This window comes from Dendrobates tinctorius, unplaced genomic scaffold, assembly GCF_039654945.1.
Source record: "Dendrobates tinctorius isolate UK_male_01 unplaced genomic scaffold, ASM3965494v1 ptg000254l, whole genome shotgun sequence".
Lineage (NCBI taxonomy): Eukaryota > Metazoa > Chordata > Amphibia > Anura > Dendrobatidae > Dendrobates > Dendrobates tinctorius.
Genome location: NW_027361921.1, coordinates 3,065 through 75,153, shown reverse-complemented (window position 1 = coordinate 75,153; position 72,089 = coordinate 3,065). Strand labels below are relative to the sequence as shown.

General features: G+C 47.3%; 1 protein-coding gene across 1 annotated transcript; it reads left to right on the top strand.

The window, feature by feature from the left end:
- Positions 1 to 21,871: 21,871 nt before the first annotated feature.
- On the top strand, positions 21,872 to 68,171 carry LOC141067687 (ATP-dependent 6-phosphofructokinase, liver type-like). The gene is made up of 8 exons (XM_073558075.1): positions 21,872 to 22,222; positions 27,363 to 27,436; positions 29,758 to 29,835; positions 49,197 to 49,386; positions 51,250 to 51,415; positions 63,131 to 63,175; positions 63,867 to 63,975; positions 68,031 to 68,171. The coding sequence occupies exons 1-8, from the start codon at positions 22,138 to 22,140 to the stop codon at positions 68,154 to 68,156; spliced, it is 873 nt and encodes a 290-aa protein (XP_073414176.1). The 5' UTR covers positions 21,872 to 22,137; the 3' UTR covers positions 68,157 to 68,171.
- Positions 68,172 to 72,089: the final 3,918 nt, after the last annotated feature.

Below are 72,089 nucleotides of genomic sequence, written 5' to 3'. Positions count from 1 at the left end.
GTATGTGAGGCCTCAGGATTCTGAATGCAAAGAGAGGAAAAAAAACCCAAAAACCTTTATTTTTAGGAGAAATATGCAGATCAGTTAAATTATTAGAATATTAGGATATATAATGAAATATTATCTACACAACATATATTTCTATATTTCTATAGTAATTATTATTTCTTGATTTAGTTAATTGTGAATAAGTGCAATCGCACATCAAAATGGTTTATGAAGAAAATCTACATTTAAATTAATTTTTCCAAAGGGAAATTTTATGATATTCAAATTAATTTTAATGGTTACACATCTTCAGTCAAATAAATGGTAAAGCAAGTATAATATTTACACAATTTATAAATTACTTATTTTTAATTTTGGTTTTGATAAATGAATTATTTCATAAAACAATATTTTTTGGTATTAAGGGGGAAAATATGTTTTTGATCCTGACTACATCATCATATTTGATTAATACCTCTTCACACATTTTAATAAAAAAGAAATATTAATAAGGTACAATGGTATAAGTATTGGGTATAATAAGATTGAGTATTATAAAGAGTCATTTCTTTACACTAAGAAGAGTATTACATGCAAAGTTGCCTAATTTGAATATTTTGGTAACACAAGTTTATGACAATTATGAAATAATCCAGATAATGGAAATATTAAGGGTATATGTTACTGAAGACATAACTACTCTGCATCAACATAAAGGCCTTATTTTTATTTTTATTCTTATTCTTATTTTTAATTTTCAATTTTTTTATTCTATTTTTATTTTATTTCTTAAATTTTTATTTTTTCTTTCATCAATATTTAGTAAAGTAATATCTACTGAGAATATTGCTTCATTAAATATAATGATGATATGGTTCTATTACAAAGGAAAATGTTTCACTTCTGAGTTATATGCAACAATTCTTTTATTCATTCATTCGCTCACTCATATATTCTTATTTTGGTTCATGGCTATACATTCCTACATATTATTAGTATAATAAATATATTCCTTATTAATAAAGATGAAAACACTGGTTACATAAAACACAGTGACACCTATGGGTTGAAAAAGGTAATTACACCTATGACATAAAAAAATGTTCTATCAAAAAAAAAAAAATATGGATAATAATGTATTATCACTTATTATTGGTTTATTATTTCAAACATTGAAATCCATATATGGTACAAATTCTGATAATAATTATATGGATATTACTGGTTGCTATGGTACGCTGTGATATAGGTTAGGAAAATTACCAGATTTGGTATAGAATAGGGAATGAAGACTTCAAGCAAGATACTGAAATCACGTTAATAAAGACTTTTTATATTTCTAAATTGATTCTTACCAGTTGCAAGAAGAAGAATGCCGCTATCCAGAAGTCCCAGAAGGTAACAAAGCTATGATTTCTGAGTAATAGACTGTGTTAATTACAAGTGCAGTATCCTCCACTGACAGCCACAATTAAAGTGTCTAACCTGACAACCAGAGGACGATGATCCTACGATGCTGATGTGAACTGTGTTATCACGTTCTTACCAAGTTCCAGAGGTTTCCAATCACCTGAAAAGCTGGTGAACAATGAAGGTAATTGTCAAACCTGACATATGTCCTGTGCATTAGAACTGAGGACTGGTTATGGTGCTATGTTTAGCAAGGAAGAGTCATTTTAACCCTTGCTTTGCTGACCAAAGACGTCACACCTGTTCAAAGACCAGTGCCGATGGAGGAGTCCAGAATATCCAAGGCGAGCCAATGTAAGTCCAGGTTTTTAAAGGTGACACTGCACAGATATTAAAACTGCATTTCATCTATAGACTTTGTTTTCTTATCAACATTTGAATTTATGGACTTTGATTTTATACACAACACGATTTCTACAACATCTATATGCTAGAGAAAAACTGTGTTTTTAAAAGAACCAAGAAGAAGACATCAAAATGAAGACCAAATAACATCAGATGATGATGACTGGACCTGAGATGCTTCAATTTAGACTTAGGGAAGTATAATTATACATATTTTATATGAATATTGTTCACGGCTTATCATAACATGAATTCACATCGTTAAGTGTGTATAACAATAATCTAATATTATTATTGATATTATTCTGTCAAAGAAGAAGAAAAGAAGAAAGAAGATCTTGTTATATTTTGAGGGTTCCAATTAATGTCTGTCTCCCTCAAAAAGGGGGAATTGTTAAATATTATTAGTTATGGATTTATATATTAGTTATGGAGTTGTATTCTTATTATACTCAGTTCTGTACTGGACATTGCCTTCCACTGACACTGCATGTGCTATTTTAGCAAGTGGTAAATGTCAGCTCCACTACATATTTAAGTTTAGCTCATGGTAAAGTTCGACTCAATATATACACAGACCACGTGCTTTAAGAGACGTATATAATTCATGGCTAACTCTAGAGGTCGCGCTTGCTCCCTCACCATCATGAGACACAGATGCGAGGATGTCATCTCTGCACGGACATAGCATTGAATGAACAGCTGGTATGTAACTTTGCTACATGAGAAGCCGAACAGAGACAGAGGCTATTTGCCATGTGAGATCCCAGAGAAAGAAAGATATAAGTTTTGCTGTGAACAAATGGACAATCTCTTTATAATCATGCACCTATTTTTATGTTTTTCTGTAATAATCTTTTCTTTGATGGAAGAATCCAAATAAACCACTACATTTTTATCTGGTAACTAGTCCTGAGTATTTTACAAGAATACGCATTTTTTACAGAGGGATTGATGAATCTACTCCTGACAGAGACATGCCAGGTCTTCTGCAGAGCTTTATACAAACAGTGATCCCTTATGCAGATACCAAGGGCTAAATGGTGGATAGAATACACAGGATTCCAAAACCAAAAGGCTTCAGCCCTGATTAACCTCGAGATGTTATTGTCCGCATTCATTTTTACAGCGAAGGAGACTTTTATGTCTGGCCTTAGGAAAAAGCTGAAACTTCCAGGTAATTTGGCCCTGCTGAAGGTATTCCCTGATTTGTCGGCAGGTACTTTAGCTCAGAGGAGGGAATATATGCCGTATACTACAGACCTCAGAGAACAAGGGATAAAGTACAACTGGGGGTTCCTAACAAAATTGAAAGTCTTGAAGGACAATTCCATATTTGTCTGCACATCCCTGGAAAAGGCAAGAGATTTATTGCTAAAACGGAAGATTCAACCTGCTGTATATATCCGAATTACAAAAGAGCTCCTTAGGCACAGAAAATGAAAAACTAGACCCAGACTGGTTTAAGGCATGATTGATTACTGGAGAGCCGTTCTCTCTTTCCTGCTTTCTACTCTTTGCCTGGAGCCTCTATGGCGATGTTGAAACCAGGCAAAGTTGCCCTCAGAGTGTCTTGTTTTTCCAGTCTTTTTCAAGTTGTTTTTTGTTTTTTCACTTTTTTCCTTTTTCTTTACTATTTGCTTGATTTTGGGACTGTAAGGGTACTTCCTCTTATGTTGAAGCAAAAATTTTGGTTTGATATCCCTTCATTTGTATATACAAGCAAATTTGTTCCCTTGTCCATCCTCCCCGTCTGTCACTCTTTTAGAAACAGTGGTTTCACATAAAGCAGTATATAGTTTTAACAATGCATATTACGGTTTTATCTATAAATGCCAATTGTTTGAACTCGCCAGGTAAAAGATCCATCTTTTGGAAGAATATTTGCAAAGAAACTGCTTATGTAATTTGTGTTCAAGAAAAGCACTTGTTGGCGCAGGATAATGCTCTACTCAATAAACCACAATATGCACACCAGTTCTTTGCAAACAACAAGACTAAAAGAGCTGGAGTGGCTATTTTTATAAGAGACACACTAACCTTTAAACTGTATGACACTACTAGTGATCTTGAGGGGCGTTTTATTTTCCTCGATTGTTCTTTAAATAACACTCAATACACGATTGTATCTCTATATGCCCCAAATACGCACCAGTTCTCATTTATCGGGCGAACACTTAAGAGGGTTTAGGTGTTCTCCAAAGGGTTTAAAATTGTCTATAGAGATTTCAACCTCCCATGTTTACCGTCTTAGGCTGGTTTCACATTAGCGTTTTTTTGAGCAGCGCATCGTGCGCGTCCATGCACATGCGTCATGCGCACCTATGTTTAACATGGGGGGCGCATGGTCTAGCGTTTGCACACGTTCGTATGCGTTTTTGTGCGCATGCGGTTTTTTGTAGTGTGTGCCTAGGCGCGCCAGACGCAACCTGTTGCATTTTTGGGTCCGTCCAATGACGTAAAAAAAAAGGCATGCACACGCGTGCACACGGAATGCGACAAAATAACGCATTACAGTCTATGGGAACGCAGGCGTGCGCATGGACATGCGTATGCGTGCGTTTGAAAACGCAAGTGTTTTAAGAGTTAACATGGCTAGAAACTAGTTAAAACGCATGTGCCTAAAAACGCAAATGCACGCAAAACGCATGATGTGTTTTTTGCATGCGTTTCTAGTGCGCGTATGAAGCGCTGCGCTAAAAAACGCTAATGTGAAAGTAGCAGACGTACCTCTAGGGGGGAGATGAGATCTCTTGTTTCAGAATATAACTTACATGATATCTGGAGATATCTCCACAGCTCTGAGAGGGATTACTCCCACTTCTCCTTTAGATTTAATTCCTATAGCAGGATAGACTATATTCGTGCTTTTATCAGTACCTCCAAATTCGTCATTTTATCCATTTGTGTACATTTCCAGCTTGGTGGAGTCCTGACCCATCAGACATGATGCAGAACTATTTTAAAGTAGAATATCCAAATAAACATGGATTGTCTCTGTTTCATAGGACTCTTAATTTGCCAGCGGAGTCGATCAAACTCCCTTATATGTCTGGGAGAGAGCACTATCTTTCTCATCCACCCCCAAACATTGGTGGACTGCGGCCATATTTACTAAAAGGTACTCCTACTGCATTAATATTGGGTTGGACCTTCTTCCCCCAAACCTAGTTCCAGTGATAATCCACATTTTGACACCCCCCGTAAGAGCTTGGAAAGGCTCTGGAGAGGATCTACTACCCCCTCACAGGTGTAATTCATTGGTAGGATAAATTCTCATTAAAAAAGAGTCAGTCTCCAGTGGGCGATTTGGGAGGCTTCTGGATTGGCGATAGCTCACACTTAAGGCCCCGTCTCACATAGCGAGATCGCTGATGCGTCACCGATTTTGTGATGCAACCGCGATCTCGCCAGCGATCTCGCTACATGTGACACATAGCGGCGACCGGCCCCCTGCTGGATATCGAGCTCGAATGTCCTGGGCCATTTTTTAATCGTCGGCGTCCTGCTGGCCAGCATGCAACGCTGTTGGTGACGCAGAACTCAGGGACGCAGGCTGGAATCGTTCAAAATAGCTGCTGTGCGACAACGCACCAGCGATCCTTACCAGGTCGCATCGTTGTCAGGATCGCTGGTGCGTCGTTGAAGAGATATGGTGCCCGGCTGCGATCTGGAGGATATCCTGGACTGTGTACGGCTGTGTGAGTAAAGAGATTGTGATGCACTGTGATTTTTTTTTAACAATAAATTTTTTATTGAAAAAATAAATCTTATAACAACAGAAAAAACTTGTTTACACAATTATATCAATATAGCAGTCATGTCCAAATTATCTATTACCACCACTAGTATAAAAGAAATTCCAAATTGAATAATATAGGAGAGGGGAGGGAAAGTAAGGATCACACAGAAAGAAAGGCCGCCGTGATTGGACACAAAAGGTAAATTAATGGATAGTAGTGGGGGAGATAAGCTTTAGGAGCTTTGTTTTAAACATTTTTGCATACCGATTTGACCAATCTGATTATGAGAAGACCATAAAGACCAGGAAAAAAATATTAAAAACCATCCTAAGGGTCTCGTTTCACACAGCGACGCACCAGCGATCCCGACAACGATACGGCCTGGTAAGGATCGCTGGTGCGTCGCTACATGATCGCTAGTAAGTTGTCAAACAGGCAGATCTGCGCAAAGATGCGGCGATCCATATAACGACCTCGGCGGTCGTTGGGATCTTGTCACACAGCAGCTATTCTGACGACTCACGCCTGCATCCATGAGTTCTGAGTCGCCAACGAGGTCGCTCTTCGGCGTCAAACACAGCGATGCATGCTGGCCAGCAGGACGCCAACTATCAAAAAATGGCCTGGAACATTCAAGCACGATCAGCGACATCCAGTGGGGGGGGTCGCCGCTATGTGACACACTTAGCGAGATCGCTGTTGCAACACGAAATCGGTGACTTTCCAGCGATCTTGCTAACGATCTCGTTATGTGAGACGGGGGATAAAGGCAGTGGTAGCACCGTACGCAGTGAAGAGGCAGTGACCCTCAAAATTCAAAGACAAAAGTCTCTTTAATGCGTTTCCTCACAGCATTAAAGTCCAATCCACACAAGTGCATATAACTTCCGTACATATAACTAGTATCCATTTCACCATTTGCAGAATATATATTATATGGCATCCTTCGTTTTACAGACACTAAAACCGCCAGTCTTCCTCTGACTAGATCCCGTGGGTGTCTATGCACCGTATCCAAGACTCTATTCACACAGCATTACATGTTGCAGGCACTACACACGCTAGTCCTCCTCTGACTAGTTCCCGAGGGTGCATCACAGTCTCTTTACTCACACAGCCATACACAGTCCAGGATATCCTCCAGATCGCAGCCGGGCACCTTATCCACCTGTTTTGCAATAGTTACACACGCCAGGCTTCTTTCGGGCACAGGACTGTCCACATCCGAGACCAGTCACCATGGACGACTTGCATCTCTGTGTACACTGTGGGTTGCCAGGCCTCACTCTGGCCCTGACAGACCTGAGACTCACTAAGCATTCACTCAGTCTCTGAACCAGGGCCGGCCCGAGAGATTACGGCGCCCTAGGCGAAACTATTTTGTTGCGCCCCTACTATTCTTGGCAGTAGATGGAAACTTGGGATATAAATTTAGGAGAAAAATAAACCACAACAACAATGATTAATTAACTCTCTCCTAACTCTTTAATCTTCTGAGAAGTTGTATAGGACAAATATATACAAAGTAATCAATAACACAAAACAAAAACGACCATAGGTAATTAAAATTTTTGTTTCCTTGCCTTTTTTTTGAAAAGGATGACACTAAGTCACCGAGATTAATTTGTTTAGCAACTTCAGATTCTATCGAAATTGTTGCCAACCCAACCAACCTCTCTTGCGTCATATTTGCCCTTAAATATGTACACTTTTCTTTCCATCCCTAAAACTTTTTGCCTTTTGAAAAGATTTTTTATAATTTTTTCTATTTTTTCTCTGGCGCCCCCTTTGGGTCGGCGCCCTAGGCGGCCGCCTAGTTCGCCTATACGTTCGGGCCGGCCCTGCTCTGAACTCACTAACCCTTTCCTGCAGGGCTTTTATCACAGAAACCTGTGGCTTCCAGCCATATGGAAAACCTGGGTCCAGAATTGAACAGACTGCACAAATTACTATTCTGCAGTCTGCTTCAAACACAACATTCAGAGCAGGTTTTCTGTACCTCTGCCTTGGATATTAACATGTCCAAGACTAACATTTACTTTTGTTATCAGTTTGCATTGCTGTCACAGCTACGCCCGTGACTGCCATGCACACCTATGGCCTTCATACATCTCCGTGCTTATCCTGGGGAGACTACACAGCGACCCCTACCTGTGACATCGGTCACTGCTCCACGATTGCAATCCCAGCTACACCTGTGACTGCAATGCATTCCTATAGCCTCAATACACCTCCGTGTGTATCCTGGGGAGAACACACAGCGCCCCCCTAGCTGTAACATGGGTCACTGCCTCACAATAGGAAGAAAAATACATATTTATATATTGCGATTTATCATGAAATATTTGTTTTCTCCCATCACCTTCCACAACAGCAGAATAGGAGGTTGCCTCCCCACCCTAATTAGAGACAGGAAACACAAAGATGGTAAATAGTCCCTTCCCACATCCTATCCTGAATGTTTTTCCTGTCTCTAGTGACTGGAAAAGTTTATCCTGGAGTTTTGCTGTGACAAAAAACTTGCACCAACCAAGCGTAGAGGTCGATCACTCTGGTTTTTCTCTTCTCCATCTGCTCCTGTATCTCGAGGATTGATACCCCTCTGTTCTCTTGCGCCTCATGGCAGTGCTGATCGGAGGTAAACTGGGATCATCCCATAGCTCCCCAGCTTCTTTCCTCCTTCTGTTCCATGGCAACGTGGGGTAGGCGCTCATCAGAAAAGACACAGGACTCTGGTCACCTTCAATTGATGTCACTTCTGGTTGTGTGCCACTATTCATTGTGTTTTCTGGACCTCCAGGGGTGGAAACAATGTATCAACAGAAGGAGGACACCAATGGCCTTTAGGATGTCCTCCTCCACATTTGTATACTGTGAGGATTTTTAAGGAGGGTAGGCGTTGCATCTGAGGGATGCCCACTGCCCTGGGTTATGGTCAGTTCGCTTCGATCCTGACAAGATGACACCCTAAGGCAAGATCAATCCTTTAATACCATGGAGGGTGCATTTTCCCTTTGCTCTGCATCTGCTGAGCCCAGCTTGAACTCAGGCCCAGTAAGTAATCCTGGGGTGGGTGCCTCATTTTGGGAGTAAGATATGGTTGTTACCAACTTTTTCCCATTATTTCAGGGGGACAAGGATCCTACACCAAAAATTAAACCTAAAGCTACGGGTCGTAGATGTGCCATTTGTATTAAGAAGCTCCCGTCCTCACTTGAAAAGCGAATGTCAGAAGTGCACAGAAAAGGTTATGAGGGATGAAAAACTATCTAATAAAGGAGTTAAAGGGAATGATGCATCAGGAAATTCAGACTTCCATAGCCACCTTCTCTCAATCTGGTTATCTAGCACCTCCTGTAGCCAAGAAGAGGAAAATTAGTTTAGAGGAGAGTTCAGACTCTGAAGAAGCCCATGCATCCATCCCTAAGGATTGGCTGGAAAAAGTGAAATTAGCCTCAACTCAAAGCTTTGACCAAGGGGACAAAAAATATTTTTCTGTTGAAGACATGTAAGAACTCCTAACAGCAGTAAGAAATTCAATTGAAGATGAGGAAGAAGCGATGACCCAAGCAATCCAAGATGAAATGTTTGGGGGATTGAAATACAAAAAAATGGCGTTCCTGACAATATCCAGAGTTTGATTCTAGATGAATGGGAATTACCAGAAAGACATTTGGGTATTCCAGGCCATCTAAAGACAAGATTTCCATTAGGAGACATAGTGTTAGGTGTCGGGTTCAGGGCGCTGCACAGCGGGAACCCCGAGCCTTGCCGTCAACTGTCTCCCATTCTCCTTCGGTCACAGCGGAGCCTGCTCAGCAGACTCCTCGATCCCAGCATTCTGCTCACACCAGCAGTGTGGGCTCGGTTGCTGCTGCCACCTCTGGTCCAGTTATGACAATGCAGTCTGGCCAGCAGCAAAAGACTCCAGAGTCTAAGTCCTTCAGTCGCTCCACTGAGCATGCTCATGGGACGATCTTCCATTGGGGATTGGGAGTCATATGCTCAGGTCCTTCTCCAGTTCTGATTGGACCATCGAGGGGATCAGGAAGGTTCCTTAAGGACACTGCTATAAAAGGTTCGCATGGCCGCCCCGCCATGCGTTATGATAGACTCTGAGGCTATAGTGCCTAGTGCATGTGTGATGATGGATGAATGAGCCTGGTGACTGGCGCATTATAATTCCCCCCCTCTTTGGATATTACGTATGAGTTAGGGTTAGGAATCAGAGTCAGCACCTCAGCTCTGACACTGCTTAGCACTGCAGTGTGTCTCGTCATCATCCACTCGCGCCCTGGGCATCGGCCAGTACAGGCCTCTGGACTACTGCTACCGCAGCGTCCGCCAAAGCAGCGCCGTGCGCCGTATGTGCGCTTTCCAGCACCATTGACAGGCTGGTTAGTGGCGTCCGTCAGGGTGGACATTGCACCTGCTCCAAGTGGTGGTTCACATTACCGTGACCTGTGCCGTTAACAGGTTACGGTTGCTCGCCGGCTGGCGCGAACTACATGAAGTAATGGAGTTACTAGCTAGTTAGTTGATACCCACCGGTGTCCAGCTTTCCCCTACACGCCTTCTCCTCATTGTTTAGCTGCAGTTGGTCACCTCTGCACGGTGGGCCCCGGGCTGCGAACACACCTCATATATTATTCCATCTTTATTATTTGGTACGTACCGCCAGCCCGTAACATTATCATAGCGCCAGGGCCTGGCTAACAATGATGGACGAGCAGCGCCTGCAGCGATATGTCCAGCAGCTGGAGGGCAGGTTGTCCGCTCTCGAGTGCTCAGCTTCATTATTTGGTGTGTTCCGCCAGCCCGTAACACATAGCTAAGACTTGATCTGAAATTCCCAAGATTGATATCCAGGTCGCTAAGGTGAATAGGAAAACAACTCTTTCATTTAAAGATTCCTCACAACTTAGATATCCAATGGATAGCATTTTGAGGAAACATCGGCGGCCTCATTAATAAGAAATGTAGCATCCACCTGCTTGGCAAGATCTATGTTCCCCCATTTTTTGGCAACCAGCCAAGCTAAAGCAGACAGCTGGGGGCTGCTATTCTCAGGCTGGTAAGGGGCCATGGATATAGCCCCCCCAGCTGAAAATTATCAGCCCCCAGCCGCCCCAGAAAAGGCACATCTATTAGATGTGCCAATTCTTGCGCTTTGCCCGGCTCTTCCCACTTGCCCTGTGGCAGTGGTAAGTGGGGTTAATATTTGTGGGGTTGATGTCACCTTTGTATTGTCAGGTGACATTAAGCCCACAGGTTTTTAAATAATTTTAAAAAATAACGTCGGGACCCCTCTTCTTCTAGGGTTGCAGCTTGCAGATGTCAGTTTTGCCATGCAAATTATCAAACATAGAAGAGATCTGTGGAGACACAGGGGGTCAACAAGTGCCCTAGCCTTCTATCCGAAAACCGCATGGACAAGGGATCATCCCACCGACCGCCCACTCTCTTTTTACCGTGGGCCTAATACTACTCAGACAACACTGTTATGATTAGGTGACCGAGGAGGATAGCAGGGGAATAGGCTAGGCCAGTGGTCCCCAACCTTTTTTGCACCAGGGACCGGCTTGAACCAAGACCATTCTTCCATGGCCCGGCAGGGCGGGGATGGAGGTGTGACAGGGGCGGGGCTTTGGTCATAAGGGGGCGTGGCTATGGACGCGGTTGTAGTTTAGCAGTGCATATTTATCATTTAATTATAACATTTTTAATGTGACTCAACTCACCATAGGTTTTGAATGAGTGGGAGCACCTGGCTTGTTTCTCTGTTTCAGTGTGAGCACTGGGCTACTTCTACTGATGACCGTCACTGCTAATGATGATTGGAACCTACAAGGAAATGGAGCATTGAGCACTTAAGAACAATTGTACTGGAGTACTGTACATGCTGATTATTTTCTAATCATCAGAAAATGTATGTGTGGTTCCCCCCGTCCAGCTCTGTGTGGCTCCCCCTGTTGTATGCATGGCTCCCCTGTCCCATCCTGTATACATGGCTCTGCTCCCACTCTCCCATCCTGTATACATGGCTCCGCTCCCATCCTGTATGCATGGCTCTGCTCCCACTCTTCTATCCTGTATACATGGCTCCCCTGTCCCATCCTGTATGCATGGCTCCGCTCCCACTCTCCCGGCCTCCCTTGTATATATGGCTCCACTCCCACTCTCCCTCCCTTGTATATATGGCTCCGCTCCCACTCTCCCTCCCCTGTATATATGGCTCCGCTCCCACTCTCCCTCCCCTGTATATATGGCTCCGCTCCCACTCTCCCTCCCCTGTATATATGGCTCCGCTCCCACTCTCCCTCCCCTGTATATATGGCTCCGCTCCCATTCTCCCTCCCTTATGGCTCCGCTCGGCTCCCCCATCCTCCCCATCATACTTACCCTCACGTCGCTGAACTTACTTCCCGTCGCTGCACGTCCCTGCATCTCGCGGCGCTTCAGCTTCTTCCTGTGCGGAGCGGTCACGTGATACCGCTCATTAAGGTCCATGAATATGGACGCCACGCCTATGGGAGATGAGTGGCGTCCATATTCATGACCTTAAATGAGCGGTAGCACGTGACCGCTCAGCGCTGGATGAAGCCGCCTCGGGATGAAGCCGCCGCGGGATGCAGGGTGAGTATCAGCTGCTGCACCGCCCCCCAGCTCCCCTTGTGTCCGCGGACCGGCAAGGGCACTGCAACGGCCCGGTGCTGGGCCGCGGACCGGCGGTTGGGGACCCCTGGGCTAGGCAACCAGATAACCAGAGAGGTTTGTAACTTAGCGGATTGCAGACCCCTAAACTGACAACACAACTAGAATTAGCCGTGGGACGTACCTACGATGCCCTAGATGCCTCGGCACAGCCAAAGAGTTAACTAAGCCTAAAGAGAGAAAGGGGAAAGCTAAACTGCCCCAGAGTAGAACCCCAAAGGAATAGATAGCCCCCAACCATATATTGCCGGTGAGACAAGATGAGGCACAAAACACAGGCAGAAAATAGAGTAAGCATATGATGCGGCCCAAACTGTCTAGATAGAACAGGACAGGAAAGGATACTGTCTGCAATAATGCAAAAAAAACTAAGAAAAAATCAAACAAGTCTGATGTGCAAAAATACTGAGGCCACACAACCTCTACCCCACAAGATCAGAATTCTGGTGTGAACTGGAATCAAAACAAAAGATACTGATATAACAGGAGATTAGAAATACTGAACAGACTGACATGAGCTGTGGCATATGGAACGGGGTCCAGCACAGGTCCCAGCAGGGAACAAGGCTGACCCCACACCAGCAAAGCAGAAATCAGAGAAAGGCAAAAGATGGATCAAATGCAAAAGGATTCAAGCAAACAAATGACTTATCTGAAAGATGCAGGACCAAGCAGGAGGCAAGCAGACTCCCAAAACTCACAGGAAGAAAACCAAATCACCGGCAACAACTGAGGGAAGGTTGCTCACTTAAATTTCTCCAGTCTGTAACACCTGACCTCCAAGCATCCTCCTCAGGTGATTGACTTCTGTCAGGCAGACCAGCTCCATTACCAACAGCAACCACCAGAGGGAGCCCAAACTCAGAAGCCAGGTCAAAAGTGTTCACAACAAAACACAGGGTGAGGGTAAAACAGTGTGGCAATAATTTATTGAACCACAAAACAGGGAAATAACACAAAAAACAGTCCGAGCAAAATACCCAAGATAGTGAAAATTACAGTCTCACCATTCCGCTAACCAGCCAGAAAAGAGCAGCTTTAACTTCAAGACTTCAAGGGCCGACTACCCCACCTGTGACATGCACAGATAGGAAGTAATGACAAGCTTAGGAATCTGACAGTCCATTGAGCTTCAAGGCCAGGTGACTGGAAGGTCACTTCCTGGCTTCTAACATCGCCATGGAGCCATGTGGGTCCCATTCCTGGCTTTCCCAAACGTATCCATGGGGCACAGGTGACCGGTGGGTCAAAATACTGACTTCACCAAATGTATCCATGGGTCAGTGATGGTCAGTGGAACAGATATGTATTCTTTATAATGGGGACGTGGTCCCCTAAGCTGGTCTCCTGTAGAATGTCAAATCTGAGTCCTTCGTGATGGAGACATGATGCTTTCGCTGCTGTCTTGTAAAAAGTCTCTGGTTCTTTGGATGTCTTGGCTGAATCATGTTATAGAGGTGCATATCCTCTTTTTATACAGTATCAAATCCTCTTATTATAGTTAACAACAGTCCTTCAAGCCAGAGGTAAAGGGGAAGAATGGTGACAAGATCAACTCGCATTCATCTATTTGCATAGTTTTTCCTACTCCATTTTGCAAGTCAACAAACTGGCTGGCCTCGACAATATGTAATCAATATATCAGCAAACATCAATGTTCAATGACCCTGTATTACTGTCTTGCAAAGATAGCAGACAATAAGTTGTAGGAGCTGATATAAGATGCAAAACATTAGCCATTCATCCATTTAGAAATATCAATTTAATCTACAAGAGTCAACATATGAGACTCTTGACCAACAAGAAAGAAACACATAAATTCAAAAGTCAACATATAAATAACAGTCTATTCCTCCTGGCTTACTGAAAAAGATGTCTGATGAATTAAGATAAAATGCTGTGTCGTCACAAGACCCCATGTCATTTTTTTTTAAACAATTTATAGTGCAGGCTGATGAATACTCCCATCATCAGGGACTGGTCTTGCTATTGTTAGTGACAGCAGGTGTAGGCTGATAGATTTAGTAGTCCCATCATCCCACGCCTCTGTGACTGGAGGTAAACTTTTTACCGCCAGTCACAGCTGCAGGCTGACGCTGTCATCTGACAACGAGGGACCTGCAGCACTCTGACCGGAGGTAATAATCTTACCGTTGATCAGACTCGCCGTTGTTTCTTGCGCTGTTATGCAGGTGACAGCATGGGAAACACCTGATGTTCGGTTTGCAGAACCTGAACAGTAACACAGACTTCCTGGAGAAGTCCGAGTTTGGGGTCCTTGCCCAAAGCGTAGGTGTTCATGACTGAGCACGACCTTTAGTGTTCGGGTATACCCATCACTATTCACAGGTCTACAGTCACATAGAGTGACTGCAGACTTGTACCCCAAGGCCAGACAATCCCTTTAATCTCTGCTAACCTGGACTAGAGGATCTATCTCACCAGGTGAGACATAACACAGTTAAAAAAGGTTGAAGATTTGTGAGGGTAAGGAAGGTGTATACAAGAATAAATTCAAAGTTATTGCTTGTAAATACCTTTAGCATGAGCAACAATGGGTGAAGATCGGATCACAGTGGAGCATGTGCTACCGGAAAGGCATACATAATGGGAGCTGCACCTGGCCATGAGAGTCGAGTGATGGATTAGTTGCAGCTAGTGTTAGGGGGGCAAGGGTCAGTATATTTTTAGTTGGAAGTCAGTGAAGCACAAGGTTTATGTTTGGGAATTTTAATAAAATAGTTTTGTTTGCAGTCAAAAGTGTCTGTGTACTAAAATACAGTATATTGTTGTGCATTGGTCAGAAGAGAGAGAACCAAACTTAAGGAAAAGACCCTTGGGATCCAGTTGGAAAAATAATAAAAGACTGCCAAGGTGATGGTGAACTAGAAGAGGAGGACTGAGGTGGCACAGCCTAGGAGATGGCTGCCTGAATGGGGCACATCTGGGGAATACGGATTGTGGTATGCAGGATGTAGACTGTATGGTCAGCAGCCCAGAAGTGATGTGTCCTACAGGCTGTGGTGAGCTCATGAGATTAATGGCAGTGCCTCTAGTCACGGGGGGATTGCAGCTACGTTGGGGGGCAGTTGGCGCTAACAGTGTGTACAGTCCACCTCAGCTCTGAGGGTCCAGTCTCCATAATCAAACAAGTAAAGCACAGCTTATTATTATTTATTATTATAGCGCCATTTATTCCACGGTGCTTTACATGTGAGGAGGGGTATACATAATAAATACAAGTACAGTAATCTTAATACAAGTCATGACTGGTACAGGAGGAGAGAGGACCCTGCCCACGAGGGCTCACAATGTACAAGCCACGTGTGGAGCCCTTGAGGCTCAGTCGCCACAGAGGTACAGCACCTTCTCCTAAGGTGTAGTGCCCCACCATCCGGGTAAGGTGGGAACTCCTTTACACACTCCAACACTCGCACCCCACACAACAGGGTAGTTCTGCACAACCACATTGCGGCTCAGTGCTTAGAGAGTAGCAGAGCACCTCTGGTGGTTCCCTGCATGGAACACTGGATGTGCTGGGAGGTGGGTGGAGTTTAGATATATAAAAGAGTGGGTGAGTGTAGGATTGGGGGTTCAGTCTGGCAGAAGATCAGGCGGGTAGGAAGTCACTCAGACAGGAGTGAGGATCCCTGGAAGAAGGGATGGAGGAAGGAGTGCTGCAGCTGCCTCAGTGATCTGAGCCAGCTGGCACGGGAAAGGAACAGAAGGAGAAAGACGTAGAACTGCAACCTAAGCTTCCATAAGAGAGAAGGATCAGTACGGAACAAAGGAGTAGGAGAACAGAGAGGAGATGTGGGTTGGAAGAGGAACCCTGCCTATAGGTTCTCAGCGCAAGGCCGGGGCCCAGTCCCCGAGGTTGTATGGACACTTATGGTTCTGCAGCAGACACCGGCGGAGTAGTTGGCTGTAAATGCACTACTCTGTTTTGAATGAGTCACCGAAGGAGGAAAACACAAAAATACAAGCTAAGTCCAGAAAACCGGAGAGGTTGGTAGCTATCGGATTGCAGACCCCTGATCCTATCCATAACAATTAACAGTAGCCGTGGGGTGTTCCTACGATGCCCTAGACCCCTCGATCACAGTCGGAGAACTAAATAGGCCTAAAGAAAGAAAGGGGAAATCTAAACTGCCCCAGAGCAGACCCCAAAGCAATAGGCAGCCCGCAACATATAATGACGGTGAAGCAAGATGAAAACACTAACACAGATAGAAAGATAGGTTGAGCAAACGATGGGGCCCAAGCTAACTAAAAAGGACAGGATAGAAAAGCTGCTGTCTGCAATCCGCAAAAAACCCTACCAAATAATGTCCCAACCGTCTGATAGGAAAAAACAGGCCCTGAAGTCGCTAGGACTTCAAAAATGACTATATCAGCACTCAGGTAAATTCTGAAGACAGAGCAAAGAGACAAACTGATCAGAGACAAAAATGGAACTCAGCACACCCCCGACTGGGGATGGCTGAACTCAAAAAAACAAGGTAAACAAAACAAAACTGATAAGTTCAATAGCAGAGCAAAAACTTATCTTTGGGAAGCAGGAATCAGACTGGTCTCCAAGAATCCAGCAGAGAAATCACCAGCGACTCAGAAGGGCGTTGGCTGCCTTATATCCAGTCAGCAGTTCCTGTAACCCAGTCATCTACCAGATCAGGTGTTTGGTAATCAGCCTCACTACCTTCCTTCACCAGAAGAGGGAGTTCATCAGACATCGACGGTGAAAGGGAAAATGAACTCACAACACTACTCCCAACTAAGACTTGGGGCACAACAGCAATTGAATAGAGAGCCAGGACTCCGGAGAAAGGAGTCCCCGAGAGAGGCTACAGCTGTCTGCCATACGAGTAGAGTTGTTAGGAACATCTGACAGGAGGAACTCCAGAGTACCACGGTACTGGGGATCTTCACACCATAAGGCGCAATTGAGGAGTCGTTTAGGAAAGGTACATGTTGGCGGAGTGTTGGAGAGGAGCTTTCCATGTGGCCTGGAGGTTGGCTGAGTCTCTGACCCGGAGGACACGGCCCGGAGGCAGACACCCTTGTGTACCGCAGACTGTGAGTAAAGCTTTGGAACTGCAAGCCTCGGTGTCCTCCATTCATTCTCGTGCCAACCCATTCAGCACCGCTACATCTGGGTACCATCTTTTACACTGCCTGCGCCTTTCCACAACCATTACAACTACACTACCCTGGGACATCAGCCCTGCCTGTGGAGGGCTATACCATCACTGCTGCATCCTACCATCTGTCCCAGAGGATCTGTCTGCTCCAACCCGATCTTGGAAATGAACCGCCAGCAGCTGGAGGACGAAATCGCCCAGCTGACGTGCCGTCTGTGACTGAGGCAGGAGGCCTTATGGAGGTTGAGCAGGCCACACGCCCCGGAGGGGCCTACACCACCGGCGCCCCTGAACTTGGTACCTTTGCCACCGGTACCTGTCACCGCTGCACCGGACTGTCCTCAGGCAGCACTGACTTATACCTCCACGCTGTCCATACAGCTGGTCGCGGCCCGCCCAGAGGAGTCACCGGAGACCCTGGGAGCCGAGGCCGAACTCCCGCCCGGACCTGACGCGGCTGCACAGGTCCCACCGCAGGCCCCTGCGGACCCGAAGCCATCATCAGTCCTGCCACCGCCAGCACCCGGACCCGCCATTCCGGTGGATATCCCTGCAGCGGCCCACCGTCTCAGGCCTGTACCAGAGCTGGAGCACCGCCAGGAGGTCCCAGGTATGACCGCAGCCCCTGCACCTGGGAAGGCCCTGGGGTGTACGCCCGTAGTAGCGGCAGGACAGGTTGTGCTGGACCTTGTCTGGGACCGGGATGACTGTCCCCAGGGGGAAACACCTGAACCCCTGACGGTGGCGCCGCGGTGTAAGACCAGCCTGGAGCGGTCCCGGGAAGAGCGGGAGAAAGAGGAGAACTGAGCCAAATGCCTGGCTACCGTCCGGCAACTGGCAGCTGAATACCGGGAGAGGGAGCAGCGCCGGCTAGCAATACTAGGCCCAGATTTAGACCGAAAGGAGAAGGCCCGTGCTGGTCATTACGGACCCCTGGATGCACTTGACAGGAAGAACTCCAGAGTACCACGGTACTGGGGATCTTCACACCTTAGGGTATGTGCACACGCTGCGGATTCTGCTGCGTTTCCGCAGCGTTTTTGGCTCTGCAGAAACGCTGCAGATTCTGCTGCGTTGTACAGTACCTTTATTTCCTATGGAAATAAAAAAAAGCTGTGCACATGCTGCGGATTTTTCCGCGCGGTTTTGCTGCGGTTTACAATCCGCAGCATGTCAATTGTTTGGTGCAGAAACGCTGCGGTTTTACACCTCATCCATTATGAGGGGTAAAACCGCAGGGCAAAACCGCGGAAAAACCGCAGATAATCCGCAGATAAACCGCAGAAAAAACGCAGCACTTTGTCCTGCGGATTTCCTGCGGTTTTCTCTACAAAATCCGCAGAGACTAAAAACTACGTGTGCACATAGCCTTAAGGCGCAATTGAGGAGTCGTTTAGGAAAGGTACATGTTGACGGAGTGTTGGAGAGGAGCTTTCCATCTGGCCTGGAGGTTGGCTGAGTCTCTGACCCGGAGGACACGGCCCGGAGGCAGGCACCCTTGTGTACCGCAGACTGTGAGTAAAGCTTTGGAACTGCAAGCCTCGGTGTCCTCCATTCATTCTCGCGCCAACCCATTCAGCACCGCTACATCTGGGTACCATCTTTTACACTGCCTGCGCCTATCCACAACCATTACAACTACACTGCCCTGGGACATCAGCCCTGCTTGTGGAGGGCTATACCATCACTGCTGCATCCTACCATCTGTCCCAGAGGATCTGTCTGCAGCGTCGGCTTAACACCTCCCTTGCCGAGCACCACAGGTGGCGTCACGAACTATTCCATTCCATTCACTACATATACATTCCGCCATTGACTTGGGCGCCCAGGGCCACGGTCCGGGTTACCTCTGCTGTGACCCATCCCCTGACACCGGCCCGGTACCGAGTACCCCACAGCTCTGGGAGGGCGACCCACACGCATTGTGGGCCGTCGTGTGCCACACAGTGTGGGCTCTGGGCTGTTGTGTGCCACAAAGTGTGGGCTCTGGGGTGTTGTGTGCCACGCGGTGTGGGCTCTGGGGTGTTGTGTGCCACATAGTGTGGGCTTTGAGGTGTTGTGTGCCACGTAGTGTGGGCTCTGGGGTGTTGTGTGCCACGAAGGGTGGGCTCTGGGCTGTTGTGTGCCACGCAGTGTGGGCTCTGGGGTGTTGTGTGCCACGTAGTGTGGGCTCTGGGGTGTTGTGTGCCACGTAGTGTGGGCTCTGGGCTGTTGTGTGCCACGAAGTGTGGGCTCTGGGGTGTTGTGTGCCACGCAGTGTGGGCTCTGGGGTGTTGTGTGCCACGCAGTGTGGGCTCTGGGGTGTTGTGTGCCACGCAGTGTGGGCTCTGGGGTGTTGTGTGCCACGAAATGTGGGCTCTGGGCTGTTGTGTGCCACGTAGTGTGGGCTCTGGGGTGTTGTGTGCCACGTAATGTGGGCTCTGGGCTGTTGTGTGCCACGTAGTGTGGGCTCTGGGGTGTTGTGTGCCACGTAGTGTGGGCTCTGGGGTGTTGTGTGCCACGTAGTGTGGGCTCTGAGCTGTTGTGTGCCACGTAGTGTGGGCTCTGGGGTGATGTGTGCCACGTAGTGTGGGCTCTGGTGTGTTGTGTGCCACGTAGTGTGGGCTCTGGGGTGTTGTGTGCCACGTAGTGTGGGCTCTGGGGTGTTGTGTACCACGTAGTGTCGGCTCTGGGCTGTTATGTGCCACGTAGTGTGGGCTCTGGGCTGTTGTGTGCCACGTAGTGTGGGCCGCTGTGTACCACGTAGTGTGGGCTCTGGGGTGTTGTGTGCCACGTAGTGTGGGCTCTGGGCTGTTGTGTGCCACGAAGTGTGGGCTCTGGGGTGTTGTGTGCCACGCAGTGTGGGCTCTGGGGTGTTGTGTGCCACGCAGTGTGGGCTCTGGGGTGTTGTGTGCCACGAAATGTGGGCTCTGGGCTGTTGTGTGCCACGTAGTGTGGGCTCTGGGATGTTGTGTGCCACGTAGTGTGGGCTCTGGGGTGTTGTGTGCCACGTAGTGTGGGCTCTGAGCTGTTGTGTGCCACGCAGTGTGGGCTCTGGGGTGTTGTGTGCCACGTAGTGTGGGCTCTGGGGTGTTGTGTGCCACGTAATGTGGGCTCTGGGCTGTTGTGTGCCACGTAGTGTGGGCTCTGGGGTGTTGTGTGCCACGTAGTGTGGGCTCTGGGGTGTTGTGTGCCACGTAGTGTGGGCTCTGAGCTGTTGTGTGCCACGTAGTGTGGGCTCTGGGGTGATGTGTGCCACGTAGTGTGGGCTCTGGTGTGTTGTGTGCCACGTAGTGTGGGCTCTGGGGTGTTGTGTGCCACGTAGTGTGGGCTCTGGGGTGTTGTGTACCACGTAGTGTCGGCTCTGGGCTGTTATGTGCCACGTAGTGTGGGCTCTGGGCTGTTGTGTGCCACGTAGTGTGGGCCGCTGTGTACCACGTAGTGTGGGCTCTGGGGTGTTGTGTGCCACGTAGTGTGGACTCTGGGCTGTTGTGTGCCACATAGTGTGGGCCGCTGTGTGCCATGCAGTGTGGGCTCTGGGGTGTTGTGTGCCACGTAGTGTGGGCTCTGGGCTGTTGTGTGCCACGTAGTGTGGGCCGCTGTGTACCACGTAGTGTGGGCTCTGGGGTGTTGTGTGCCACGTAGTGTGGACTCTGGGCTGTTGTGTGCCACGTAGTGTGGGCCGCTGTGTACCACGTAGTGTGGGCTCTGGGGTGTTGTGTGCCACGTAGTGTGGACTCTGGGCTGTTGTGTGCCACGTAGTGTGGGCCGCTGTGTACCACGTAGTGTGGGCTCTGGGGTGTTGTGTGCCACGTAGTGTGGACTCTGGGCTGTTGTGTGCCACATAGTGTGGGCCGCTGTGTGCCATGCAGTGTGGGCTCTGGGATGTTACGTGCCACCTAGTGTGGGCTCTGGGCTGTTGTGTGCCACGTAGTGTGGGCTCTGGGGTGTTGTGTGCCACGTAGTGTGGGCTCTGGGGTGTTGTGTGCCACGTAGTGTGGGCTCTGGGGTGTTGTGTGCCACGTAGTGTGGGCTCTGGGCTGTCGTGTGCCACGTAGTGTGGGCTCTGGGGTGTTGTGTGCCACGTAGTGTGGGCTCTGGGCTGTTACGTGCCACGTAGTGTGGGCTCTGGGCTGTCGTGTGCCACGCAGTGTGAGTCCTCTCGTGCCCGCCACTGCAATGTTGTATGCCTTTCCTGCTATACCTGGAGCTGTGGTGAGTGTGCCCGCAGGGAGCAGGGTAACAGCAGCCATATAATGTGCAGGTTTCAGCTGATCGCCGGCGTCCAATAAATAAGCACTATATAGATTACACCGGAGCCGGTGGTGACAGCCGATGGATCCCGGGAGCTTCCCAGACTACACAGTGATGACACCAGATGGGGATTCTGTGCCCATAGCAACCAATCAGATGGCTGCTTTCATTTTCTTCTGATAGATGATTGGCTCCCCCATTATCTGTATGGTTTATAGCCTGAACCCCGATATTTCCCCAGTCAGTGGCGGCACAATGTGACGAGTCCGGGGGTACAAGCATCCCCCTAACCAGTGAGAAATGGTGTGCCCCAAACAGAGCGGCAGGCCGCATGTGAGTGAGGACGGGCTGCGGTGACGTCCTCCAGCCAGAGCGGGCGTACAGCGCAGCCTCTCCGCTCTCCTGGAATGAGGAGGGGCTGAAGGTCGCAGCCTCCAACAGGAAAGAGCAAGTCCCGCAGCACTTACACCCGGGGTCCACTGCCGACTGCTGCAGGAGCAAACATGTCCGCCACAGTCCTGGAGAAACTGCGGATGTCAGGAGCGGGGAGGGCCATAGCCGTGCTGACCAGCGGAGGAGATGCGCAAGGTCGGTGCAGAGCACGTGATCCGCCGACCGGAGGGCTGAGGTCGGGGGAACAAAGGTCTACAGAGGTGGAAAGCCCTGCACATGGGAACAGCTCCTCCGTTATGTGCGACGGTGGCATGTCTGTCCTCCCCCAATTGGGGGCAACAACGGTGTGTCAGACCTCCCCGAGTGGGGTGCGACGGCGGAGCGTCCTTCCTCCCCGAGTGGGGTGCGACGGCGGCGAGTCCTTCCTCCCCGAGTGGGGTGCGACGGCGGCGCGTCCTTCCTCCCCGAGTGGGGTGCGACGGCGGCGCGTCCTTCCTCCCCGAGTGGGGTGCGACGGCGGCGCGTCCTTCCTCCCCGAGTGGGGTGCGACGGCGGCGCGTCCTTCCTCCCCGAGTGGGGTGCGACGGCGGCGCGTCCTTCCTCCCCGAGTGGGGTGCGACGGTGGCGCGTCCTTCCTCCCCCCAGTGGGGTGCGACGGCGGCGCGTCCTTCCTCCCCCGAGTGGGGTGCGACGGCGGCGCGTCCTTCCTCCCCCGAGTTGGGTGCGACGGCGGCGCGTCCTTCCTCCCCCGAGTTGGGTGCGACGGCGGCGCGTCCTTCCTCCCCCGAGTTGGGTGCGACGGCGGCGCGTCCTTCCTCCCCCGAGTGGGGTGCGACGGCGGCGCGTCCTTCCTCCCCCGAGTGGGGTGCGACGGCGGCGCGTCCTTCCTCCCCCGAGTGGGGTGCGACGGCGGCGCGTCCTTCCTCCCCCGAGTGGGGTGCGACGGCGGCGCGTCCTTCCTCCCCCGAGTGGGGTGCGACGGCGGCGCGTCCTTCCTCCCCCGAGTGGGGTGCGACGGCGGCGCGTCCTTCCTCCCCCGAGTGGGGTGCGACGGCGGCGCGTCCTTTCAGTGCTTTCAGAAGTGCCTAGATCCCAGTGCTACACTTGCAGTGTGTACATACAGTATGGCTGGTGAATTTCTGCCATTTAGAGACCTTGTCTGCTCTTACCATCTTCAGCCTGTTTAACAAATATCAGCAGTACAGTAAATGTAACTGATCACAATGAACCTTCCCAATAGGTGCAATAAAGTTTCAGCAGGGCAAGGAATTAAATTAAAACACAATCTTTTAGGGTAACTAGTAAAAGTTAAGGGCCAAAAAGTACATGCAGACAAGACAATCTATTATACACTTGCCTTGTAATGTCTTCACATCCTGTTCCTTCCAGATGTGTACGGATCCCAGAATTCCAAGTGGCGGAAGTTCACCAACCGCCATATTGGGACACCTAATTGATGGGTTTCTCAATATGGAAACTCCTGGTGGTACCAGCCTCTTGCGCGGTACCACTAGCGGAATACCGTCGCACCACACACACTGTACATGCTGTACAAAACTGTAAAGCGCTGCGGAATATGTTAGCGCTATATAAAAATAAAGATTATTATTATAAGATGGCGGCGGTCTAATTTACTGTGCCTGCGCGAATTCCGCGCAGGTGCAGTGAATCATTCGGCTGATCCTGGCGGCAGATGCACGACGTGTCTACAGGCAGAGGAAACCGGTCACATTAAAGGGGTTTCCCACAAATAAAAAGTTGATTTTAAAAATTGTCTGTGTCTGACCGTGTACGGAGCATACCACATCTCCTGGGCAGGGGAGGAAGCAAAAGACAATACTGACATAACAGCAGGGGATCACAGAGGATTCATTTTGTGAGGTAAAATATTTCACTGACTGTTTTTAAACACTATTTTGCCTCACAAAATGTATCCTCTGCGATCTCCTGCTGTAATGTCAGTATTGTCTTTGAAAAATTGAAATCGCCTGTACAAGTCTATGGGTTTGTGATAATCGTGTGCTGCCTTTTTTTACATTGTAATGGTAGGAGAAGCTTTGCAAATTTTGGGGGGCCTTAGAGAAAAGGATTCCAATAAGGGCTCATACTCACTTGCAAGAGACTCGCACGATTAATGGTTAATCAATAGTTTCAAATATTGGTTCAGGGAGAACCGATTGTTCGCTAAATTGGAGAAATGTTCGTTTTTTGTACAGGAGCTGTCTTTTTTGGGGTTGATTGTGTCCAGTGAGGGGTTTCGTATGGTTCCTAAGAAGGTGCTGGCGATCGCTGACTGGGTTCAGCCTCGAGATCTCAAGGGGCTCCAGCACTTGTTAGGATTTGCAAACTATTATCGAAGATTCATTAAAGGTTTCTCACAAGTGGCTAAACCACTCACGGATCTTACCCAGAAGGGGGCTGATGTAAAAAATTGGTCTGCACTCGCTAAGGAGTCCTTCTCAGCGATTAAGAAATGTTTCATGTCTGCCCCGGTGTTGGTACAACCAGACCCGTCCAAACCATTCATTGTGGAGGTGGATGCTTCTTAAGTGGGGGTGGGGGCTGTGCTGCCCCCATGGTCCGGCCACCCTTACCAATCTCAAACCCTGTGCTTTCTTCTCCAAGAAGTTCTCTTCAGCCGAGAAAAACTATGATGTAGGCAATAGAGAACTTCTTGCGGTCAAGCTGGCGTTTGAGGAATGGAGGCACTTTTGGAAGGGGCGGCTCACCCTATCACGGTTGTCACGGATCACAAAAATTTGGCATACCTTGATTCTGCTAAGAGGCTTACTCCTAGACAAGCCCGGTGGTCACTTTTTTTTCACGATTTCAGTTCTCCATTACTTTTCGACCGGGGTCCAAAAATGTTAAAGCGGATGCCCTGTCCAGAAGTTTTGACCCAGTGTCTCCCCCTGAGCTGCCGTCCTCCATTCTTCCCCCAGAGGTGGTAGTGGCGGGGGTCTCAACTGAGTTGGAACAAGAAATTCTAAGGACTCAGGCCCTAGCTCCGGCAACCAGGCCAGGGGATAAATTGCTTGTTCCAGATTTATTGCGGCCTAGACTTCTGCAGGAGTTTCATGAGTCTAGGTTGAGTGCTCATCCAGGTATCACGGCCACTAGAGAGGCAGTAGCCAGGGGTTTTTGGTGGCCTTCATTAAGGTCTGATGTCAAGGAATTTGTTTCTGCTTGTGGCGTGTGTGCCCATTCCAAAAACTCGCATAACCGGCCAGCTGGGGAACTCATACCTTTACCGGTTCCTGATAGGCCATGGACTCATCTTTCCATGGATTTTATTACCGGCCTTCCAGGGGCAATACCGTAATCTGGGTGGTGGTGGATAGGTTTTCTAAACAGGCCCATTTCATTCCCTTGGCAGCATTACCCTCAGCAGAAACATTATCAAGGTTGTTTGTGCAGCATGTGGTCCGATTGCATGGGGTACCCTGAATGTTGTGTCTGACAGAGTTGTGCAGTTTCAGTTTGTAGCCAAACTTTGGAGGGCGTTCTGTATGAAATTGGGCATCTCACTCTCCTTCTCGTCGGCATATCACCCGGAGAATAATGGTCGGACAGAACGCACCAATCAATCCCTGGAACAAATTCTCAGGTGTCTGACCTCCGCCAGACAGGAGGATTGGTGTGACGCGTTACCGTTGGCGGAATTCGTTTTTAACAACCGGGTGAGTCAGTCCACCAACATGTCCCAATTCCTGATTAACTATGGGTTTAATCCGCATTTTGGGGAGTTTTCACGGGTGGATTCCGGTTGTCCAGTGGTAGAGGGGTCCGTTCAACGGTTAAGAAACCTCTGGGCTGAAGTCCAGCGTAATATCTGTCGGGTCCAGGGGAGGTACAAATATTTTGCTGACAAAAAGAGAGATTCGGGAGACATGTTTCAGGTGGGAGAGAAGGTTTGGCTTTCCACACGTAAAGGTACCATCAGCTAAATTGGGACCAAAGTTCATTGGTCCGTATGAGATTATGGAGATAGTCAACCCAGTGGCATATAGGTTGCGTCTCCCTGCCGCCTTAAAAATATCCAATGTCTTCCATAAATCTCGGTTGAAATCCATAGGGTCTGTCAAAGAGGACTCAGAGCCAGCCTGTTGTTCCCCCAGTGCTGGTGGAGGGTCAATTGGAGTATGAGGTCGGACATATTGTGGACTCTCGGCGGGTGCGCCGCTCTTTGCAGTACCTGGTCCACTGGAAGGGATATGGACCAGAGGAACGCTCATGGGTCCCTGCTCGCTCTGTACATGCAGATCGCCTCCTTCGGGCTTTCCATGCCAAGTACCCGGGGAAGCCTGGGGGTTCAGAGGCCCCCCGTTGAGAGGGGGGTACTGTCATGATCCCAGTGCAGGTTTTTGAGCTGTACGTCAGGGGTTAATGTCTGGAGCTCAATGCAGGTTTTGACCTGCACACCTGAGGTTAATGATTGTGGCCTCTCGTTGGTTCTGGGAGAGCTTCTTAAACCCCTGGGAAGCTCCAATCCCTGTCAGTTATACTTTTGCCTTTGGCAGAGTGTGCTGACCTCTGTGTGCCTGTTCGTTGTTATAGCTTGTTTATATGGTTCTGACCCAGTTCTGTTTCCCGTTGTGAGTTTGCCTGTCGATTCTGTACTGTGCTATCCTCTCTGTGCATGACTCATTGCCTGTGACCTGACTACTCTCTGCTCGCCCCTCTTGTACCTTGCAGCTATCTCTGTGTATGACTCATTGGCTACATCCTGACTATCCTCCCTGTCTATGCCCCTTGGTAACTTTGTCTCGCAGTTACCCTGCTAGGAGTTCTCTTGCAGCTCCTAGCTCTCTGGAGTTTAGGCCACGCCCCTAGCAGTCACGTGCTTCAGGTCCTGCGGCTCTGAAGTACGCATCTACTCGGCTGCTGTCCACTCCACAGGTATCTTTGAGCACAGTTCGCTTTACTCAGGACACGCGCACTGGCTCAGTGAGCAAGTTCAGTGCGGTGTTTCTGACATAGCCGCCACGCTCCGGTCCCAGTGCCGGCGGCAGTGCCAGGTTTTCATGCGAGTCTCTTGCAAGTGAGTATGAACCCTAATGGTCACTGCAACCAAGCACTGCAGCAGATCTGATCCAACACCCTTATGATGGTCTTTGTCTTCACATACAAGTAGAACCTGGACATGTGAATGAGGCCTTATCCCGAAGCGGCTCCCACAGTGATTGTATACATGGATCTGTTCATCTCTGTAACGTGCGGCCTGCTGAGGGGCCGTATTCTCAGTGACCTCTTCTCTTTAAACCCGTATTCACCATGTGGCTTTAGCCACTGACTTTTCTCATATTTTACAATAACTTCTTTTTTCACCTAACAGGAATGAACGCTGCGGTCCGTGCTGTGACTCGGATGGGTATTTATGTTGGAGCTAAAGTTTTCCACGTATATGAGGTATTTTACAGATTACACATACATCTCTATAACCCATTGTCCTGCCTGAATCTGTAATTCTTCCCTCTTACTAGCTCCGTTACAGCCTGGAGAGCTGCATTCACAAAGCTGAAATTTGTGTATTTTCTGTAACTTCTGGGACGTGTAGTCTTTACAGGCACTGTGTACTATTCTGATAGTGGTTCTCTATGGCTGTGTTCAGACAAATGATGAACTAGTATTGTCTCTGGATGTGTTCCGTTTTTCATGGACTTTGGGCCTAAGAAAACTAGTAGTGCATGATGTGATTTTTTTTTTTTTTTTTTTTTTTTTTCTCAACACAGACTGACAATTTGCAGAAAATCACACATATAAACTGCACACTGTGTGCTGCCAGGATTCTCCGTTTAGTGAGTAGGGACTGGAGGGTACATATGCGTTACACAAAGTCCCGGCCAGATCCCGACTAGTGGACACAGCCTTGTTTCTAACACTTGTATGGAACGTGGCTGCGCTCACTTGATGGCTGAATCACTAGGGTATTTTCACTGCGTCCAAAATGCTGCATTCTACATTACAAGCACAGTGGATGGATTTATAGAAATCTCTTGCCCATTGTGCTTCTATTTACCTCTGTGTAAATTTATCCTCGGTGCGGTTTCCGAGCTGCAGCATGGCAATTTCTGAAGCGGAGTAAATCCGCATGTACCTAAACACAAGTACAGTAATTAGAGCGCAGCGAAAGTACGCTGCTTCCAAAATGCTACTATTCCTGATCGTGGGCACTTGCCCTAAAGTATGTCATCAGTATTACATATTGCTAAAAAAAAATAAAAATAAAAAAAATGAATTTGAATGGCACTTAACGGGTAAAAACTTTTAAGACTTTATTGGGAATCCTTGACAGGAGAACGGGAGCAAAAAACAGGAGTAACGACTACACTGCGCTTCCATAGGTCATGTTTTTACCCGGTGAGTGCCATTCAAATTTTTTTTTTTTTTTTTTTTTTTTTAGCAATGTTATGAACTTTGTGGTTTTCATGTGAATGCGCACATGGGTAATCCTGGAAGTTATAGCCAGCTGTGGCTTCTGTGAAGTATTTTAGCCGGTCGTGTCGTCCAGCTTTCTTCTTTGGACTAGTCAGTATTACATAGACACAGGCTTTACCTTCACCTTACCAGATTGAGTGCAAAATTTGACGTGATTCTCTTAGACTACTTTCACACTAGCGTCATGCGACGTACGTCGCAATGCGTCGTTTTGGCGAAAAAACGCATCCTGCAAAGTTGCCCGCAGGATGCGTTTTTTCTCCATAGACTTGCATTAGCAACACATTGCGACGTATGGCCACACGTCGGTGTTTTGTCGGCCGCGACGCACACAAAAACGTTACATGTAGCGTTTTTGTGTGCGTCGTGTCCGCCATTTTCGACCGCGCATGCGCGGCCGAAACTCCGCCCCATCCTTTCTGGACATTACAATGGGGCAGCGGATGCGTTCAAAAACTGCATCCGCTTCCCCCGTTGTGCAAAACTTTCACAACGTACGTCGCCCCGACGCACGGCGACGTCCATCGCACGATGCTAGTGTGAAAGTAGCCTTACAGATCTCAACAGTGAGGTGGAGGCTGATTGCATATGACTCCCAATAACAAAGCTCTCCAGGATTTGGCCTGTTTTGTCATTTTATTAACTGACTGGTCTATAAAATACAAATGGGAAAATCAGCCAGCAGTCCCACCATTATTTATAATCCATATGGATGCAGTGGTTTTGTATGGAATACCTGCTTGTAGGGGTTAATCTGAGTCTCAAACTACACATGCAGACAGTCATAGTACAATCAGGTGAAGCTTTGTTCCTGCAGCTTCTAGTCTCTTGCTACTCCATATTTTGCATGAATCCTCTGTACATCTCTGGTATAACTACATTCAGTATGGAGTAAAATACCAGCACCAATATTGCATGTATGCAGCTGCTCACTCCCGCTCCCCAGAGTGGGATCTACTTGACAAGAAGCATGGAGTCTCTCCTTGCCGTCAAAACAACACGACAGTGGAGAGCCCCACTTTCTTCTGTTACTTAGAGGGCCGGAAGGTTCGTCGCTGAATCTCAAAATAATTTGTTTCTGTTCTAATTATATATGTTTGGGAGAAGATTCATGATGTTTACCAGGAGGTGATGGGTCCTATTTAACAGTTAGAGAGGTGAATAAACCAAATATATCTCAAAAAGATTAGGCAAGTTGAATTTTACATTGAAGTGCGCTGCATGTGGCCAAATTATGACTAATTTTAAAATGTTTATCTGCATTGTTTAGTAACTTTATATTCTCATCATAGGGCTATGAAGGCTTGGTTGAAGGTGGTGATTGTATAAAACAAGCAAATTGGCTCAGTGTGTCAAACATAATCCAGATGGTAAGTTCAGAAGAGTGTAAAAAATGTCCTATTTCAGTGTGCGGGTAGTTATTCTACTTTTAAAGGGAATCTGACACCAAATTCATGCTGCCTAACCACAGGCAGGGGGAATCAGAACCAAAGGCGAGACTATTGTGTCTTCACCCTAGTTTATTGGCTCGTCTCTCCCATGTGGGGCATCAGAGAAGACCTGTCAGTCCCCTAGAGCAGTGCTGGAAGAAGCTGGCCAGGGTCGTGTTGGACTGGCCTTCTCTATCCCTATGGTCATCTGCCAGGTCTTCAGACTATATTGTTTGACTTTCTTTATCGCCTCATTGGGGGACACAGGTTACCATGGGTGTATGCTGCTGCTAGAAGGCTGAAACTTTGCAAAACGAGAAAATTGGCTCTTCCCCGGCAGTATACACCCACCGACAGGCACCAAGTACCTCAGTTTGTGCTTAGTGTCTGTAGGAGGCGGACCGGGATCTCCCCAGATCCGCAGTTAACTATCCTTTTTTCCTTACAGGTTTTAGTTATTAATCTTTTCCATTTGTTTTCCAGATACAGCGTCGGGAAACAGGGTGTAATTTCTCACCCTGCCTTCCCATATCAGGCGGCTGAGCGAGCAATGTGGTGTCGCCCACATCGCACCTCTCAGTACCGCAAGCAGGACCCTTTCCTTATCACCATTCGTGTGCTACGGGCTGATGTCAGGTGGCTGGTCCTAGCCAATTCCCCTCCTCACCTCTCTCCTGGGAGAGGGCTGAGAGGAAGACTGTGGTCACCGGTGGTGGCCTTCCCCCTTCTAGCAAGGGGTTGACGCCGTCTTCTGCACTGCTCGGACGCAGTGCGGGTACAGAGGATCTTCCTTCCCAGCGGCCTTCCCCCTATTCGTGGGGCCCCTGTGGTCATCCTCTTCGCGTTCAAGAAGTGGGCGTCAGGTAAGTGGTAACTCCTTCACATAGTAGCCATCGGCGCCGCTGTTAACCCCTCAATGCCCGCACTCCCTTTAAAAAAAAAAAAAATAAAAAAAAATTTGCGCCCTTTCTTTTCCCAGGCCGCAGCCGGGAGCTCAGCAAGGGTCCCCCGCAGCTACTGCCAGTACCTACTGTTTTTGGCTGCATCACGGGCATCGGGGGCAGCAAGCCAGTCTCCGGGCGGTTTGGTACTTTCACTTTCGTTTGCGGGCGGGCAGCGTCATCGGCTCACGCCCTCCGCTCTGCGCTCGCTCTTTTCGCGCTTTCTAGCCTATCACAGAGCTGCTTTCACTTTGCAGCTTCCACCTTTCCCCTTAACCATGCCCCCCGTGTTGTTAATCCAATCGCACGGCCGCTAAGCTCTGCCCACTTGCGTGTCACGACCGCGAAGCTCCGCCCACTTACGCGGAACAATAGCTAAGCTCCGCCCACTTGAGTGGCACGGACGCTAAGCTCCGCCCACCATTCGGGTCCTTCTGCTGGAATCTCGCGTTCCTCTTTGTAAGGAGCTCTGCTGGGGGACACATCTACTCGGCTCTGCTGCGCATAAGGCTACGGCATAAGGCTACGGTAGGCTCTGCTTTTCCTGTGGCTCTAATTAGCTCCCCTCGGCAGTACTCACTCCCTTCCCTGCAGTACTTTCACTAGATATGCTCTGCTATACTGCCGCAGACTCCACATATGCCCGACCCTGCAAGGGCTCCCTATTCTAGGCCCACCGTTACTCACTACGCCTGCGCGCGGCTGTAAAAAGAAGTGGGCATCTGGTCAGTCGTCATCTTTCTGCCCGTCCTGCAGTCCTTCTACTATGTCTGCCCCTCAGGAGCACACCGAACCCCGGGATGAGAGCTCCCCTCCGCCCCCAGAGTGGGCTGTTGCAATGTCTCAGTCGGTCACGGACCTGACTAAAGTGTCTCAGTCCCTGGTCCAGGTCTTAGAATGATTACCTCAGCTATCTACAGCCACCTGTGCTCCAACCGTCTCTCACGGTGAGTCGTCCACACCTGACCGCGACTTCCAGAGGGACAGACCGGGTAGGAGTTCCAGGAAGCGGGCCCTGTCTGGCTCTTCTTCCAGCTCACAAAGCCCCTCCGCATCATCCAGGCTGCTCTCCTCGCCTCCGTCCCCTTCTTCAGAGGACGACATTGGGTCAAACGTAGACTCCCAATCGGGGTCTGACTCGGATTCAGACCACATGTCCAAAACACAGGACATGGTAGATAGTCTCATATCGGCGATTACCCAAATGCTCAAAATAAAGGAGGACAAGACGCCCCCCACAAGAATGCTCTGTCCCCTTCAAACGAGCGAAACCTCCCTCCCGAACCTTTCCTAATCACAAGTAGTTCGAGACTACGTTAACCAAACACTGGGAGCATCCTGAAAAGCGGTTCCCTGGACGCAGGCACCTAGACGTGCTATATCCCTTTAATGCGGACCTTCTCATGAGGTGGGCCCACCAATCTCCTGTCTTTCCTCAAAACGGTTCTATCCCTTCCTGACGGCGCATCACTTAAGGATTCAACGGACAGGCAGATCGAATCGCTGGCAAAATCGATTTTTGAGGCAACTTGCGCCTCTCTCTGTCCCAGTTTCGCCTCCGCATGGGTAGCAAAAGCCATTTCAGCCTGGGCAAAAATTCTTCGCAAAGGCATTTTAGCATCAGCTCCTCAGGACGAGCTAGCGGAGTTGGCTGACCAAATTAATCATGCTGGTAAATACCTCTTGGCCGCCTCTTTGGATGCAGCCGGGTGTTCAGCAAGAGCTAACAGCAACATAGTTGCCATACGCCGTATCCTTTGGTTGAAGACATGGAGTGCGGACTCCACCTCTAAAAAGTCACTCACTAACCTAGCCTTTCAGGCTTCTAGGCTCTTTGGCGCCATGCTGGATCAGATAATTTCTGATGTCACCGGAGACGTTTTTCCAACAGAATAGCTCCTCGTCAGTTTAGGTCCTTTCGCCCCTTCCTCGTAAAATTCCTCCCAGCAGGACCGGCCCTCTACCTCCGTGGAACGGAGAAAACCATTGTATAAACCCGCACCCCGCTGGAGACCAAAGAGCCGACCCTCCAAGCCCTCAGGATCCCGCTCCGCTAGATTTTCCTCCAAGTGTCGGGTCACCCCCACCTGGAAGTTCTTCCAGGGTGGGAGGCAGGCTTTCTACTTTCAAAGACGCGTGGCTGTCTGTTGTCAACGACGCATGGGTCAGGGAAATCATCACATCCGGCTACAAAATCGAATTTTCTCTATCGCTTCAGTGTAGGACACAGAGACCATGGGTGTATGCTGCTGCGACTAGGAGGCTGACACTATGCACAGAAAAAGGTTAGCAGCTCCTCCTCCACAGTATACACCCCACCGACCGGCACTAATTTCCTCAGTTTAGCTTAGTGTCAGTAGGAGGTGGACACAGGTCTTTCATTAGACCCCCATATCTACCTCGGTGTGCGTTGTTTCTTTTCAGGTTTCCGGAGGGATACAGTGTGAATAGTCACAACTGTACTTCCACAAAGAGACTGAGTACGGCGTGTACTGCCACCCCGTATCCTCATAGCTCTCCGCAGCAGGACCAAGAGCCCCCGCCTTCATTCTTAGGCGGGCTTCTCCAGCCCGGCAGACATCAGGCGGCGACCTTTAGGAGGGTTGCCGCCGCAGCGCTGCAGGACTTCCGCGCCGGCCCACACTGACATGCGGCCGCCGCTTTTACTTTAGGCCCCGGCTTCATTTCAGGCCTTCTCCAGCATCGCAGCCACGCCCCCTGCCCTCTTTCCTAGGCGGCCTTTTCTCCCGCCCGTTCTAGGCCCGCCCACCACCTCTCTCATGGACCCTAGCCTGTTGTTTGCCAGCGGGCGGTGCCTTCTTCAGTTCGGCGGCTAGCTCCGCCCATCTTCACTGAAAGCGAGTGTTCCATCCTCTGCTCCTCTCAGGCTGCCGCCATCCTCTCAGCCTGTCAGCCGGACACCGTTCTCCTCTGCTGGGGCCCTGCATGTACAGACGGGCCGTGTAACATCGCTTTCTGGGAGTATCTACAGGACACCGGACCGTGAGTAGCTCTGCAGCTGCAGACTGACACCCTCCTCTGCTTCAGTACCCCTACCTTACGGCACTGCTTCAGTGACTTTCCTTCATTATGCCTAACTCTAAGCCTGATCGTGCCCATCCTCCGGCTTCCACTGGCACCTTAGTCAACTACTTTGCTTGTTCTTCTTGCGATCGCAAACTTCCCCCAGGTCAGTCCACTCCCCTCTGCCTAGATTGCAGCAATCCCATTCAGCCCAACGCCGCCCAGGAGCCATCTATTCCTCCACGTGAGAGTGAACCCCCCCATTCCTGGCTGCGCTTCTTCTCTATCACAATCAGTGGCGGATCTCACCAGGGTGTCTCAGTCCTTAGTGGCCGTTCTTGATAAGTTGCCCCTGGACACTTCTGCAGGGTCCAGCAGGTCTCAAGAGGTTCCATCTGAGCCAGCCAGCATAAGCCGCAAAAGACCCAGACAGGATCTCCGGCCGGAATCCTCCCCTCGCCCCATCTCGCCACATAGTCCTTCCCAGCAGTCTCCTTCCCGTGCCTCCTCACCCGAGTCAGGCGAAGCCTTCTCGGATGCGCCATCCGACGAGATTTTAGAGCTGGATTCGGACCATGACGCGGACATGAAGGTTACGGTACAGAACCTCATTGCTGCGATTTAACCACACTTTTGAAATCTCAGACTCCCCTGCGAAACCTTTAGATCAGGAGGTTTCGTTCAGACGGGCAGAAGCACCTTCCAGAGTCTTCGCCTCCCACTCTGAGTTTGGCAAGCTCCTTACCAGGGAAAGAGAAAATCCGACCAGGCACTTTCAAAGAGGGAAGCGCCTCGGTGTGCTGTATCCATTTCCTAAAGAGCTCACCGACAACTGGTCGGCTTCCCCCTCTGTAGACGCTCCCGTGTCCAGACCATCTAACACAGTCCTTCCGGTTTCAGGTGTGGCGTCTCTAAGGATTCTAATGATAGGATCATAGCATCCTTAGCAAAGTCAGCATTCGAAGCGGCTGCGACGGTGCTAAGCCCGGCCTTCGCTTCAACTTGGGTAGCAAAGGCCATAGCTACTTGGACGGAAGATGTCCGCCAGGGCATTCTAGATAGAGTCCAACCAGAGCGATTGGCCGAACTGGCCAACCAGATCTCCCATGCAGGGGATTATCTGGTCTCTGCCTCCTTGGATGCCGCGTCTTGCGCAGCTCAGGCGTCCAGCAACGTAGTTGCAATCCGGCGTACAATTTGGCTCAAGGCTTAGCAGGCGGATTTGTCTTCAAAAAAGTCCCTTACCAATCTGCCTTTTCAGGGAGCGCGTCTCTTTGGATCCCAGCTGGACCAGATTATTAAGGATGCCACTGGAGGCACAAGCTCTCTTCCTCAGTCCAAGCCTCGTAGACCTCCTCCAAGGCGTCAGTTTCGGCCCTTTCGGTCTTTCCGCCGCTTCGCAACGGCAGAAACCATTTCCATCCAACAAAGGCCGCAAGCACGTCAGGATAGGAAAAGGTCTCCTTTAGACCCACTCCCTCTTGGCGATCTCACTCCTCCCAGGGCAGATCCTCCATGTCCAGAACTGAACGGTCCACATCAGCATGACTATCAACGAAATCTCGAGGCGCCTTCCCAACTAGGCGGTCGACTCCTTTTCTTCAGAGACGTCTGGCTTGCCTCAGTAGAAGACACTTGGGTCAGGGAAGTTGTATCCTCAGGATACAAGATAGAGATCGTTTCTTCGAGTCCCGACCTCCAAAAGACACTGCCTTAGTTCCGGGTTTCTTTGCATCCATTGACTCTCTCCTCAGTTCCGGGGTGATTGTGCTCGTTCCCGAATCAGAACGATTCACAGGGCTTTATTCAAACCTGTTTGTAGTGCCGAAAAAAGGCGGTGCAGTTCGGCCCATCCTGGACCTCAAGTTACTGAACAAGTGGGTCCGCCTACGACATTTCAGGATGGAGTCTCTTCGTTCGGTAATCGCTTCCATGGAGGCGCAGGAATTCATGTGCTCAGTAGACATTCAAGATGCCTATCTGCATGTTCCCATTTTTCCCGGGCATCAGAAATTCCTACGTTTTGCGATTCACCAGGTCCACTACCAGTTTGTTGCCCTGCCGTTCTGTCTCGCCACCGCGCCCAGAGTATTTACAAAGATCTTGATGGCGTTGCTGGCCTTGTTGAGGATCAGAGGTCTCGTTCTCTTTCCGTATCTTGACGACATTCTAATCAAAGCTCCGTCTTTTCACCAGACTCGCCAAAGTCTTACCATCGTTCGACCCCCTGTCCAATTTCGGGTGGCTCGTCAACAAAAAGGTCCTGCCTGGTTCCGACACAACGTCTTGTGTTTCTAGGCCTATTGTTCGACACCCGTTGATCGAGGGTTTTTCTCCCAGTAGACAAGATAATCTCTCTGCAGCAAGATGTACAATCGCTGCAGAGCTCACGGCTTCCATTTGTCCGGGCAGCCATGAAAGTCCTAGGAAAGATGGTGGCAACGACCGAAGCGGTTTCCTTTGCCCAATTCCACTCCAGATCGCTCCAACAGACCATCCTGTCTCGGTGGAACAGGTCTGTTCTTTCCCTGGATCGTCCAATTCGCCTTTCCTACCGGGTCAAGCAGTCCCTCAATTGGTGGCTGACCTCTCCTCTCATTTCTCTGGGCTGGTCATTCCTTCCAATTCACTGGCAGATTGTGACAACGGACGCCAACCTCCTCGGCTGGGGGGCAGTGTTTTGCAGTCACTGTTCAGGGTCTGTGGTCGACTCAAGAGTCAGCTCTGCCGATCAACGTCCTCAAGATACGGGCGATCTGTCTCTCATTCACTGGGAGAGGCTTCTCAAGGATCTACCAATCCGGATTCAGACAGACAATGCCACAGCGGTGGCATATGTCAACCACCAAGGGGGTTTTCGCTGGGCAGAAGTTTCAGTCACAGCAATATCCGCGGTGCACATTCCCGGCGTGGACAACTGGGCCGCCGATTTTCTCAGCCTCAAGGGTCTCGTGGCGGGAGAGTGGTCCTTTTAAATCTGGACGTCTTTCATCAGCTTTGCCGTCGTTGGGTGACTCCGGACGTAGATCTGCTGGCGTCTCACCTGAACAGGAAGGTCCCTCAGTTCGTATCCAGGGCTCGAGATCCTCTCACAGTGGGCGCCGACGCTCTGACCATTCCCTGGTCTCAGTTCAGGCTACCCTACCTGTTCCCTCCCCTTCCTCTTCTTCCCAAGCTGTTAAAGAAAATCAAAGCGGAAGGGGTTCCAGTCATCCTCATCGCTCCGGATTGGCCCAGAAGGACTTGGTTCGCGGACATCGTCAACCTTCTCGCGGCCGCCCCCTGGAAGCTTCCAGACAGGGCAGATCTGCTGTCTCAGGGTCCGATTTGCCACCCCAATTCTCGGCCGCTCAATTTAACGGCGTGGCTGTTGAGACCGCGGTTCTGAAACTATCAGGTTTTTCGGATCGGGTTATTCACACCATGATCCGGGCTAGAAAGCCATCGTCTTCCAAGATTTATTATCGTACATGGAAGGCCTATTTCACTTGGTGCGAGGCCAATGACATTCCGCCCATGTCCTTTTTACTTCCTTCTGTCTTGGCGTTCCTCCAGACAGGCCTTGACGTGGGCCTTGCCCTCAGCTCTTTAAAGGGTCAAGTCTCGGCGCTTTCCATTCTGTTCCAGAAGACGTTGGCCTCTCGTCCGCAGGTCAAGACCTTTCTTCAGGGAGCGGCTCATACGGTACCGCGCCTGTGGATCCATGGGATCTTAATCTGGTTCTCGAGGTTTAACAGGGTCCACCCTTTGAACCTCTCAGAGAAGTTTCCCTATACCTTCTCTCCTGTAAAGTAGCCTTCCTTGTGGCCATCACCTCCATTCGGCGCGTGTCGGAATTGGCGGCCCTTTCTTGTCGTCCCCCCCTTTCTTGGTGCTCCACCAGGATAAGGTGGTCCTGCGGCCCCCGGCTTCCTTCCTTCCTAAGGTAGTGTCCACTTTCCATCTGAATGAGGACATTGTTCTCCTGTCCTTTTGGCCGGGTCCAACTCACCCTCTTGAGCGCTCTTGAACAAGCTAGACCTGGTCAGGGCAATGAAGGTCTACCTGGCTAGGACGTCTCCCTTGCGGAAGACAGACTCTCTTCATCATTCCAGATGGTGCACGGAAAGGTCAGCCGGCCTCCAAGGCTACTATTGCTCGCTGGATCAGATCGGCAATTTTGGAGGCCTACCGGGTCAAGCATCGAGTGGCCCCTCCTGGAGTCAGAGCTCACTCTACCCAGGCGGTGGGTGCCTCCTGGGCGGTGCGCCACAGAGCCTCCGCACTGCAGCTTTGCAAGGCTGCAACATGGTCTTCCATCCACACGTTTGCCAAATTTTACAAGGTCCACACCTATGCTTCGGCGGACGCCAGCCTAGGCAGAAGGATCTTGCAGGCAGCGGTGGTGAGTTCTCAGACCTAATGGAAGTTTTCTTCTCCCTCCCCAGGGACTGCTTTGGGACGTCCCATGGTCTCTGTGTCCCCTAATGAAGCAATAGAGAAAACAGGATTTTTGGGTTGCTTACCGTAAAATCTGTTTCTCGGAGCCTCCATTGGGGGACACAGCACCCTCCCATGTTCTACAACTCCTGTTCTTATGTGGTTTGTTACTTACAGTTGAGTTGTCTGTTCTGTTTCAATCTATTTTGTTACTTATACTGCTTTCTCACTAACTGAGGAAATTAGTGCCGGTCGGTGGGGTGTATGCTGCGTAGGAGGAGCTAACCTTTTTCTGTGCATAGTGTCATCCTCCTAGTGGCAGCATACACCCATGGTCTCTGTGTCCCCCAATGAAGGCTCCGAGAAACAGATTTTACGGTAAGTAACCCAAAAATCCTGTTTTCTTCCCTCCCAAAGAGACGCTTCTTTCTGTCTCATCCTCCCAAACAACCGTCCCTCACCCCAGGGTTCCTCCAGGTCGTCTCTTCCCTCCTATCCACCGGCGTAATTGTTCCCGTTCCTCCAAACGAACGGTTTTCGGGGTTCTACTCAAATCTCTTCGTAGTCCCAAAAAAAGACTGCTCGCTTCGTCCAATCTTGGACCTCAAACTACTCAATCGCCACGTGAGGATCCTCCACTTCAAGATGGAGTCCCTTCGCTCGGTAATCGCCTCAATGGAGCCCAGGGAGTTTCTCTGCTCTGTAGACATACAAGATGCCTACCTCCACATCCCTGTTTGTTCGCAACATCAGAGGTTTCTTCGCTTTGCGATTCATGAGGATCACTACCAATTCACGGCCCTCCCCTTTGGCCTAGCCTTGGCTCCTCGGGTCTTCACAAAGGTCATGGCAGCTGTCATGGCTATCCTTCGCTCCAGGGGGATCCTCATAATCCCTTACCTGGACGATCTGTTGATCAAGGGCTCGTCCCGCCGAGACTGCCTTCAGAGTCTTCAGATTACCCTGGATACTCTCACACGTCTCGGTTGGATAATCAACAGAGAGAAGTCCAACCTGCTCCCAACTCAGCGACTGACATTCCTGGGCATGGAGTTCGACACGAACCTGGCCCGGGTGTTCCTTCCGAGGGACAAATTTTCAGCTCTCTGCAAAGGAATCCGATCCCTGAAGCGGACAGTCCCAGTTCCCCTTCGGTTCTGCATGAGGGTCCTGGGGTAGATGATAGCCTCCATGGAGGCCGTCTCCTTTGCCAAATTCCACACTCGTCTCCTTCAGCTGTCCCTCCTTTCAGTCTGGGACAAGACTTCAGTCTCCCTGGACCGCCCCATACTCCTTCCTCCCAGATTGAGACAATCCCTAACTTTGTGGACAATGCCTTCGTCAGTCCTGCAAGGGAGGTCCTTTCTTCCTCTTCAATGGCAAGTCATCACCACCGATGCCAGTCTTCTCGAGTGGGGAGCGGTTTTCCAGAGGAAGACCGCCCAAGGGCGTTGGAACGCCCAAGAGTCTCTGCTCCCCATCAACCTGCTGGAAATCAGAGCTATCTTCCTTGCTCTCCTCAGCTGGCAGCCTCTTCTCGCGGACAAACCAGTCCGAATCCAATCAGACAACGCCACGGCTGTGGCGTACATAAACCACCAGGGCGATACTCACAGCAAACAAGTAATGGCAGAAGTAGCAAAGATTCTACATAGGGCAGAGCGTTACGTTCCGGCAATCTCCGCCATTCACATTCCAGGGGTGGAAAATTGGGCAGCCGACTTCCTAAGTCGCCAGGGCCTAGCATCAGGCGAATGGTCACTCCACCCCACGGTCTTCAATCAGATATGCCAGCGTTGGGGCACTCCAGACGTCTACCTCATGGCGTCTCGGATGAACCACAAAGTTCCCCGCTTCGTAGCCAGGTCCAGGGACCCTTTGGCCGTCGGTTGCGACGCTCTGGTAATCCCGTGGTCACAGTTCCGACTCCCTTACTTGTTTCCTCCACTGGCCTTGATTCCAAGCGTGGTCAAGAAAATAAAATCAGAAGGCATCCCAGTAATTCTGGTAGCCCCAGACTGGCCAAGACGTCCTTGGTATGCGGAGCTGGTGAACATGCTTTCGGACATCCCCTGGAGACTTCCAGACCGTCCGGATCTTCTCTCACAAGGCCCACTTTACCACCAGAGTTCTCAGTCTCTTGAGTGTAACGGCATGGCTGTTGAGGCCGCGATTCTAAGACAATCAGGTTTTTCCAACCAGGTCATTCAGACCATGATTAGAGATAGAAAACCAGCCTCCTCCCACACTTACCATAGGTACTGGAAGGCCTTTTTCCGTTGGTGTGACAACAACAATGTTTTTCCAATGTCGTTCTCTATTCCATCCATACTTGGTTTCCTTCAATCTGGCCTAGATGCAGGCCCGTCCCTCAGTACTCTCAAAGGCCAGGTTTCAGCTCTGGCAATTCTTTTCCAGAAGGATCTGGCCCCCTTGCCTCAAGTCAAGACCCCTATCCAGGGAGTTGCCCACGTTGTCCCTCCTCACCATTTTCCGAAAGATCCGTGGGATCTTAATCTCGTTCTCGGCGCTCTCCAAAGTGCGCCTTTCGAGCCTATCAAGGACATTCCTCTTTCCCTTCTCTCATGGAAGGTGACTTTTCTGATTGCCATTACATCCATTAGGAGAGTTTCTGAGCTAGTGGCTTTATCCTGTCATTCTCCGTACCTAATCCTTCACCAGGATAAGGTCATTCTCAGGCCCGTTCCCTCCTTCCTTCCCAAGGTGGTATCTTCATTCCTGATCAATGAGGACATCGTCCTCCCCTCCTTTTGTCCTTCTCCTGTTCATTCGCTGGAAAAGTCACTCCACAAGCTGGATGTGGTGAGAGCCATGCGTGTCTATCTGGCCAGGACCGCTTCTTATCGTCAATCCGATTCCCTGCTTGTCATCCCTGAAGGTCGCTGGAAAGGATTCCCGGCATCCAAGTCCACTATCTCTCGCTGGGTTCGTTCTACTATCCTGGAAGCTTACCGCGTTCAGGTAAAACGGCCCCCTCCGGGAGTGACGCCCACTCCACCCGGGCTGTAGGTGCTTCTTGGGCTATCCGACACCAGGCTTCGGCTTTACAACTTTGCAGGGCCGCGACTTGGTCATCCTTGCACACCTTTGCGAGGTTCTACAAGGTTCATACCCAGGCCTCGTCTGATGCAGGCTTAGGTAGGAAGGTTCTGCAGGTGGCGGTAGCACACTGGCCGACCTAAGTCCTGTCTTCACATTCCCCTAAGCTCTCTTCCCACCCTTGGGACTGCTTTGGGACGTCCCATGGTAACCTGTGTCCCCCTTACCGTAAAATCTTTCTTGAAGCCGTCATTGGGGGACACGGCACCCTCCCTGTTTAAGGCTAGTTTCACATTAGCGTTTACGGCCGCAGCGTCGGGCTGCTCACGGCTGCCGCTAAGCCTCGCCCCCTGCCGCGCCTCCGCCGGTAGCTCCGCCTACGGACGCATGACGCTGCGTCCCCTATCTTTAGCACTGGGGACGCAGGCCATGCGCAGTATGCGTTTGGCGGCGCATGTGTCCTTTTGACGCTGCGCCGACCAGCGCCAAGCACAACAGGTTGCAATTTGCTGCGCTCCTCAAAAGGACGCATGCGCCGCCAAACGCATACTGCGCACAGCCTGCGTCCCCAGTGCTAAAGATAGGGGACGCATGCAGCGTCATGCGTCCGTAGGCGGAGCTACCGGCGGAGGCGCGGCAGGGGCGGGGCTTAGCGGCGGCCGTGCGCAGCCCGACGCTGCGGCCGTAAACGCTAATGTGAAACTAGCCTAAGTTGTACCGTGTTGGGCCTACGAGTCCCTTGTTGGGTTGGTACATATTTTCAGAGTTATTGTTGCTTCTCCTACTGCTTTTTTCACCAACTGAGGTACTTGGTGCCTGTCGGTGGGTGTATACTGCCGGGGAGGAGCTAATTTTCTCGTTTTGCATAGTGTCAGCCTCCTAGCAGCAGCAGCAGCAGCATACACCCATGGTAACCTGTTGTGAGTTCATTTTCCCCTTCATTACTGAGGCCCGAGGAACTCCCTCTTCTGGTAAAGAAAGGTAGTGAGCCTGATTGTCAAACACCTGAGGCTGATGATTGTGACTGGCTGAGTGGAGTTACGGACTGGATATAATGCTGCCGACGCCCTTCTACCCTGCGGGTGATTTCTCTGTGGGATCCTTGGAGACCAGTCTGAATTCCTGCTCCTCCAAAGCTAAGTTTGCTGCTCGGCCTTTTGCTTTTGTGCTTTGACTTTGTTTTTGCTTTGTTTTTCTGTTTTTCTGCCATTCCCTGCTGGGGTGTGCTGAATTCATTTAGCTCTGTCTTCTGAAAATACCTGAGTGCTGATTCAGTTTTTGAAGCCTAGCTGCTTCAGGGCCTTTTTCATATCAGCTGGTTGGCTTATGTCTTTGATAGGGTTTTGGCAGATTGCAGACAGCAGCCTTCCTGTCCTTTCCTGTCTAGGTAGTTTTGGGGCCCCGTCTTTGCTCAGTCTGTCTTTCTGTCTGTGTTAGTATTTTCATCTTGCTTCACCGTCATTATATGTTGGGGGCTGCCTATTGCTTTGGGGTCTGCTCTGGGGCAGTTTAGATTTCCCCTATCTTTCTTTAGGCCTATGTATTTCTCCGGCTGTGATCGAGGGGTCTAGGGCATCGTAGGAACCCCCCACGGCTACCGCTAGTTGTGTTGATAGGTTCAGGGGTCTGCAATCTGATAGTTGCCAACTTCTCTGGTATTCTGGACTTAGCTTGTATTTCTGCTTTTGCCTCCTACGGTGACTCATTCATAACAGAATCACCCGCCATACCGCAGATTCTAGGGTACTCAATAGCAGGAAAGAATTGTAAAAAAAAAAAAAAGTGTATATTTTTTTTCCTCTATATCTCTGAGGCCGTAGGGGGAATTTTTTTTTTCTCTCAATGGAGATAAAGCAATTGTCTGATCGTGTGGAGCAGCTCGCTGCGGAAGTGCGGGGAATTTCCGCCTACCTTGCTCATTCACATGCTGCTGAACCAAAGATTCCTACACCTGATGTATTTTTTGGGGATCGGTCTAAATTTTTGAATTTCAAAAATAATTGTAAATTATTTTTTGCCTTGAAGCCTAACTGGTCAGGGAGCTCCGCGCAGCAGGTTAAAATTGTCATCTCTTTGCTGCGTGGCGATCCCCAGGATTGGGCGTTTTCTTTGAAACCAGATGATCCTATTCTGACTAATGTGAACGCATTCTTTCAAGTTTTGGGGTTGTTGTATGACGAACCTAATGCCATTGATCAGGCTGAAAAGACCCTGCTGTCATTGAGCCAGGGTCGTGATTCTGCAGAATTGTACTGTCAAAAATTCCGAAAGTGGGCAGTACTTACTACCTGGAATGATAATGCCTTGGCTGCTCTCTTTCGGAAGGGGTTGTCAGAAGCCGTAAAAGATACTATGGTGGGATTTCCTGTTCCCTCTGGTCTTGACGATTCTATGTCATTAGCCGTTCAGGTTGATCGGCGTTTGCGCGAACGCAAAGCTGCACGAGAGGTGTTGCCACCTGTTGAACAAATGTCTGAACCTATGCAGTGTGATAGAGTTTTTTCCAGAGAGCAGCGTCAGGAGTTCAGAAGGCGTAATAAGTTGTGTTTTTTCTGTGGAGATGCCTCGCATATTATTTCTGTCTGTCCCAAACGAGAGAAACGCTTTGCACACACGTTTTCTGTTGGGGGTGTTCAACCTAAGTTTCTTCTGGCTATTACTCTGATCTGCTCCCTGTCCACATTTTCCGCCAAGGCGTTTGTGGATTCGGGAGCAGCCCTAAACCTAATGGACTTGGATTTTGCTAAACGTTGTGGATTTCCGATGACACCTCTGCAGACGCCTATCCCTTTGAGGGGAATTGATGCTACTCCTTTGGCTAAAAATAAACCCCAGTTTTGGACCCAGGTGGTAATGCGGGTCGCCCCAGACCATCAAGAAAATTGCAGATTTCTGGTGTTGCATAATCTGCATGATACTGTTGTTCTGGGGTTTCCCTGGTTACAGATTCATAATCCAGTTTTGGATTGGAAATCTGTGTCTGTGGTGAGTTGGGGTTGTCGGTGTGCCTTTAGTGAGGCTCCGGTGTTTTCCACCTCTCCTCAGTCGCATGATGTTCCTGATTATTTGGCGGACTTTTATGATGTATTTAGTGAGAATGAGTCTGCGTCTCTGCCTCCTCATAGGAGTTATGACTGTGCAATTGAACTGAGCCCGGGGTGTAAATTTCCCAAGGGTCGGCTCTTCAATTTATCTGTACCTGAGCATGAGGCTATGCGATCCTATATTAAGGAGGCGTTGGAGAAGGGTCATATTAGACCATCCTCGTCACCCTTGGGTGCCGTTTTTTTTTTTTTTTGTAGCCAAAAAGGATGGATCATTAAGACCTTGTAAGGCTTCTCCTTGCGGAGAGTGACATGCCAGCTGTGGCTTGTCAAGGTAAGGAGGCTTATTCGCCATGCAATGCTCCTCTGGGAAAATAATATGCAAATTGCCTCTTCTGAAAGAAAGAGGACTTTTACTCTACAGCGCCACCTATTGGTAGTAGCGATCCTACAAGTCACAATCAACCCTTTAACGAGTCTTGTAGTGTGACTTAGGATACAAGCCAAATCAGAATCTCAATTTGCAGACACGGTGTTTCGAGCTGTTGGCTCTCGTCAGTGCAAAGTATGAGATCTGATTTGGCTAGGTGAGAGGCTCTGGACTAGGGTCTAAGAAGTAAGGTTTCTCCTTGCGGAGAGTGACACACTACAAGACTCGTTAAAGGGTTGATTGTGACTTGTAGGATCGCTACTACCAATAGGTGGCGCTGTAGAGTAAAAGTCCTCTTTCTTTCAGAAGAGGCAATTTGCATATTAAGACCTTGTATTGATTATCGTGCCCTCAACAAAATTACTGTTAAATATCAGTATCCGTTACCCCTGATTTCTGATCTATTCTCCAGAGTTAAAGGTGCTTGCTGGTTTACCAAGCTTGACCTCAGGGGGGCGTATAATCTTATTCGCATTAAGCATGGGGATGAATGGAAGATGGCGTTTAATACTCCGGAGGGACATTTTGAGTACCTGGTGATGCTTTTTGGGCTCACTAATGCCCCTTCTGTCTTCCAGTGCTTCATGAACGATATTTTCCGAGATTTTGTCGATAAATTTTTGATTATCTATCTGGATGATATTTTGATCTTCTCCAAGGATTGGGATTCTCATGTGGAACATATTCGGACTGTGTTCCGGATCTTGAGGGAGAATTCCCTGTATGTCAAGGGATCTAAATGCCTTTTTGGAGTACAGAGGATTTCTTTTTTGGGATTTATTTTTTCCCCGTCAACTATTGAAATGGACCCGGCCAAGGTACAGGCCATTCACGATTGGGTTCAGCCCACTTCTTTGAAGGCCCTCCAGAAGTTTTTGGGTTTTGCTAATTTTTATCGGAAATTTATAGCAAAATTTTCTAGTATTGCCAAGCCATTGACTGATTTGACTAAAAAGGGTGCTGATGTGTTAAATTGGTCTCCGGAGGCTGTTTCTTCCTTTCAGGAGTTGAAGCGGAGATTCACCTCCGCCCCGGTTTTGCGGCAACCTGATGTCTCACTTCCATTCCAGGTAGAGGTGGATGCTTCTGAGATTGGTGCAGGAGCTGTTTTGTCCCAAAAGGATCCTGTAACATCTAAAATGAATCCCTGTGCTTTCTTTTCCCGAAAGTTCTCTCCATCTGAACGAAACTATGATGTGGGGAATAGGGAACTGTTGGCCATGAAATGGGCATTTGAGGAGTGGAGACATTGGTTGGAGGGAGCTAAGCATCAAGTCGTGGTCCTCACTGACCACAAGAATTTGATTTACCTAGAGTCGGCTAAGCTCTTGAACCCTAGACAGGCTAGGTGGGCCTTGTTTTTTACACGTTTTGATTTTGTGGTTTCTTTTCTTCCTGGAACAAAGAATGTCAAGGCAGACGCCCTCTCTAGGAGCTTCCTTGCTGATTCTCCTGTGGTGACCAAGCCTGCTACCATCTTAGGCGAAGGGGTAGTTCTTTCTGCCATCTCGCCCGATTTGAGACGTGCTCTGGAAGAGTTCCAGGAGGACAAACCTGAGCGTTGTCCCAGTGGAAAGTTGTATGTTCCTGACCAGTGGAAGAAGAGAGTGATGTCTGAAGTTCATTGCTCTGCTTTGGCTGGTCATCCAGGTATTTTTGGTACTAGAGATCTGGTGAGTCGGTTTTTTTGGTGGCCCTCCTTGTCTCGTGATGTCAGGAATTTTGTGCAGTCCTGTGGGACGTGCTCCCGGTCTAAATCGTGTTCTCGCTCTAGTGGGTTGTTGTTGCCTTTGCCTGTCCCCAAGAGGCCATGGACCCATATTTCAATGGATTTCATCTCTGATATGCCTGTCTCTCAGAGGATGACTGTTATTTGGGTGATTTGTGATAGGTTCTCTAAGATGGTTCATCTTGTACCACTCCCTAAGTTGCCGTCTTCCTCTGAGTTGGTGCCCCTGTTTTTACAACAGGTGGTTCGTTTGCACGGGATTCCTGAGAACATTGTATCTGACAGAGGAGTGCAGTTTGTGTCTAGATTTTGGAGAACTTTCTGTTCCAGGCTGGGAATTCAGCTGTCCTTCTCCTCTGCTTTTCACCCTCAGACCAATGGGCAGACAGAGAGAACAAACCAGACCTTGGAGTCATATTTGAGATATTTTATTTCTGCTGATCAGGATGATTGGGTTTCATTTTTGCCCTTGGCCGAATTTGCTTTGAATAATAGAGCTAGTTCTGCCACTTTGATGTCACCTTTTTTTTGTAACTTTGGGTTTCATCCTCGATTTTCTTCAGGGCAGGTGGAGCCCTCTGCCTGCCAAGGTGTTGACACTGTGGTGGAGAGAATGCACCAGATCTGGGACCAAGTGGTGGATAAGTTATCTCTCTCCCAGGAGAAGGCCCAGCGGTTTTCCAACCGACATAGGACCATTGGTCCCCAGTTTAAGGTTGGTGATATGGTGTGCTTATCATCAAAAAATATTGCTATGAAGGTGGCTTCTCCTAAGTTTAAGCCTAGATTTATTGGACCTTACAAGATTGTGGAGATTATTAATCCGGTCTCTTTTCGTTTGGCTCTTCCTGTCACATTTAAAATCCATAATGTGTTCCATAAATCTTTGTTGAAGAGGTTTGTTGAACCTGTTGTTCCGGGGGTGGCACCTCCAGACCCTGTATTGGTTGAAGGTAACATGGAGTATGAGGTAGAGAAAGTACTGGATTCCCGTCTGGCTAGACGGAGACTCCAGTATTTGGTTAAGTGGAAGGGTTATGGTCAGGAGGATAATTCCTGGGTCTCCGCCTCTGATATTCATGCCAAACGATTGGTGCGTGCCTTTCATCGGGCTCACCCTGATCTCCCTGGTGGCATAGTTGAGGGTTCGGTGACCCCTCCTCAAGGGGGAGGTACTGTTGTGAGTACATTTTCCCCTTCATTACTGAGGCCCGAGGAACTCCCTCTTCTGGTAAAGAAAGGTAGTGAGCCTGATTGTCAAACACCTGAGGCTGATGATTGTGACTGGCTGAGTGGAGTTACGGACTGGATATAATGCTGCCGACGCCCTTCTGCCCTGCGGGTGATTTCTCTGTGGGATCCTTGGAGACCAGTCTGAATTCCTGCTCCTCCAAAGCTAAGTTTGCTGCTCGGCCTTGTGCTTTGACTTTGCTTTTGCTTTGTTTTTCTGGATTTCTGCCATTCCCTGCTGGGGTGTGCTGAATTCATTTAGCTCTGTCTTCTGAAAATACCTGAGTGCTGATTCAGTTTTTGAAGCCTAGCTGCTTCAGGGCCTTTTTCATATCAGCTGGTTGGCTTATGTCTTTGATAGGGTTTTGGCAGATTGCAGACAGCAGCCTTCCTGTCCTTTCCTGTCTAGGTAGTTTTGGGGCCCCGTCTTTGCTCAGTCTGTCTTTCTGTCTGTGTTAGGATTTTCATCTTGCTTCACCGTCATTATATGTTGGGGGCTGCCTATTGCTTTGGGGTCTGCTCTGGGGCAGTTTAGATTTCCCCTATCTTTCTTTAGGCCTATGTATTTCTCCGGCTGTGATCGAGGGGTCTAGGGCATCGTAGGAACCACCCACGGCTACTGCTAGTTGTGTTGATAGGTTCAGGGGTCTGCAATCTGATAGTTGCCAACTTCTCTGGTTTTCTGGACTTAGCTTGTATTTCTGCTTTTGCCTCCTACGGTGACTCATTCATAACAGTAACCTGTGTCCCCAATGAAGGCTTCAAGAAAGAGATTTACGGTAAGAACCAAAAATCCCTCTTTTTTTTGCGTGGAGCTAGTTACTATTTATTGGTTTCATTTTGAGGACGATAAAATATTTTGCTCTTTCTCTATTGCATTTTTGGAGTGGAGGTGCTGCAACTGGGAAAAAAAAACACCCCCTAATTCACGTGTTATATTTTTTTTTTTTTAATAGTGTTTACATTATGGCCTAAGTTTATATTTTGATTGGGCATCTACTTATCTGATAAGAAATGTTGTGGGTTTTTTCTTTTCAGTTTACCTTTGCTCCCCAATGTGGGACATGGACCTGCAATCGTTTGATCACTCGTACTTTTCAATATTGTAGTACATAGCCCACCAGTGATCTCTCATGCAGTGTGTAAGGTGGCTGATGGGCACGGGAACGGATGCACCTACTGGGTCGCACCAACTAAAGTCCTCTGTTAGAGACTGACCATCGCATTTCATTGGTTACACAGCAGCGATCGGAGCTAGCTGGTCGGCTCCCTCAGTGTTTGACGTGGACTTATGAGTAGTTATTGAGCGTCTCAGTACATCTGCATTCCCCCTATAGTGTTTGATGATGTCTTTGCTATTAATGTATCTGTGATGTTTGCTTAGCTGTTGGTGTTGCCTACTTAATTCTGTTTTTCTCTTGTAGGGCGGCACTATCATTGGTAGTGCGCGGTGTAAGGCATTTACCACTCACGAAGGACGTTTGTCTGCAGCCTTTAATCTTGTTCAGCATGGTATAACAAATCTATGCGTCATCGGTGGGGATGGAAGTTTAACTGGAGCAAATATTTTTAGGAAGGAGTGGAAAGGTCTGCTTGAAGAATTGGTTAAAGGCGGTAAGTTTGGGTGATTAACATTGTCGCTGTACACTATGGCCTGATTAAGACTGATGCCGGTCTGGACTGAAATGTACCGAATTCATTAAGGGTTGTGCTCCTCTTTCAGTTGCCGTTCACCACCGTCAGACGTGCGGCACCCACGGACTGATACATTCTTGTCGTAATTTGCGCCAGGTTTGTGGCAATTGACTGTAATTGCTCCCGGGCACGCCTGCAAGACTGAAAACAGCGGTTGCTGGAAGAAATAACGTTCATTTTCTCCTGTGTCCCACACTTTTAGTATTGCAGCTGGGCACCTTCATAATGCGATTAATGTGCAGATTAACACTGTATATGCAGGTTTATAGTATTATCAGTCAAGACCTTTAGCTTGTCACATAGAAACAGAATTTATTAGATTGAGCATATTAATAAAATCTAATGATATCATCTTATTATTAGCCTACCTTTCTTCATGGAATGCCACAATAGTTTGATGGCCTTTATTCTGATTTGCACAATTAATGAAAACACAAGAAGTAACTTATGTTCTAAAAATTGTTTTAATAAACTAGTTAAAAAAACAAAAACGAAAAACACTGCTGAATTACAGTGCATGTAGCGCTTGGAGACTTCAGTACTCCTCCTCAGAGGCTAAAGGCTGCAGCTGAAAGCGTGGAGACTTACGGATTAGGCTAGATTCACATGAGCATATAACCTATCCTTCAGTTTCATCCAGAAAACATGGACGATAATTTTGTTCCTTTGTCATCCGAGGGCATTTCTTATTTATTTTGTTTACTGTAGCAGAAATCATTTAAAGGACCGTTTACAGTTTTCTGTTAAATGATTACAATGTGTCCATAAAAAATGGATGTTATATATATGGTAGCTCCGTATGACATATAATTTTTCTTTTATTTTTTGTTGTCTCATCCAACAAAAGGAGGAAATGAATACATGCTGCTATTTGATTATTTTTTTTTTTCTCGCATGCAATTTTTGCCAGTGGGGGTCAAATTGTGCCCCCCTGAATAACATTGGTCCGTTTCTTTTTACAGACCACACTTGGACTAAAATTATGCTCACGTAAACCTACCCTAAAAATGCAGAATAAGTCTATGGTTATTAGCGTCTGGCATCCGGAATGATGTGTGTATGGAAGCTGTTATATTGTGGAGGACTGGAGAGTCTGTACAATGTGAGATGGCTGTGCTATCTGTAATTCTCATATTTTTTGAAGATCGTATGATGGGTATGCATGATGATTGTGGCATGTCATCCACTTGTTGGTTTCACTTGGGACCTTGTATATTATGAAGAGAGTTGAGCAAATATGTTTGGAATCGGTCCCGAATCTGAATTTGCCATATTCGTGCCATATCGGTATTCATGCCAAATTTATGCTTGATCGGTTCCGAACATATTCGTTCATTTCTACTCCCATTGACTCCAATGATGTTCGGCTATATTCGACAAATATTGCTAAAACAATATTTGCCGCTGATCGTTATCAGAACCGAATTTTGAAAAATTTGCTCAACCCTAATTATGAATTGAAGTGTGTTTAACTACTTAGGGCCCATTCATATGGGATTGATCTGCAGATTTTTTTTTCTGTTGTAGAAATGCTTCAATTTTGCACAGACTTCACTTTTTGCATCACAAGAAATCTGCAGTGACAACCTGCAGCATGAATTGACAGTGTGAATTTCAAACACTCAGGGCAACTATCGCTGCTTATTTTCTCCTGTATGTGTGGATGAGATTTCTTAAACTCCGCTGTGTACTATCTGTGGACATGCACCTTATCCTTTGCTAACCCCATATACGCTGTTGTTGGAGCCACATATGCTTTACTGGCACCATATTGTATTACAGGAAAAATAGCTGAAGATGTTGCTGCCAAATATTCTCACTTGAATATTGTTGGACTGGTGGGCTCCATCGACAATGACTTCTGTGGTACTGACATGACAATCGGCACTGATTCAGCTCTGCACAGAATTATGGAGGTTATTGATGCAATTACTACTACTGCACAGAGGTAAGGTAGGGCTTCACATTGGTGCATTTACCTGCACATTCTGCAAGAATGCTGCCATTCTTCACTTTTGTAGTTCAATTGCCCACCATACTAATAGTAATTTATTCCCTCTTAATTTCCCTGCAAATTTAGAGCTGACTCTCTGATGGTCCTGCAGATTTGTTCACACGCAGCTGCTATGTGACCAGTGCTGCTAATCAGTAGCCACAGCAGTCACCTACCATACTACCGGCATCACCACTCTGCAGGGGAAGCCATGAGGACCAGTAGTCTGCCACATCGCTGCTGATGCCACTTATACACTACAGCAATCAGAAGTCAATTACTTATAAATAAGGGCCGGGAGGACCAGCGTAGCATTGGCGCTGAATCTCAGGGGAAATTACGTCACTATGAATAATATATTGATTTTTTTCTTTTTAATAACATTTCAAGTTGTTTTTAGCAATTAAGTTGGATAACCACTTTAATGACAATAGCGTGCCCTCCAGAAATCAGAAGAGGACATGCTGTTATCAGAATCTCTCCTTAGTGTAGTATTGGGTATTTTTCTTTTTCTGTTAATATTTTCTATTAATACAGTGGAGTGGAAGTCTGACGTTAAAGGGGTTGTGCAGTTTCATCTAACCTCTTCCCGCAGGCTCAAAAAATTATTATCTGCTGTTTTTTATGTAGCAATGGTAAACGCATCATCATAGATTTACTATCTGCCTTTTTTGCGCTATCTCCATTCTTAGGGTATGTGCACATGATCAGTAATTGCTGCGGGTTGGACACTGTTGAACTCGCTGACTGCACTGCTGCGTGAGAATTTTCTCACACAGCGATGGTGCCCACGTGAGATCTCCGGGGCTCATCAGCTGATGAACTACGGTGAGCTTTCTCACTGCAGCGGAGTGCTACACAACTACACACTCCTGTTCGTGTGTAGCAGGCTGTCTGGTAGAGTAGTCACATCAGCTGATGTAACTGCTCTACAACTGATCCACATCGTTGTGGGACAATATGGATTACGGCAGATAGGTGAGGGATATGTTGGTTTTATTATTTTTTTCCTTTTACAGGTTATTTCAATATTTAATTTACTTTTTTTTTTCTTTACTTTAAGCACAGGCGCCGGCTGATGACTACGCCCATCAGCGGCGCCTGCTCTCGCTGTTATCAGGGACAGCAGGTGTAGCCTGATGGGATTAGTAGTAGTAGGTCATAGTCAACTGACAGCGTGACCACGCAGCTTTCTGACTGGCGGTAATGATTTTTCCACTGATCAGAGCTGCTGGTGTTTCTCGTTCTCTCACACAGATAACTGCGCTGGAAACGTTTGATATAGGACCAAAATACATATAGGAGCAATAACGCAGCAAATCCACAAACATTTTTATACCTGCATTTTGCTGCGTATATGACTGGCTCAATTGACGTCAATGGTTGAAAAATGTGGCAAAAATGAACAAAGAAATGTTATGCTGCGGATTTAAAAGCAGCACAAATCTGGAAAGGAAAAATGCTGATCATGTGCACAGCACTTTATTATTTTCATTGACTTTAGCATAAGGATTCCCCACTGTTTTTTGGGCCAATTCCGCTCAGAGAAAACACACCAAAAACGCATCGTGTGTTCACACAGTCTTATGCTAGTTTTCTAAGCGCTAAGCACCCAGAGCAATACACCTGGCCATGTCCTGCTCAGTTACCCTGTATGTCCTCACCACTAAAATGATGCTGCTGGGTGTGTGTATGGTGACTAAGTGATAGGTATGTTTAGCTCTCTTTTTTTTTTTTTTTTTTTTGGGGCTAATTTTTATTCACCAAAACCACTCTACATACAATTTTCCGCTGTTTTAAATACAATTGAACTTGGTATTAGTAATGTAAAAAAAACCTTTTACAGGCAGCGTCCTCAGAATATTGGCTGTTGTTGAACTCCGTTTTTTTATCTTGTGTGTTTAAAGGGAACCTGTCAGGTCCAATAATGCTATTAACCTGTAGATATAGGGCTGATCTGCTGATTAATGGCCTTATGAGGGTGTCCTCCTGCTGTACTGAAAGAGCAGCACCCAGGAGAAAATGAATTTTATTTATACCTGGGAGCCACAGACTTTGACATGCAGGCGTGCTCGGAGCAATTACATTCACCACCCCAGCTCTGAGAGAAGCTTGCGCGCCGCACCTAGCTCTGAGATAAGCTCACCCGCTGCGCCCCGCTCTAGGGGCGGCTCACCCGCTGCGCCCCACTCTGGGGGTAGTGCGCTTCCCCTTGACCTCTGGATGATGGCTTGAAGGACAGAAGTTATGAACTAATATAAGGGGGTATGCCTCTGTTATAAGAGACTTGACAGAACAACCACTAGTACACTAGAACTCCATAAAGGAACATTCTAATAGGACAACATGTCTCCACAAGCGGGACACAGATTTAAAATTCTACAGGATGTCAGCTTAGGCGGACTATGGGACCAGCTGAAAGGATACAGATATGCTCCATTAACTATTACTGAACCCATGAATACATTTGGGGAGGCCAAGATTTGGACCCACTGGTCACCTGAGCCCCATGGAGGCATCCAGTCACCTGGCCTCGTGCCTCAATGGACTATCAGCTTCCTAAGCTTGTCTGTTGTGAATTTGCTTTCTGGCCTACCTCTGGTTACTAGTGAAGGTAGTGGAGCTGGTTGTATTGACAGAGGGGTCGTGAGTTCTCTTTCTGGGCTCCCTCTGGAGGTAATGGAGCTGATCTGATTAACAGAGGCTTTCCACCTGATAATGAGGAGGACGATCGGAGATCTGGAGTTTCTAACTGGATTTAAGACAGCCGACTCCCTTTATCCCTGTTGGTGATTTTTGGGGGCTATCTATTCCTTTGGGGTCTGCTCTGGGGCAGTTTAGATTTTCCCCTTTCTTGCTTTAGGCTTATTTATTTAGGCTTATTTAGCTCTCCGGCTGTGTCGAGGCATCTAGGATCATCTTAGGTACACTCCACGGCTACTTGTTATGAATGGGAAACCGAGGAGGAAAAAAAGACATCAAGCTAAGTCTCAGAAAACCAGAGAAGTTGGTAACTATGCAGATTGCAGATCCCTGATCTTACCCGCACAACTAGCAGCAGTCGTGGAGCGTTCCTACGTTGGTCCTAGACGCCTCGTCACAACCGGAGAACTACATAAGCCTATAGCAGGAAAAGAGGAAAACTAACTGCCCCAGAGCAGACCCCAAAGGAAAGACAGCCCCCACATGTATTGACGGTGAAACAAGATGAAAATACAAACAAAGGCAGGAAAATAGGCTGAGCAAACGATGGGGCCCAGCTAACTAAAAAGGACAGGAAAGGAAAGACACTGTCTGCAATCTGCCAAAAAAAAACCCTACTAAAATATTGTCCAACACTTCTGATAGCAAAATTAACCGTGAAGTCACTAGACTTCTGAACCTATATCAGCACTCTGAAATATTCTGAGACAGAGCAAAAAAGAGGCCAATCTAATAAGGGACAAAAAGCAGATTGTCAAATACTGATCAATAGGAGTGGAATTTCAGCATAGCCCCAGCAGGGGCAAGCTGATTACACAAAAAACTGAATTGACCAACAAGCACAAGTGTGAAAATTAGCAAAAAACAAACTTAACTTGAGAAGACTGGAAGAGAGCTGAAGTCCTGGACCCGAGAAGCAGACTGAATCAGCAGCACCCGGATAGGGCGTCGACTGTCTTATATCCAGTCTGCTACTCCAGAGATCCAATCGTTATCTTCCTCATCAGGTGGCAGATTACTACCACTTAAACAAACCGCACTACCTCCTGTCACCACCAGAGGGAGAACGGAAGGGGAACTCTCAACTGGTGGAGCAGAAAATGAGTACATGACAGCTACTGCTAGTTGTGTGGATAGGATCAGGGGTCTGCAATCCGCTTAGTTACCAACCTCTCTGGTTTTATGTGGCTTAGCTTGGTCTTGCTCTCCTCCTCGGTGACCCAATCATAACACTTGTCGTTATCTCCTCTCTGTGGTGTCCCGTTAAAAGCGGGGTGCCACTGGTGGGGTTGCCGGCCCTGGAAGTCCAGAAGTTGCAGCTGCTATAATCCATGTGAGACCTCAGTGCAAATTACAATCTTTGTGTTATCATCCGTTATGTAGTTCAATAAAGTATTGCCACACTGTTTTACCCTCTCTCTGTGTTATCTGAGTAATACTATGCCCACGGTAAAAAGAGAGTGGGCGTTCAGTCGGATGAACCTTGGTCCACACGGTCTTGGGCCAGCGGACGGGAGCATCCACTGACCCCCGGTGTCTTGACAGCTTGCCCTCCACATCGAGCCTCTGCGAGAGGGCTCGCCCTCCACATCCAGCCTCTGCGAGAGGGCTCGCCCTCCACATCCAGCCTCTGCGAGAGGGCTCGCCCGCCACATCCAGCCTCTGCGAGAGGGCTCGCCCGCCACATCCAGCCTCTGCGAGAGGGCTCGCCCGCCACATCCAGCCCTGCCCATCCAGTAGTTGCAACCAAATGGCCTATTATGGGTATAATGGCAACCAAAGGTTTTCCACAGAAATCCCCCCCCGAAGCACAATATCAAGATCTAAGGGTTCTTACAGTACCTCATTCAGTATTCTCCCAACACAGTGTTACATCCAGCTTCAAGCACCTCCTCTAACACGTATTGTTTCTGTCTCCAGCATACCATACTTGAATTATCTCATATGTGCATTCATGTCTGCTCTTCTGTGCAGGGCTACTCACAAAATGCACCATTTTGAGATGTGCTCCTCATTTCTGTTTGATAGAACTGGAGCCAAGCTGGCAGACTGCTGCGAGCCACAATTTTTTAGGCTGCGAGTCACATGTGGCTCCCGAGCTACCGGTTGGCATCTCTGCCCTATGTATTACCTCTATATCTGCAGATTAATAGCGTTATCAGACCTGACGGGTTCATTTTGCAATATGGGAAAAAAAAAAAAATCTGTAGTGAGAAAACAAAAACCCCACCCCTTAGACTTCCTTTAAAAAAAAAAAAAAAAAAAATTTAGATTGGTCACAAGACCTTATATTAGTCAGAGGGCCCAATTAATTTAGACTAGCATTTTGTATGTGTCACAATGAAGACTGCATTGGAGTAGGATTTGCTTAAAGGGGTTGTCCGGGCTTTTCACATAATCTCAGCACATATCTGGGCTGCAGAATTATGACAATAAGTAATTTACTTTCTGTCACTAGTTTGCACAGTTTTCTAGATATTCTGAACAGAACGTCCAAGGGGGGGTGTTATGGCATTGAAATGAGAACTAGTCGTAACCTCCTACTCTACTCCAAACATGCCCTCTATAGCAACAACCCCACCCACCATAGCCACAGGCCCTCCCTGTCCACATGAAGAAGCCCTCATCACACAGTAACGAATCCTCCCTCTCTAGCAGCCTCACTGCAGAGAGCAGCTGCTCCCCCCCCCCCCCCCCAGACACATGTTGAACACTGATCTATGGAAAGTGAAAGTAGTGAGGAGGGAAAATCATCCTGTATTCTGGGCCACTCCATGATTACAATACATAACTCATTATCAGTAATTCCTTCCCTCACTGTCCCAGGCTGCTGGCAGCAGTGAGAACAGACTGTGTGATGGCCAGTGATGGGGGTCTGCAGCTTCTAATCTGCACAGGGGATGGCAGTCACTGATGTAATCTGTTGTGTGACAAAGCCTCTGCTGTGTGAATGAGACAGCTCTGTGTCACTGATGTCTTCACACAGCAGCAGATTTGGTGCAGTGTATGTGTGAGCACTGTGTCTCTAATGACACAAATACTGATGGGAGCAGCCTGTCTCAGAATACAGGACGATTTTCCCTCCTCCTCACTAGTTTCACTTTCCATAGATCACTGTTCAGCTATGTCTGGGGGAGGAGCAGCTGCTCTCTGCAGTGAGGCTGCTAGAGGGGGAGGATTTGTTACTGTGTGATGAGGGCTTCTTCATGTGGTCGGGGAGGGCCTGTAGCTATGGAGGGTGGGGTTGTTGCTATAGAGGGCATGTTTGGAGTAGAGTAGGAGGTTACGACTAGTTCTCATTTCAATGCCTTAACACCCCCCCCTTGGACGTTCTGTTCAGAATATCTAGAAAACCGTGCAAACTAGTGACAGAAAGTAAATTACTTATTGTCATAATTCTGCAGCCCAGATATGTACTGAGATTATGTGAAAAGCCCGGACAACCCCTTTAAGTCATCTATTCAGGCGTGAGCCCCTTAATACATTTGGTGCATTTTACAACTGCTGTAGGACTTGACCAGAAATGTCACCCCTGTCAGGAACTCGTGTACATTTTTGGTATAACTAACACCACATCCCATTCAGCCTCAGCCCTGGACACTTTGTTGGAGCTGGCCTGGACTGGCGTAACCCACTTGGAGTTGCACAAACAATTTGAGTCAGAGAAAAGAGGGAGACACAATAGCGCAAATAGGGTCTTATCAAACGTTACACAGAGTTGCCCACCAAGAGAACTACTCACCTGGTAAGAGTGAAGGAAAGACATATATTAATGGCGGCTGCTGCAGATCCACAGGTCAGTGCAGGACCTGGTTGAAGCATACACTTAGGTAGAAAGGAAGGATCATCCCCGCGCTGCCGCAAGAATTCCAAAAATTGTAGAGTCAACTGTTGAGTTCATTTTCCCCTTCACTGTCGATGTCTGATGAACTCCCTCTTCTGGTGAAGGAAAGTAGTGAGGCTGATTACCAAACACCTGAGCTGGTAGATGATGACTGGGTAACAGGAACTTCTGACTGGATATAAGGCAGCCGACGCCCTTCTGAGTCGCTGGTGATTTCTCTGCTGGATTCTTGGAGACCAGTCTGATTCCTGCTTCCCAAAGATAAGTTTTTGCTCTGCTATTGAACTTATTAGTTTGGTTTTGTTTACCTTGTTTTTTGGAGTTCAGCCATCCCCAGTCGGGGATGTGCTGAGTTCCATTTTTGTCTCTGATCAGTTTGTCTCTTTGCTTTGTCTTCAGAATTTACCTGAGTGCTGATATAGTCATTTTTGAAGTCCTAGCGACTTCAGGGCCTGTTTTTCCTATCAGATGGTTGGGACATTTTTTGGTAGGGTTTTTTACGGATTGCAGACAGCAGCTTTTCTATCCTGTCCTTTTTAGTTAGCTTGGGCCCCATCGTTTGCTCAACCTATCTTTCTACCTGTGTTAGTGTTTTCATCTTGCTTCACCGTCATTATATGTTGGGGGCTGCCTATTGCTTTGGGGTCTGCTCTGAGGCAGTTTAGATTTCCCCTTTCTTTCTTTAGGCCTATTTAGTTCTCCGGCTGTGATCGAGGGGTCTAGGGCATCGTAGGAACCCCCCACGGCTACTGTTAGTTGTTGTGGATAGGATCAGGGGTCTGCAATCCGATAGCTACCAACCTCTCCGGTTCTCTGGACTTAGCTTGTATTTTTGTATTTTCCTCCTTCGGTGACTCATTCATAAGTCAACGTGGCTTATTCTACACGTTTCAGGGTTCAGGCGACCCCTTCATCAGGACATTCCACAAATATTTTACCGTACAATATTTGTGGCATGTCCTGATGAAGGGGTCGCCTGAACCCTGAAATGCGTAGAATAAACCACGTTGAAACCCCTGCAATTTTTGGAATTCTTCTTGCGGCAGCGCGGGGATGATCCTTCCTTCCTACCTAAGTGTATACAAACAATTTGAGACATTTCCAAGGTTCTTTGCACACACTGTGTCTTTTTCAGCAGTCACATGGTCATCATCAGCAATATACAGTCTTACTCTCTTGCATCAAGGTATGAAATTGGCATGCTCCGATGTGGGCAAAGATCACTGTGAAGGCAGGCGGATGAGGTGAGCCGTGACATCTACTAATGTAAATGGTGGATCCAATGTGATTTCTGCATATTTATGTCACCTCACTGTGTAATTTTACCCACTTCTGAATTTTTGTTTAAAACACATATGGAAAACTGTTAACAAAAAGAAAGATTTTAAATAAAAACCTGATTTAAACAAGATTTAATTTTCTGATGACGGTCACATTAAAAATGGGGGAAAAAAAATCACTTCCTTTGCAGTCTAGTGGGAAAATGGTTAGTATTTCCTTCTTATCGGGGAGGTATACATATGGTTTATAGCTTTAAAACAGAACAAAGTTCAAAAGTAACATTACCTATTATCTATAGAGCATAGAACAATGTCATTGACATGCATGATGTGCAGTATGTATGAAGGGTTTCTGCAGATTTATTATTATAGGAATATTAACCAATCTAGGTAAACGTCATAACTCCTTCCATTTTTAGGACCGAAATGTCTGATATTTTGGATTGCTTGCACAAATAAATATCTTAGAATAAAAAAACCCAGACATAATATTAATGGGAACATGCACCAAATAGGTGCTGAGCAGTCCCATATATGAAACCACTCCAAAGCATAGCATTTGAGACAAGAGAAAAGGGAGTAATGGGTTTAAAAAAGTTAAACTTTTATTTAATTATCAAAAGGGTAACAGCAATATTGTTTTTTATATGCACAATAATCCAAATGTTTCCCATAGGGATTGTTCGCTGTGTAGGCGAACATGCATACAGGTTTAGGTATAGGTAGCGTAGGTCCGCATATCAGTAAAGTGCCAAGTACTTAGTTTAGATCATGGAAATACCATTTGTATCAGTAAGCTGACCGCAGCGCTATCTTTTAGAGATAAATACTCAAAGCCGGGACTAAAATCATCTTGCTCTGTGGAGGAGGACAATGCTGTGCCCAAACTGGATGGTTTGGACCCCTACGCGCGTGTGCCCTTCGAGAAAGCAAAGGTAAAAATCTTGCGAAACGCGCGTTGGGGTCCCAACCATTCAGTTTGTGCATGTCACTGTCCTCCTCCACAGGGTAAGATGATGTTACTCCCAGCTTTCTCTTGTCTCAAATACAAATAAATACCTACTGTTTTCACATCTGAGTGCCAAGTTCTACTCTTACATTAGTCTGTGTTAAGAGTCACTAGGATTATTAGGAAATCACTGAAAATTATATGAATTTCACAACATTTAACTGTTCATAATAAAAAACCAAAGCAACAAAACAATACACAAAGTCATATCATCAGTGGGGCATCTGTACACCACAAAGACACTGATACTGCAACCTTCATCACCAGTTAATAAATACCCTGTTCTATTTCTAAAAGCAATGCTGCCACTAAAGAACAAGACAAATGAATAACATCTAGTTTATTAATCACTCACATTAAATTTTTTTTTTGTAGTCATTATGTTTGTAGTGAGGGTATTAATATACTCGCCTCCCGCCCCTCTGCAGGATCCAGCACCGTTCTCCTCTTCTAGGTGGTGTCACCCATCTACAGACACTGTGGGTCATACTGAACTTTGCGGGACCTAGAAGTGACTTTTCCAATGTAAGTCTATGGAGTGTAAAAGTGAGACTACATAAGTCACATTGTAATAGAGGCTTCCGGCTCAGGCATACGGCATCGTGACCCAGAGAGTGAAGAGTGGTGACGTCACTGAGAAGAGGAGCAGAGCGGAGCTAGATCCCGGAGAGGACGGCGGCGGTAGGTGAGTATAGTATACACTACATTAAATACACATATACAGATTTAATGTATAAAAAAGTAATGGGTGCCCTTCTTTTACTCCATTCTCTAATTCACATAATTTACCGTCTTAGCGCAGTTCTCTATCCACATAACGTAATGAATGGAAGCTGATAATTTCATTCAATACAAGATCTATGATAGAGCCTTATTTACATGGACTGTACCCGATATACTAGGCCATTGATGAGCTGCACATCTACATCTCATTGTATCAGTCATGTAGAATTAGGTGCAATGTAGAGTCCACCTACATGCCCCACGCTAAGTTATCCCTGGTTTAGTTGCGTGCTGTTAAGACAATGGAAGTGTAGTATCAAGGATCACTAAGGCCTGTTTCACACTTCAGTTTTTTTGTGTCAGTTAAAATCCGCCAAAATGGCGGAAAGCGGATCCGTTGGTAACTGATGTGAATGGATGCCACCGGACCGTTTTTTTTGACGGATCCGATGAATGAAGAATTTTAAAGGAACCGCAGCCCGGGAGGGAGGGAGAGGGAGAGAATATATTTTCTGTCCGCCAGAAATGATTTCATGGTTAAATTTCCGGCTGACTTCATTCCTCAGGGCATGCGCACTATAAAATGCGGATCCTGCAGCAAAAAAAAGTTGCATGGTCCTTCCAGGCATGTCGGCGGACGAAAAAAAATTGACGGATCTGCAAAAAAACGGATCCAACGGATGGCCATCCGTCAAGATCCGCCGGTAATGCAAATCAATGGGGAAAAAAATGGATCTGTCAAAAAAAAATGGCGGATCCGTTTTTTTTTGCAAAACGGCGGATTTTGACTGATGGTCAAAAACGGAAGTGTGAAACAGGCCTTAGTATGAACATTGTGGACCCTGAATTACAAATACAATTATTGTCCTATGCCCAACAGCACTACTGTAGTAAGCCATGCACCGAATTAGAAAGACTACATTATTCATATAGGAACCACAGTTCTGTCAGCCGCTATTACATAGTATTGTGTAGCACTCACCTAGGTGACTATTGGATATAAAGTGGCCATAATAAGGCTGGTTTCACATTAGCGCTTTTTAAGCGCACGCACGGCCGGGGGTAGCTCCGCCCCCGAGCCGGCTCTCTGCCCGGCGTGCCCGCCCCTTGCTTGTAGCGCCGCCTCCTAGCGCACAGCGGCGCCTGCGATCGGCGCACCCTATCTTTAGCATAGGGTGCGCAGATCGTGCGCAGGCCGTGCGCTAGTTGCGCTTTGACCTGCGCTGCGCACTTTTGACGGTGCGTCGTGCGCGCCAAAATCCGAAAAGTTCGATTTTTGGCGCGCACGGCGCACCGTCAAAAGTGCGCAGCGCAGGTCAAAGCGCAACTAGCGCACGGCCTGCGCACGATCTGCGCACCCTATGCTAAAGATAGGGTGCGCCGATCGCAGGCGCCGCTGTGCGCTAGGAGGCGGCGCTACAAGCAAGGGGCGGGCACGCCGGGCAGAGAGCCGGCTCGGGGGCGGAGCTACCCCCGGCCGTGCGTGCGCTTAAAAAGCGCTAATGTGAAACCAGCCTAAGTCTTGTGAAAAGTGCTGGTGTGGCTCCCCAGTAATAGCTGCTGCATTTATGATATTGGCTATGAGTCTTATTATGTAATGGCTTATCCAGCATACTTGTATATGGGCTATAAGTGGTCTGTTATGCCCATGCAATCTATAGCATATCTGTATGATGTGGTGGATGCGCAGGATTATACAGCACTCACCATTGATTTTTGTAGGAGTTGTTCTTCAGTACCCAGCAGCAGCTGCTACACAATGAATGGAGCTGTGCAGCTCTCCATCACATGTGTATACATCCAGGGGAACCAGCAGCTCAGTGGGGTTCTGGGTGTCTGCCCCATGGAACTCATATTGATGACCTATTCTACAAATAGATCTCCATTTTATTGTGACCGGACAACCCCTTTAAAAAAAAAAAATATATATATATATATATTAGTGAGTAAGTTGTGTTCACCTCCTACATCCATTGGTTATTAGCCATAAAGTTACCGACCACCTCTATCAGAGATATCACTCGTTGTGCTCTTCTAACCGCTCTGCTTTTCATGCCCCTAGTGATATGTTCACCATTTAATGAAAGGACGTTGTGGTTTTCTCATTTTAGCCACCAGAGGACATTTGTGCTGGAAGTTATGGGAAGACATTGCGGGTAATGACCTCACTTGTACACTTTGTTCTGTGACATCTCACTATACTGACTATTGTGCCTATTTGGACCTAATTTTATTATATTTACTTAATACCATGTGAACATCTGATCTGTGTGTTTTGGGGTAATAAACTTTTATAGCTCCTTAACCCACAAAATAGAGAGTCTTTAGTTTTTTGAAAATTGTCTCTTCAGAGAGGAAGAGGACTTGAACTCTAGTGCCACCTATTGGAGGTAGCAATCCTACCTAGTTTTTTGAAAACATACAACTTTAAACACTTCTTATTCCATGTGCTTAGGAGATGGGGTAGACAAGAAAATGGCAATTCTGGCATTGCCTTTATGTAACAGTGCAATATAAATATTGCATAAGCTTTATTGCGTTATCTTTGTACATTATAATGTTGTTTTTTTTTTTGTAAAAGTGTCCTTGATTCATCAAAGCTTTTACTCCAGACTTTCTGCCGGAGAAGGTTTGTTGAGTCGCACACCATTTCGTGCCTCGCCTGATTCATTAGGAGACCTTTTAATGATCAGGAGCCTCAGAATCCACTCCGCTCCCTCATCGTGACTGATCTTGGTGAACCAGAGCCATAGTTGTTGTTGTTGTTTTTTTTAAATAGAAGAAACAATAATTCTTGACAAGTTATTGACTAGTAATTTAAATATTTGCCGTATTTTCTTTTTATAGGTATTTAGCGTTGGTGTCCGCTTTGGCTTCTGGCGCTGACTGGCTTTTTATTCCAGAGTGTCCTCCTGAAGAGGGCTGGGAAGATCTCATGTGTGCAAGACTTGGAGAGGCAAGTATCAGACATAATGGAGATTTAGGGACGCTATTGAGAAATGTGGGATTTGCATGTCATGGTCAAAGTAAAGCGACCCTTTCGGCTCAACAAGATGGTGCACTTTAGATGTTTGGTATTATCGAGCCGGAGTAGCTGAATGGATTATTATATAGATTTTCCCATAAACCTATAACTGCCCAGGTCATTCTAGGCTTAAAGGAATGGTCCTAACCTGTGATAGATAGCCCTCCCTGCATAAGGGTGCATACAGAGGTGGCGATCAGTCCTGATGACGACTGTCCCCATGACTGCTTCTATCACCATATGAAGGGGCTTTTACATTTCGGGATATACTGAATTTTACAAATCTCAGCCTTCATGTTCAACCACAGATTCCCTTTATTGTCCAACGTTTCCTACATTTTATAAGATTACCTTTATTAACCTAGTTTACCCTCCACTGTAAAATTTTGGAGTGTTAATGGTAAGAGATGCAGGAGAAATAACATTCCACGGTTTTCCTAACTAAGAAATGACAGGCGCTCAACACAGCTTGTATTGTGTTTTGCTACATCAAAAAGTGAACATTCATAACCTTAAAACAGTGTTTATTAAATTCCTTTAAAATTACACCTAAAAAACCTGTTTAAAAGGATCTAGGACACTATATCCGGACCACCAAGACTGCCCATCACTGACAGGCGGTACTGTGGGTTATGTAAATAAAGTAGATAGATCTCGGAACTCAAAAATGTTATATACACAGATTATCTCCACGTTATACATGCGAGTGCAATTAATGATGCACATAGACATATAGATCTATTAAATATGTAAGACAGGAAATATTAGAAAGCTTAATGATCAGGTAAGTGCTGGTTAGGTGATCGTGACCGTTATTTTTGTTGCGTAATCCATCCCATAGGCGCAGTTTTATTTTTGCCGGACAACCCCTTTTAACTAGTACCGTACATTGATTGACTTTACTGTAAGCAGTAACACCGTCACGACATCCGCCGTACCTGTACAGCGTTGAGGGAGAAGCGTTCCCACAAACTGACTTGCAGATCCGGCGTGATAATCAGCGTGAGTCAGAGAGATATATATATATATATATATATATATATATATATATATATATATATATATAATAGCTGACACCCTGCACAAACACCCACAATAAGTACTAGCGCCGATCGTGGGCATTTAACCCCTCTGATGCCACTTTCAATCGTCATAGCAGAGGGAGGGCGCTCCCTCTCTGCTCCGATCAACACAATGCGATTGCATTGTGCTTATGGTCTCCATGGCGACCCTGAGCCAAAAGTTGGCTGCGGGGTCACCCAGGTACAGTGGCCTGTAAGCTTCTGCTCAGAGCACAAGCTGACATGCCTCCTGCCTGTGTGTCAGAGACTGGTCTCATGCTCTGCAATGCAAAGTGTTAGACCAGCGATCAGTCGATGGAAAGTTGATGTCCCATCCTTGGGAAAAGTAAATAAACTTTTTAAAAATTGTAAAAGTATATAAAGACAAAATAAAGCACAAAAAAGATAAAAATTATACCAATAAATACATATTTATTATAAAAACAAAAATAAACAAAGTACACATATTTGGTATCGCCGCATCCAGAACGACCCAATCTATAAAACTGACCCACTAGTTAACCCTTTCATTAAGAACCATTAAAAAAATTGTCAAACTATGCTTTTTACCATACTGCCAAACAAAAAGTGAAATAAAACGCGATAAAAAAGTTGAATGTAAATAAAAATGGTGCAGTTGAAAACAACGTCCTTTCCCACAGAAAACAAGCCTCTGTACAGCTCTGTCAGCAGAGAAATAATAAAGCAATAGCCCTCAGAACATACAGTAGGAATGCAAAAATTTTTTTTTATAAAATAGTTTTATTATATAAAAGCAGCAAAACATAAAAACAAGACATAAATCTGGTATCTCTGTAATTGCACTGACCCGAAGAAGAAAGTTGTACAATCGCTTCTACTGCACAAGAAACTGCATGAAAAATAAATAAAACCATTTTTTTTACTTTCTGTTGATTTTGTTAATTCTGCCTCCCAAACATCGCAGTAAGGCTTGGCTCACATTATCCTGCGCTCTACGCTGAGTGCTTACACCGGGGTTTCTGTGTAAATGTCTGATATACATGGATTTCCTATAATGAGGCAGATGGAGGCTCTTCGGATGCTATCTGACCTGTGATTCGGCGATGTCCTTCTTTTGGGGCATGCAGTTAAAAGCATGGTTCGCCACAGTTTTTTGCACCTCTGAAAATAAATTAATCGCTGAACAGAGACCAGACTGAGTCCAGAGTAACTCTTCTGCCTTGTTATAGTGATTGCATCCGTCGGGGGTTTCATCTAAATCACGTAATTCGGAGATTTAATTGGAAACCTCGATGTAAGTGCTCAGCATAGAGCGCCGGCTAAATGTGGTCCAAGCTTAAACTCAATCCACAAAAAAGCAAGTCCACACTCAGGTCCTTTACCTGTTGATGGAAATATAGGGGGCTTTCACGTTACTGGTAGTACAAAGCCTCTGGAAAAGCGAAATTGCTCCTCACCCCCCAAAATAAATTCAATAATCTCTGTGCTCCCAAATCCAAATGCCCCCTCTCTTATGAGCCCCAGTATACTTAAACCACATTTAGAGCCCACATGTTTGGCATTTCTGTAGTGATGGGAGTCCGCCTAATTTACGAGTGCATGTGTCCAGAAGCATGAGTTGGGCACAAAATACTGGGCAGTACGATGTATGGGCACTACAACGTCAAATTTGCAATTTTCACACCGCAATATCTATTGCTGTTTGTTTCTGGAAAGACATCGATGGAGTCAAAATCATCCCTACACCTGTAGATAATTTCCCAAAGGGGTGTAATTTCCAAAATAGGGTCACTTGAGAGTTTTGTTCTTCTGGCACTTAGGGGCTCTGTATATGGAGTCCACAAACTATTATAGGAAAATCTGTTCTCAAGAGTCAAATAGCTCTCCGTCGATCCTGAGTCTTTTTGAAACACATTGAATAAAGCACTATTCTTCAAATAACTTCTGGATTGATGTCTTTATACTATCAGCAGTACGGAATCTCTCCACAGATATCCCTCTGACATCTATGCTTTTTTGATGCGTTTCCGCCTTGGGAAATGCATGTGCCTATTTTACCTGTGGATTTTCCGCATTTAATGTTAGTCTATGGGGAAAATGTGCACATAAAACTCCACATACCCTCAAGAGAAATTGACAAGTTGCAGATTTGAAACACGTACCGCAGGTCAGTTTACCCAGAGGGAAAAAGTACAGTGGACAGGAGATTGCTATAAATCCCATCCACTTTGCTGGAACGTAATATGTTACATTTTTGATCCAGCAAAAGCACGCATTGTTAAAAATGCACCAAAAGCTCATTGTGGGAACAGTTGTGGAATATTGTAATGATAATGCTCAAATATCTCCATCAGAGGCGGAAATATCATTGGTGCTGCCTGTGGAGCTACAGATGCCAATAGATTAGTGGGGTGACTGCCGTCTTCAAAGCAGTTTCTGACTGTCAGATTGCCCATAAGGGCAAGAGCGAATATACTGCATGGCCCACAAATAGTTAATAGTAGGAGAGGGATAATTGGGTACTGAGTTATGGAATAAAAGGGGTTCTTTACTGTCTGTGTCCCCCTGATCTCCAGAATTGTGTGAGATCTAACTGAACACTCTTTGCACAAATCCTTGGCAGAATGATGTGGTTTCCCACCCAAGTTACTTGTGAACTCGCCCATAGTACGCTTTGTGCGCCGTTGGAACCGTCCTTCAGTTCTGAGTGGAAGATGTCTAGGGGCAGTAATAACTTAGTTGGGCAATAGTTGGCCCCAAAATATAGGGTTGAACAGCAAAAAGCCTACAAATTACATGTTTTATACTCGTGGCTAAGTTCCGTTTTTCCGTAGCCTGATGTGTACAGTGCTAAGCTTTAGCTTACAAGTTTTTAGAGCGCTAAACATTTGTCCATTGGTCAAATAAATCTGGATGTTTTATTTGTTTTTTTTCTTTGTACAGTCTCGTAGTCGAGGTTCAAGACTAAACATCATTATAATCGCTGAAGGAGCCATTAACTGTAAAGGGGAACCAATTACTTCTCAGTATGTGAAAGAGGTATGTTGTCTAATCTGCTTCCTTTTGTAGGTCTAAGGACAGAAATGTAGCTGGGCGGCGTACATGTACGTATTACTGCTGTGCAGTTGTAAGTAACTCCACAAGTGATTGCGGTAACGCGAATGTAGATTGTGCTAACGATGATGAACTTTGTAATGCCGATCTGGTGAAATACAGTGACTTGTGATATTGTGTATTCGCCATTGGCCTTGTCACTCTTGTCATTTGCTGTTATGCCTGTGGAAGCCTATTTGTGGCGTTGGCACCCATCACAGATGCTGTAATCCATATAAACTACTGGTTGGAGCGTTTATACTTCCCTGTACCATTAGTACTGTTAGGCAAAGCGCAGTTACTGTATAAGCACACACATGTCCAAAAGACATTCTGGAAATATCAAGATGGTGTTAGGCTGGCGGAATGCACCAAATAATATAGATGTTAATGAGGTGCATTCGCAGCCTGGGGTCCACCGTGCAGCGATGGAAACTGCTGCTAGACAATGGCGGATAGTAGCACGCTCGGGTTGCCTCACCTGGAGTGTGCAAGCCGAACCCTGTTACTTCACAAGGTCGCACTAATATAATGTGAGCGCAAGCGATATGGTCACAGAACTCTGCCCAGAGGCATGGAGTCAGAGTCCTTCCAGACCCACTTGCGCACAGAGCCGCTGCAGCGGCGCTAGAGAGTGACGCTAGGAAAGTGCTGTGCCCTGTTAGCTGTCACAGGGTGCAGCGGATAGACTCGTACCTCCCAGAGGCACGGGAGATATGGCGGCACTATGGCGCTAACCTTTATGCAGGACTGGAGCACTGTGGCACATGCTTTGCCACCATGAGGCACTGACTCAGGCTGAATTAACCCTAACACATACGTATCAAAGGAAGGGGTTATTTAATGAGTCAGTCACCAGTTACATGCATGCATCATCACTCACACAAGTCTCAACAAAAGTCTGTCTTAGTGCATGGCTGAGGAGCCGTGCAAAAATTTTATAGCAGCGTCCTTCCGGGACCTTCCTGATGGTCCAATCTGAGCTGGAAAAGGACCTGAGCATGTGACCTCCGATCTCCAATGAGAGGTCGTCCCACGGGCATGTTCAGTGGACTGACAGGAGGACTTAGTCCCTGGAGTAGCTCGCTGCTGACCAACATGCATTGCTATAGCTGGGCCAGAGGTGGCAGCAGCAATCAAACCTACAATGCTGGTGTGAGCAGAGCGCTGAGATCGACGAGTCTGCTGAGCAGGCTCCACTGCGGCCGGAGAGGATTGGGAGACCGCCGAAGGCAAAGCTCGGGATTCCTGCAGTGCAGCGACAGGAACCCGACACCTAACAGATGGAGAGAAGATTGGATAATACAAAAGGACTGTCAGGGATCAGGAGCATTTTTCTAGGTTCGGATATGAAGAGGAGGTGACTGTATAACAGGCAAACACGAAGGATTGGTCAGATTTAAAGGATGTCTGACAGCACAAGATGACTGCTCAGGCACTGAGCGCACCCTTAGCCTGGCCATGCAGTGTTTTCTTTTTGCATCTGTTTTACCCCCCTTTTGTTGGTTGACAGTTGTCTTTACAGGAGTCAGAGGATCTTGGAGACTTATGGTGGGTAGGTGCAAAGAACTCCTTGGCCACCTAGAGTGCAGTACGTGTTGGTACTTGGTATGAGCAGTCATCTTGTGCTGGCAGGCTCATTTTTAATCCAGCCTATTTTCCAGATAGAAGACATTGGGGGAATGGTTGTGGTGTCCTCATATTTGAGGTTGTAGGTCTGTCCCAGGTAATTTGTAATATCTTCGGTTTAAAACGTCCACCGTCTTGCTACTCTTCCTTCATAGGATACAAACGCATGGGCCATGCACACACAGTGAACAAGTCGGTAAGACAGTGTTCACCCCACCAAGAGACTGAAACACAGAGAAACACAGTACAACAAACGTGAAAAAATACTCTGCTGCAAAAAAAAAAATCTATCAATAAACAGCAAGTGCTAGAAAAAGATGACAAAAAAACAGGGTATTTAGTTGATACGTTTTTTGCAAAAAATGTATACTAAGCCGCTCTACCAAACGCCAAGGTATACTCATCAGAGCAGTCCTAACCTATGTATTTAAAATTTGACCATGTGCCTATATGAGCAGGAGTCAGAGAGGTAATGTCTGATGTGGACACGCTGTGTAAGACAGCATTATATGTGCAAACACAAGAAATGGGTGGAGACCTCCCAAAAAATTGCAAAAGCAAGAAACCAATTGAATACAAATGCATGGGCCATGCACACACAGTGAACAAGTCGGTAAGACAGTGTTCACACCACCTCTCTTTTGGGCCATGCACATATAAAGCCGTCTTACACAGCGTGTCCACATCAGACATTACCTCTCTGAATCCTGCTCATATAGGTACTGTTCACATGGTCAGGTTTTAAATACATTGGTTAGGACTGCTCTGATGGGTATACCTTGGCGTTTGGTAGAGCGGCTTAGTATACATTTTTTTACAAAAAACTTATCAACTAAATACCCTGTTTTGTTATCTTTTTACCATCACTTGCTGTTTATTGTTAGATATTTTTTTGCAGGAGAGTATTTTTTCATATTTGTTGTACTGTGTTTCTCTGTGTTTCTTCCTTCATAGGAGTGGATCTTGTTTAACTCCACCGTTTTCAAAAAAACTAAGCATAAAAACAATACAGAGTACAAAAAAAAACTAAACATTTGCACACGTGAACATCTGAAATTAAGGTTAACGAGGGTAATCACTTTGGCATCACACACAGAAGATTAGTGATATTGTCACGTGTACCTGGATACACCTCCTCCAGCGCTGGGCGAATTTAGATAATGACACGTGTAACTGGATACACCACCTCCAGCAGGGCGAATTTAGAATATAGGGGAACACTGGGAAAACAGTTACCATGGTTTGCCCTGCATTAGGGGACGTGGAGACCTCCTGCACTCCCCTGAGGCAGTATCCCTGCACTCCTAGCGTTCCCTATACAGGTTCCTCACCTGTAGCCGAGCTGGATACCTTAATCCCTAACTCGCCCTGCACCTATCCCTGACTAGTGAACTGGACGGTGCAGACACTAATCCCATCACTGTACTAATACACACACAAGAAAAAATATAACAATATAACAAACAGGGAAAACACCACTTAGCTTTGTCTGTTGCTATTGCTCCCAGCAACAGAGTACGACACCCTAATTCAGCTTCCACCTGAAGCTACTACACCAGAGCTCTGACTGAGCTGCAAGGAACTCCTCTCTGTAGTTCCTTCCTTCACCAAACTTGGTTGGAACTGACCAATATTACCAACAGTGAATGAGACCACCTGTCACTCCTTTATAGGAAGGAGCCAGATTCATCACCTGCTTGGTAATTAGGTGTAATAACGCCAGAGGCCACCGGGGGCAAAACTAGAACTAAAGAAACCACAGTGTAATGACCCTAACGGCCACCGGGGGCAAAACTAACTTTAAGCCAACAGCTTAAAGGAAAAAAAAGGTTATTTGTGCAAAATCTGTCACAATCCAACCTGGATCATAACAGATATCCTCTAACTTTAATTCCTTGCTTTTGATGTGCCATAGAACATACACTAAGGAAAATACTCAGGGGCGTAACTACCGCGGTCGCAGCTGCTACGGGGCTCGGAGTGCTTAGGGGCCCGCTCACGAGTTTGCACTTTGAAGGTGAGCTGTGTAGTGGGCGTGTCAGGGGAGTAGCAGCCTCTGGGAGCTGCAGTCGCTCATTGGCTGTGCAGCTCCGTGCTTTGGCTGCCAGGCTGCAATTGGCCTGACGCTATCTTATACCCCCTGGTCGGGACATCACTGAGGGGGCTGAGTTATGGATGCCCTCCTCTTTTCTCCTTCGTCTCATTGGGGGACACAGGTACTGTGGATGTATGCTACTGCTGCCTGGAGGCTGACACTAAGTGAAAAAAAGAGGTTAGCTC

Coding starts and splice junctions, on each gene's coding strand:
- LOC141067687 (XM_073558075.1), top strand. CDS start 22,138: ATGTCCGCCACAGTCCTGGAGAAACTGCGGATGTCAGGAGCGGGGAGG. Junction 29,836..49,196: donor TGTCAAACATAATCCAGATG/GTAAGTTCAGAA, acceptor TTTCTCTTGTAG/GGCGGCACTATCATTGGTAG. Junction 63,976..68,030: donor TGTGTGCAAGACTTGGAGAG/GCAAGTATCAGA, acceptor TTCTTTGTACAG/TCTCGTAGTCGAGGTTCAAG.